Genomic DNA, 72,089 nt, shown 5'->3' with positions numbered 1-72,089 from the left:
GTTGGATCCTGATAGAAACACAAAGACTGAAACATGTTCACCTTCACAGAGAAAACACCAAGCACAGTTAGGATCAAATGTTTCACACACAACAGGAAGTTACCTTTGAAACACTCACCTTTCATCAAATCCAAGCTCTGAAGATTTGAAATCATGACGTATATCCATAGACCAATCACTCTTTAAGGAGACACAGCTGGGTCCAGGTCCAGGTCCAGGTCCAGGAGAGTCTGGTCTCTCATGTTTGACCCTGACAGAATCACAAACACTGATGAATAAACGCGAACAATGAACATTTTCCAGGTTTGGGTTTTGCTGAAATTTACCACAAACTTTTCTAAAGTCTGAATTCTGATAAAAACGCTGAGATGGATTCTTACTTTAGACGATCAGACTGACGCACAGATTTGAAGTCATGACGTATATCCATAGACCTGTCACTCTTTAAAGAGACACAGCTGGGTCCAGGTCCAGGTCCAGGTCCAGGTCCAGGAGAGTCTGGTCTCTCATGTTTGACCCTGACAGAATCACAAACACTGATGAATAAACACAAACTGTGAAAATCTTCCAGGTTTGAGTTCTGCTGAAATTTACCACAAACTTTTCCAAAGTTTGAATTTTGATAAAAACACTGAGATGGATTCTTACTTTAGACGATCAGACTGACGCACAGATTTGAAGGAAATAGGTTCATCCATAGACCTGTCACTCTTTAAGGAGACACAGCTGGGAGCAGGTCCAGGTCCAGAGGAGTCTGGTCCAGTCTGACATGTTTTGCTTCAAAACACACACACACACACACACACACACACACACACACACACACACACACACACACACACACACACACACACACACACACACACACACACACACACACACACACACACACACAGCTGTAAGTGTGAATAAAGATGGTGCAGTGATGTTAGTCCATGGACAGTTAGAGATCCTGGTCTCACCTCTGAGCTCTGGTCTGGCTCTCATGGTCCCCACACAGAGGGAGGGTTTTAGAGGGAGGGGCTCCCTCCTCTCTGTCCTCACTCTGATCCATAGCAGAGCCCCCACCTTCACACAAACACAACAACATGTTCATTCATTACAACAAGCTTCACAGCGCACACACACACAGTAGCTCTCCCTCCTCTCATTTTGGAAGACGTTTGACCTCTGACCTCTTCATCCACGCTCTTCCCTTCACAGTCTCAACAGTTAATAAATAAAAGTCTCTGAGCCAGGGTCAGACCAGTTCAGCTTCAGGTGTCATATGAGATCCTAAAGAAAGGTCTGTGATCACCAGAGAGCTGAAAAACTGAGTTTCTTTCTTTTTAGTGTTTTAACTCTTTCAAACCCTGTGATTCAGCTCCTGTCACACCGACAGAGATCCTCTGCAACAACTTCCTTTGTTTCTTACTTTCTATTGTAGTTATAGCTGCCAACACAAGATGGTCACATCCATAAACCAGTCACATTATGTAAACTAGAAAAGCACTCAGAGAGTGCAGACCTCCACCAAGCATATTGTGATTGTCACCAACACTTTAGTCCTACTTAATGTTATACTTCCGTTCAGCAGACTGCCTGCTACAATTTGGTGTCAGTTGCAGGTTTTTTACAATAATTTGTTTCCTGGCAGTGTTGAAAATTATGATGACCCAGTTAGAGCTGGGGGTTATATTGAATATACTCGATATATCAGCAGGTTTTTTGCAAGTGAGATGTGTAAAATGAACATGTTATATCAGCAGGGTCTTTATTTGAGTCTTTTAATCTTTAATTATGCCTGTTTTTAATCCAGTTTTAACTATGCCTGTTTTTAATCCTGAAGCCTGTGGAAAGGGTAGTTGCTCCAGTTCTCAGCTTTTCAATTTCACTCCTGTGTCTAAAGCTGATGTTCTCGGTGCTTTGAAAAAATAGACACAAATAAGTCAGCTGGTCCTGATAACTTGGACCCCTTTTTTATCAAATTGGCAGCTGACCACATCGCGGAGCCACTGGCCTACATTTCTAACCTAAGTTTTAAAACCAGTGAAGTGCCCACAGTTTGGAAATCGGCAATTGTACTTCCACTTTTAAGGTGTGGTGATCCCTCAGAGGTCAACAATTACGGACCAATTTCTAAGCTCTGTGTACTGGCAAAAATTTTGGGAAAAATTGTGAGCGAACAATTATAACTATTTTTAGATACTAATGGTGTGTTAACAAATTTTCAATCTGGTTTTAGAAAACAGCACAGTACTGTCACTGCAGCTCTAAAAGTTTTAAATGATTTTATTCAGATTTTAGATTCTAGAAAATATTGTGTTTCACTTTTTATCAATTTACCCAAGGCATTTGACACCGTTGACCATAAACTTTTAATTGATACGCTGCTCGGGACTGGAATCTCAAGCCAAGCTTCCACTTGGTTTGCAGATTACCTGTCTAATAGAACACAGTGTGTCCAAATGTCTGACTCCTCCTCTGGTTTCCTAAACATCTCAAAAGGAGTACCTCTAGGGTCAGTCCTGGGACCAATTTTATTTACTATTTATATAAATAATCTTTGCACCAACCTGTCAAATGCATTTTATCATTTTTATGCTGACGATACAGTTATTTATACCTGCTCTTCCTCACTTTCACAGGCTTTAGAATTTTTACAGATTGCTTTTAATACAGTTCAGGCTCGTCTTCAATCTCTGAAACTGGTTTTAAATGCAGAGAAAACTAAAGTCATGGTATTTTCTCACAAACATGAATTACCTGAGCCTGTAAACGCCATCACAACACTAAACAGCAAGCAGATAGGGCTGGTCTCTACCTATAAGTATCTTGGGTTTCTGCTTGACCAAGAGCTCTCATTTCAGGCTCATATTGCTAACCTGGTCTGTAAACTGAAGGCAAAACTTGGATTTTTCTACCAAAACAAATCCTGTTTCTCCCTCAGAGTACGAAAATATCTTGTTTCTGCAACCTTTTTATCGTTGATTGATTATGGTGACGTTCTATACATGAGTGCCTCAACCAAATGTCTGTGGGCTCTGGACACTGTATATCATTGTGCATTACATTTTGTTACTGGCTGTGGACGTCTCACTCATCTTTGTGACCTTTACGCTAAAGCTGAGTGGCCCTCCTTGAGCTCCCGGAGGTATACCCACTGGATACTGTCCATCCATCCATCCATTTTCTTCTGCTTATCCGGGGTGGGGTTGCGGGGGCAGCAACCTAAGCAGGGAAGCCCAGACTTCCCTCTCCCTAGCCACTTCATCCAGCTCTTCCGGGGGGATCCCAAGACGTTCCCAGGCCAGCCGAGGGATGTAGTCTCTCCAGCGTGTCCTGGGTCTGCCCCGGGGTCTCCCCCCGGTGGGACGTGCCCTGAACACCTCACCAGGGAGGCGTCCGGGAGGCATCCTCATCAGATGCCCAAGCCACCTCATCTGGCTCCTCTCATCGGAGGAGTAGCGGCTCTACTCCGAGCTCCTCCTGGATAGCCGAGCTTCTCACCCTATCTTTAAGGGAGAGCCCGGCCACCCTACGGAGGAAGCTCATTTCGGCCGCTTGTACCCGCGATCTTGTTCTTTTGGTCACTACCCAAAGCTCATGACCATAGGTGAGGGTGGGAACGAAGATTGACCGGTAAACAGAGAGCTTCGCCTTCCGGCTCAGCTCCCTCTTCACCCCGACAGACCTGTGCAGAGTCTGCATTACTGCGGACGCCACACCGATCCGCCTGCCAATCTCTCGTTTCATCCTTCTCTCACTCGTGAACAAGACCCCGAGATACTTAAACTCCTCCACTTGGGGCAGGATCTCATCCCCGACTCGGAGAGGGCACTCCACCCTTTTCCGGCTGAGGACCATGGACTCGGATTTGGAGGTGCTGATTCACATCCCAGCCGCTTCACACTGGGCTGCGAACAGCTCCAGAGAGAGTTGAATGTCACGGCTTGATGAAGCCAACAGGACCACATCATCTGCAAAAAGCAGTGATCCAATCCTGAGGTCACCAAACCGGACCCCCTCGACACCCTGGCTGCGCCGAGAAATTCTGTCCATAAAAGTTATGAACAGAATCGGTGACAAAGGGCAGCCCTGGCGGAGTCCAACCCTCACTGGAAACGAGTCTGACTTACTGCCAGCGATGCGGACCAAGCTCTGGCACCGGTCGTACAGGGAACGGACGGCTCGTAACAAGCAGCCCGACACCCCATTCTCCCGGAGAACCCCCCACAGGACTCCCCGAGGGACACGGTCGAATGCCTTCTCCAAGTCCACAAAACACATGTGGACAGGTTGGGCAAACTCCCATGCACCCTCAAGAACCCTGCTGAGGGTATAGAGCTGGTCCACAGTTCCACGGCCAGGATGTAAACCACTTTGCTCCTCCTGAATCCGAGGTTCAACGATCTTACGGACCCTCCTCTCCAGTACCCCTGAATAGACCTTACCAGGGAGGCTGAGGAGTGTGATCCCCCTGTCGTTGGAACACACCCTCCGGTCCCCCTTCTTAAAAAGGGGGACCACCACCCCAGTCTGCCAATCCAGAGGCACTGCCCCCGATGTCCATGCGATGTTGCAAAGTCGTGTCAGCCACGACAGAGCCTTAAGGAACTCTGGGCGGATCTCATCCACCCCCGGGGCCCTGCCACCGAGGAGCTTTTTAACCACCTCGGCGATTTCAACCCCAGACATGGAAGAGCCCACCCCATCATTCCCAGACCCTGCTTCCTCCAAGGAAACCGAGCCGGTGGGATTGAGGAGGTCTTCAAAGTATTCCTTCCACCGATCCACAACATCCCGCGTCGACGTCAGCAGCACACCGCCCCCACTGAGCACAGTGTTTACAGTGCACTGCTTCCCCCTCCTGAGATGCCAGATGGTGGTCCAGAACCTCTTCGAAGCTGTCCGGAAGTTGTTCTCCATGGCCTCACCAAACTCCTCCCATGTCCGGGTTTTTGCCTCAGCGACCGCCGAAGCTACATTCCGCTTGGCCTGTCGATACCTGTCTGCTGCCTCGGGAGTCCCACACGCCAAAAAGGCGCGATAGGACTCCTTCTTCAGCTGGACGGCATCCCTCACCACTGGTGTCCACCAGCGGGTTCGGGTGTTGCCGCCCCGACAGGCACTGACCACCTTACAGCCACAGCTCCGATCAGCCGCCTTATCAATGGAGGCACGGAACAAAGTCCATTCAGACTCAATGTCCCCTACCTCCCCGGAACACAGTTGAAGCTCCCCCGGAGGTGGGAGTTAAAGCTCTCTCTGATGGGAGATTCTGCCAGATGTTCCCAGCAGACCCTCATGATACGTTTGGGTCTACCAGGTCTGACCGGCATCTTCCCCCACCATCGGAGCCAACTCACCACCAGGTGGTGATCGGTTGACAGCTCCGCCCCTCTCTTTACCCGAGTGTCTAAGACATGCGGCCGCAAGTCCGATGACACGACTTCAAAGTCGATCATCGAACTGCGACCTAGGGCGTCCTGGTGCCAGGTGCACATTTGGACACCCTTATGCTTGAACATGGTGTTTGTTATGGACAACATGTGACGAGCACAGAAATCCAACAACAAAACACCACTTGGGTTCAGATCGGGGGGACCGTTCCTTCCAATCACGCCCCTCCAGGTCTCACTGTCATTGCCGACGTGAGCGTTGAAGTCCCCCAGTAGGACGAGGGAATCCCCAGACGGAGCACTCTCAAGCACTCCCTCCAAGGACTCCAAAAAGGGTGGGTACTCTGAACTGCTATTTGGACCATAGCCACAAACAACAGTCAGGATCCGTCCCCCCACCCGAAGGCGGAGGGGGGCTACCCTCTTGTCCACCGGGGTGAACTCCAACGTACAGGCACCGAGCCTGGGGGCAACGAGTATCGCCACCCCAGCCCGCCGCCTCTCAGCATCGGCAACTCCAGAGTGGAAGAGAGTCCAACCCCTCTCGAGAAGGCTGGTTCCAGAGCCCTTGCTGTGCGTTGAGGTGAGACCGACTATGTCTAGCCGGAACTTCTCAACCTCGCGCACCAGCTCAGGCTCATTCCCCGCCAGAGAGGTGACGTTCCACGCCCCTAGAGCTAGCTTCTGCAGCCGAGGATCAGACCGCCAAGGTCCCTGCCTTTGGCTGCCGTCCAACTCACACTGCACCCGACCCCTATGGCCCCTCCTGCAGGTGGTGAGTCCACGGGAAGAGGGTCCCACGTTGCCTCTTCGGGCTGTGCCCGGCCGGGCCCCATGGGAACAGGCCCGGCCACCAGGCGCTCACCATCTAGCCCCACCCCCAGGCCTGGCTCCAGGAGGGGGCCCCGGTGACCCACGTCAGGGCAAGGGAAATGCTGAACCATTTTTGTTGCTCATCATAAGGGGTCTGTGTGAGCTACACTTTGTCTGGCCCCTCACCTAGGACCTGTTTGCCATGGGAGACCCTACCAGGGGCATAAAGCCCCCAACAACTTAGCTCCTGGGATCATTGGGACACGCAAACCCCTCCACCACGATAAGGTGGTAGCTCACTCATGGAGGGGCCCACTGGATACTGCTGATCTATAAATCTCTTCTGGGTATATTACCATCCTATTTATGCTCACTGCTGCAGAAGTCGAAAAGCACCTATGCCTTACGCTCTTGTGCAGTCTATCATTTACACGTCCCCAGAGTCCGAACTGACTTTGGAAAAAGAGCTTCTTCTTATGCGGCCCCAACAGCCTGGAACACGTTACAGACTGAACTGAAAATGGATGAACTGGTGTCACTCAAAGATATTCGTTCTATCCTGCTCACCAGACAGCGAGAATCCCATGAACAATGCCTGTGTTTCTAATTGTAGCTGTCCTGGAAAAATTACTGCTCACCCATTGCCAATTTGTTGTTTCTGGATGTCATTTATTGCCTCAATGTACTTTATTTTATTTCTTCATTTCTTATTGTTATCTGGCGTGTGCTGCTGACCTCTTGGCCAGGTCACCCTTGTAAATGAGATCCTGATCTCAATGGGATTTATCTGGTGAAATAAAGGTTAAAAAAAATAAAAGAAAAAAAATAAGAAAAAAAATAAAATAAAATGACAATATTGCAACAATCGAGTACAAACAGTCACGTATATGTTTTCAGACATACGTAAATCTCTTCAGTGATTCGCTTGTTTCACTCTCTGCTGCTCAGCCGGTGCTCCTCTCACAGCAAGCACCACACTCCCACACCCACCCACAAAAAATTGGCCTGCACATGCATATTTTAGTATTAGGAGAGGAGAGCAATAAGTTGCTTGTGCGTCTTATCTGTCACAGGTTGTGGGTTCCTGGGGCTTGTTTTCTAGAGTGTTGTTGCTTATTTGGGTTTGCTAAGCTGCCGTATGATCCCTGCCTGATTTTCTCCCTACCTGATTGTCTCCCAGCTCTCCACGAGAAACGAACGCGACATGTTTCATGTGACAAGTTTCACTTTCCCTTTTCTGTGAACTCTGCACCCCCTACTGCAAGCTGCCATTTTATCAGGAATCACACAAGGTTTTGTTGCAACACCACAAGTTTATACAAAAATCGAATAAAAGTCCAAAAACAGAAGTCTGAGCTGCAAAGTAAACAAAGGGAGGAGGTGAATACAATACAATTCAACCAGACCCCAGGCTAACAGGCAGAAGTCACAAGAGTCCTTTCAGCGTGACCAACATTATCCAGGTAGCTGCTTTATGGAAATGAAAGTAATATTAAATTATTTCCAACATGTAGTATAATATAATATAATATAATATAATATAATATAATATAATATAATATAATATAATATAATATAATATAATATAACATAATATAATCAGCCAGTTGAATAAATCTGAATAAATTATTTACTGGAACCAAAAATTTGTAACTTCATAAAGTTTGGTTTGAATAAAAGGTTTGCCTCAAAGGCATTGACAAGTTTGCTTTGTCTCAAGCAATCATTCTATGACCAGGGTGAAAAGTCAGGCAAGGTACTTGCGTGGCGCATCAAACAGCTGCAAAGTGAACGGCTTATTTCTTCTCTGCAAAATGACCAAGAACATGTAGTGGTAGAGCCAACAGAAATAAATGCAAATTTTAGGACTTTTTATGAGAAACTATACAGCTCAGAGGTTTATCATAGGAAAAAAAATTAGATACATTTTTAGATGGAATTTATATACCCAAAGTACCAGGGGGGAAATGGGAAATGATCAGTGCGGTTTTGTTAAAGGCAGACAGGGGTTCCATAATGTTAGAAGGGTTTTGAATATTCTTCATAGCCATAGGGGAGATCAGACACCTTTCTTCTGTCAATAGATGCAGAAAAGGCATTCGACCGAGCTGAATGGCCATACCTGTTTGAAATTATTAATCTATTCGGCTTAGGTGGGAAATTTGGAAAGTGGATAGAGTTATTGTATTCTGAACCATATGCAGAAGTGGTAACTAATAATATAATCTCTAAACCTATTAAAATACGAGGATGCAGACAGGGTGACCCGCTTTCCCCCTTATTATTTATCTTAGCAAAAGAGCCCTTATCCATTGCAGTGAAGACTCATAGTTGTATCTCTGGAATAACAATTGGGGGGAGAGAACACCATCTGGCATTATAAGTGGATGATATAATTGTTTTTCTTAAAAAACTGGAAAACTCTATCCCTGCTTTGCTTGATCTGGTAAAGACATTTGGAAGTTTATCAGGCTATAAGATAAATAAAAGTAAAACCTTGATTCTTTTACTTAATCATTTAGAAAGGAAAACCCCACCCCATGTAGTGAAGAATATTTTCAGTGAGAGAGGTTGGCTGGTTTGGAGGACAATTCAAAACTCAATGGTGTGTCGGTTAGAACAGAGGAGCATAGTCAGGGATCCAGTTTAAAGGTTTATTCACAGTGTTCGAGCTGTTGTCTGACAAAGAAACAGAGTAAAAAGGTATTAGACTAAACAAACTCCAATCAAAACATTAATCTTCAACTAAGGGAGTATTAGTCTAACATGCAACACAAAATACTAATACATAACTGAAATAATGAATAAAGTCAAACTGGTCACAGCAGAATCAAAACTCACTTCTCATCTAACAGTCAAACATTTCAGGAAGCCCCACAGTCCTTTGTCCTTCTCAGTCTGGTGGTGAAAGGAAGATTGTAGGTAAGGGGAGGGCTTTATAGCCTCCTGGTGCCACACACCAGGAAATAGGAAGTGTGGGTGCGGCTGCAGTTTCCCTCTCCTGGTGGGTAAAGGGACAGTCTGGGGATTTTCTACAGCTGCCCCTCAATTATGTGCAACACATTTGACATCCAAGAAAATCTTCAGGGGTTATGCTGAGGTTCCAGATCATCCTTGATCTCTGAGAGGGAAATCAATCGAGACACAGGCCGTACATAAGTTTTTCCTTTTATCAGGATTTCCACCACTCTCACTCTTTTATCTGAGCCTGTAAAAACTTTTTGCACTTTCCCAATTTGCCATGATGCACGGGGAAGACTTGGATCAACAACCATAACCATGGCATTCACAGGGAGGTTTGGGTTTTCCATTCTCCATTTTTGTCTTGACTGGAGGATCGGGAGGTAATGTTTAATGAAACTTGCCCAGAACTGGTCTGCAAGCACCTGACTGTGACGCCATCTCCTGGTACCCAGTAGGTCAGAATGGGTGTAGAGGACTTGGGGAAGAGCTGCCTCCCGCCGCCCCATAAGCAGCAGATTTGGAGTAACTGGATCTGGGTCTGATATGTGAGATGATAGTGAGTTCAAGATCTCCTCCACTTCAATCAACACTGTGTTCAAAACCTCTTCTGTGACAGATTGATTGACCAAGAGAACTTGCAGTGCAGATTTGATGGCTCTCACCTCCCTTTCCCAAGTTCCACCAAAGTGAGGAGCATGCGGGGGGTTTCTCAGGAAGTGGACTTTGCATTTTTCCAGTTGTGCCTGAAGGGCAGGGGTCAACTGATCACAGGTCTTCTGTAACTCTCTCTCTCCTCCAATGAAGTTAGTGCCTTGATCCGAAATGACCTCTAAGGGGGTTCCACGTCGAGCTACAAAACGTCTAAAAGACATGAGGAAGCTGTCTGTGTCAAGGCTGGTCAGAAGCTCCATATGGAGGCAGCGTGTGGTTAGGCATTTAAAAAGTATCCCCCATCTCTTTTCATGACGGCAGCCTACTTGAATGGTGAAAGGGCCGAAACAGTCCATACCTGTGGACCAGAAAGGAGGCTTGAATAGGAGCAGACGAGATGGTGGTAGGTCAGCCATACGAGGAATCAGTGGTTTGGCTTTCCATTTCTTGCAATCAGGACATGAGTGTTGGTGTTACCTGACAGCTTGTCTCCCCCACAAAATCCAGTAGTTCCTGCGGAGGCTGGAAAACACTCTCTCAGGACCTGGATGATGCAACTTGTGATCATAGTCTTTGATGAGTAGTTGGATAATGTGACTCTCTGGACTTGAGACCACTGGGTGCATATTGTTGTAGTCAAGATTGTCACTATTCCTCAGCCTTCCACCAACACAGATCAGGTTTGTGGCGTGATCAAACTCTGGGGCCAGACAGTTAAGCCGACTTTGGGGGGGAAACAGGTTTTCCAGCCTGCAGTAATGCATACTCCTCTGGAAAACTCTCCTGCTGTGCATGCTGAAAGAGGAAAGTTTCTACTTGGGCTCTTGCAGGGGGTTGGGAACCTGGATCTGTGGATGAGATGAGGTGTTGAGATGTGTCATTCACTAAATCCTCCCAGCACTGATACTGGTAGATGTTTGAAGGAATGCTACTTGGCATTACATGAGTCATTCCACAGAAAGCTGATCTCCGAAGCTCTGTTGCTGCAGTGGAAGAAGACAGAGATGGACTTAAGGGCCACTGATCAGGAGGTAAACGTAGAAAGGAAGGTCCCTGACTCCATCTGTGAGGTGTGGAGAGTTCTTCAAGGGATTTTCCTCTTGTGATGTCATCAGCTGCATTGTGAACAGAGTCGACATACCTCCAGTCCAAGGAACATGTATAGTCCAGAATCTCATTTACCCTGTGGGCAACAAATATCTTGAACTGACATGAGTCTGATTGAAGCCAGGCAAGAACAGTCTGTCCACATCACTAGACGTTGGAGGGGAAGAGTTAGCTCTGTTTGCAACATCTTTGCGAGTTGAGCTCCAGTAAGAGCAGCACACAGCTCTAAGCGGGGAATTGTAATCTGACGTCTTGGGGCCACTCTTGAACGTGCCATCCCAAAGGAAACATGAATCTGTCCTTCTGAGTCCAGTGTTCTCAGATAGGCAACAGAACCATAAGCTGTCTCAGACACATCACAAAATACATGCAGTTCCCTGGTCACAGAGGAATCTTTGTCACCAACAGTTCCATAACACCGGGGAAGTTTTATGCAGGCCAGATCTGGAAGTTCCTTCTCCCACAATGTCCAAGCTTTTATGAAAGCCTCAGGAAGGCATGGGTCATCCCATTCCCGCTTTTTTGACCACAGTTGCTGTAGAAGGACCTTTGCACGGGTGGTGAAGGGGATGATGAACCCCAGGGGGTCATACTGACTAGCCAATATCCTTTACACATTGTGGAGTGTGAGGGACTGGTATTTAACTGGTCTGTGTTTGTAGCCCAAGGTGTTTAAGGAACAGTACCACATTAGACCCAAAGTCCCTTCCCTTGGATCAGTACTGTCATGGTTAAGCCACAGCTCTGTACTTTCAGATCGGGCCTCTTTAGGTAGATGCTCAATTACCAAAGGAACATTACTTATCCACTGCCTGATCTCAAAGCCACCAGAAGCAAGTAAGGCTCTGAGTCTGTCAAGGAGAGTTTTGGCCTGGTTTGCAGTTGGAAAACTCTGCAGGCAGTTATCCACATAAAAGGAAGCTAGGACATCTTCTTTGCCCACTTTGTTGTCTATTACATGTCTCTGAAGGGTATATATAGCACAACAAGGGCTGCATGTCGTTCCAAAGGACAGAACTTGCCACTCATAAACCCTGGGAGGTTCTTCCCGCTGCATATTTTGCCATAGGAAAAGAAGGAGTGGTCTGTCCTCAGCCAGCAATCTACCTTGGTGAAACATGGCTTTAATATCACCACATATGGCAACTGAATGCTGTCGAAAGTGCAGAAGAACTCCCATCAAGGTTGGGCCTAGAACTGGACGTGGAAGAAGATACTCCTTTAGGATCTGCCCGTGGTAATTGAAGGAACAGTTAAACATCAGGCGGTTTTACCCATTGTGCTCTACAAGATGGTGAGGTATGTACCATGACTCATTTGTGTTAGCCACATCCTGAGGGCTTAGCTTCTTCACATACCCAGCATCTAGCAACTTGTTTATTTCCTTGTTATAGATGTCTGCTTGATCAGGATTCTTAGACAGCTTTCGTTCTGTACGTCTGAGGGTTGGTAAGACAGCCTCCTTTGGAGCCAACAACCTAGGAGCACTCAACTTGTGTAGGAGGGGGGTAGCATAATGATTAACTCCATTAACCTCCACTTGTATTGTTTGGCTCTCGAGACAAGCTAGGGCTTCACCGTCTTGCTTAGAACGGCTAATGACCGTCACGTTCTAGTAGGGGAGAACATCAACTTTCCACCGTCTTTCTTCTGCCCCATAAAAGTCAGCATCTTGGGCTGGACAAGATATGAAATGGGACTGAACCTCTGTATTGGCCCCTTGAGAGGAAGAGCTTGAGGAGACAAGGTGGTCATCTGGAAGCATTGAAGGACTTTGCAGCGCCCAACCAAGACGTGTATGGACAGCTGCTGGGCCACCGCCTGGGCCCAAACAAACTTTTTCCACAGGACAGCCAAGATGGGGATGATCTGAGCCAATTAGGAGTAAAGGTTGAACTTTATGGAAGGCCTGGAGTGGTAAGCCATGAAGATGCTTGAATTTCTTCAAAACTTGTGCAGGATAAGACTGAGGGGCAAGGCTTAAAGTGTCAGCAGTGAAAGAATTCTGTATTATGAATTTCTTGTGGGGATTTGATGCAGGGGAAATGTTGAATGTGACAGAACTACCAGTGAGAGTCTCAGTCCCTTGACAAACAGTTTTCAACTTAAGAGACTCAGCCGCCCCAGTGAGCCCAAGGAATTTTGCTGCTGCTGCAAGGAGCATAGTTCGGGCTGAACCATCATCCAATATGGCATATGTCTCCAGGTTTCTCCCTCTGTAACTCAAAAGAACTCTGACCACCTTTGGAAGCACCCGGGAACTGCAGCTAGAACGGATGAGACAGGAGGTGCTTCCCTCCTTTTGTGGCTGGTTTGCATCATGAAGAACTCCCAGATGTTTCCTATTACATTTTGGACAAGACTTCTTTAGGTCACAGTTTGAGGCTCTGTGTTTACGTGCCATCTCTAACAGCGGCCTTTCTCCTGAATCCTTTTTATGATAGCATCCTTTGATAGCTGTCGGAAATCTGGACAGACACTTAAGTGGTGATCAGGGACATCACAGAAGGGGCAGGTCTGCACATTACGCAAGACAGGGGCTTCTACAAGTTTCTGAAAACGACTTGTCCCATGCAGTACAGTAGCCACTGGATTGCTGGACTTTACATAGCTTGACCTCAAAGGTTTTCTTTCCTCCATGTTACCCTTACGACTGTCTCGCGTAGCCATAGCTTGGCACTCTGCTTCCTCTTCCAACCAGTTGGAGAAGTCAACAAGATTATATGGTACACCACGCCTTGTAGCACGGGTGAATCTAGCATAATTAGCAACATGGCCAGGAGGAAGCTTCCCAAGAAGGAGCTGAACATGAGAGGCACAAGCTAACTCTGCGTCTCCTCCTCCATTTTCCAGAGACTGCAGCATGCCCACTAGAGCTCGAATCCGAATGGCAAAGTCACTGAAGCTTCTTGAGTCACCATGGCGAACAGAGGGGAGGTTCTGAATGGCTGATATTTCCCTCAGCACTAGCTGCTGGGGCTTTCCATATCTTTGCTGTAAGGTTAGCATTGCTCTGGTGTAGTGCTGCACCATTTGGGGAAAAGGTGCGATTTGCGATTACGTGGATAATATTGCAATTGCGATTGTGCTTGCGATTTAATAAAAAAAGTTGTGTCATGATGAATCTACAGACTTGCTTGGTTATCATGGAGAAAAATCTGAATTACATGTGCTGACATTGCGATTGCAATTGCGATTGCGATAACCTCTTTTGCGATTACGTAATTGCATGTGCTGACATTGCGAATGCGATTGCGATTGCGATAATCGTGCAGCCCTACTCTGGTGTAAGGGTGAGGGTGATGTGCATAAGCTAAGGCAAGATGACAGGCGGTGTCAAGCTTCAAGTGATCCAATAAGACATGATATTTGAATTGCTCACTTTCATCATGGGGGAGAAGATTAGTAAGCGCCATCTTCAGCATAGGAAACTGTCCGGGATCATCTCTGGTCAAGTATGGAAAAGAGGGGGCTGAAACATGAGACACTCGGTTTGACCTTGGTAATTGCTGTTGTGGGAACTGAGGAACAGACTGAGCAGTGGGATAATACCCAGTCAGGTTCTGATGCTGTGAGGAGTGAGGTCTATCCATAGCATTCAGTGATAGCTGCTGACTGTTCAGTTCACCAGGTTGGGGCACCACAAGCTGCGAAGGTAGGGAGAGGAGAGTATGTACTAGGGCTGGCATGGTAGGTAAAGGAAGTCTTGGGGATAAAGTAGACATTGGAGCTGGTACTGGGTGTTCTGGCATATGGTGCTGTACAGCAGAGGCTATTACTTGGTCTGCTGTGAGAATCAGCAAGATTAACTGAAGCTTGGAATGAGTGCGGGGCAGATCTAAAAACATATGAAGCTGAGGATGCATTATTCTTTAAAGCTACAGGCCCCTGAAGAGGGGGCTGGGATGGCTCAAGATGAGAGGTACTGGTTGAAGGCCTTTCACATGATGGATGCAGGCCAACATGCCCAGATGAAGCCTCAGGGTGTAGCTTTTTATTCCAGCTCCAGTCAACTTGTGTGGCTTGTGATGACTTGGGCCTAACAGTTTGGGTATTAACTTTGGAGAACCAACAGGGGGACGAAGAGAGAGAAAATGGCCGGGTGCTGGTGGAGAGGGATGATCTAACTTGGGTTTATCCAAGGCGATGTTACACTCAATTAACTTATCATGCTGCTCTTTGACTATGGGGGGATGATTTTGTTGTCCACATGGTTCTGGAGAGAGCTCAGTGCAGTTTGAGTCCAATGAAACTGATGAGCGGGCTGAATGGGATGAATGAAATGAACCATGGTAAAATTGGTTTTCAACCTTCTCTCCTAAAGCCTGAACAGTTTTCCCAAGGTTCAAGATCAGACCTTTAAGCTCTGAAATGTCACTTTTCATTACTTTTAAATCTGTGCTGTCAGTTTCTTTCACCACATTTCCTTCTTTCTCAGTGGTAGAGGGTTGTAGGGAGGGTTCAGGACGAACACAGGACGCTGAGCTTTCTGTAGCAGTAAAGCTTTTCCCAGCTGAAGAGGATTGGGCCTGGTTAGCTTCCATGTGCTCTGACTGTTGAGGGGTAGCAGGGTTAGCTCCTCCAGGCCTGCATGGTAGTGGATAGGTACTGCGTGGTAATGGGGGGTTGAAAACTCAATGGTGTGTCGGTTAGAACAGAGGAGCATAGTCAGGGATCCAGTTTAAAGGTTTATTCACAATGTTCGAGCTGTTGTCTGACAAAGAAACAGGGTAAAAAGGTATTAGACCAAACAAACTCCAATCAAAACATTAATCTTCAACTAAGGGAGTATTAGTCTAACATGCAACACAAAATACTAATACATAACTGCAATAATGAATAAAGTCAAACTGGTCACAGCAGAATCAAAACTCACTTCTCATCTAACAGTTAAACATTTCAGGAAGCCCCACAGTCCTTTGTCCTTCTCAGTCTGGTGGTGAAAGGAAGATTGTAGGTAAGGGGAGGGCTTTATAGCCTCCTGGTGCCACACACCAGGAAATAGGAAGTGTGGGTGTGGCTGCAGTTTTCCTCTCCTGGTGGGTAAAGGGACAGTCCAGGAATTTTCTACATGTAGCTTCTCAATTCAGAGTTGTTGACTGTTTCACATACTTAGGAATTCAAGTTGTGCCTTGTCTTGAGGATATTGTTGAAGTTAATTATGGACCACTGAGACATGAAATCCAAAAATTAATGGATAGATGGCCAATTATACCAATGCCGTTAATAGGGAAATTAAATGTCCTTAAAATGAATGTGATGCCTAAACTGCTTTACTTATTTCAGAATGTACCACTGCCGCCTCCATCAAACTTCTTCCCTTATTTAAAGAAACTATCTATTAAATTCTTGTGGAACAACAGACGCTCTAGGTTACGTCTATCACTGCTGTATTTACCCTACAATAGGGGGGAGCTCAAGTGCCCCAACCCAGTTTGGTACTACTGGGCAGCACAGTTAAGATCTGTGATGTTCTACTTTATAGAAAAAGAAAGCCCTCTTTGGAAAGAAATGGAGGGCCTTGGATTTAACCCACCTCTTCCTCTATTCCTATACTATACTAGAGTTAAAAAGCTTAAAAAAGACATTAAAACACAGATCGTTAGAAACATGATTACGGTATGGCACCTCGTTAAAAGACACCTTGGGGATACTGAATCCCTGTCACTCTTCACTCCAATCTGGGGAAACTTGTTCTTCCTCCCTGGGAAATCAGACGGAAGAAATCATGGGCTGGGAAAGGAATACAAAAGATAGGAGACTTATAAAACCTCGCAACAAAACATCTGAGTACATTTGAAGAATAAGCTGGTAAATATAACATAGGCCATGACCATTTTTTCAGATATTTACAAATAAGAAATTTTATTAGGACACGACAAGATCAATCCCTTTTGATTCCACACTTATCAAAAATAGGCACTGACTGGGGACTGTTTTGAGGAGGGGCATAATCTCCAAAATGCATAACCTTTTAGTGGCTGAGTCCTCTGAATCATCTGTAAAGAAGCTCGAGGCATGGAGAGATGATTTACATGATGAGATAACTATCACTGACTAAAAGAGAGCTTGTATCAAAGCACAATCACTATCAATCAACACACGACTGAAATTACTTCAGTATAATTGGTTGATGAGAACATACATTATTCCTGAAAAGCTCAATAAATACAAGAATAATATCCCTGATATTTGTGTCAAGTGTTGAAAGGAAAAGGGAACACTTTTCCACTGCCTTTTGCATTGTGATAAAATACAGCAGTTTTGGGATGGGGTTAGGAAATGTATTCAGGACATATTAAAGATACAAATCCCTTTAGTCCCTACATATTTTATACTGTTGAGGATTCATTCGGAGTGGATTCATTTAGAGTGAGCTGTAGAGCAGCCTGCAGAGGTCCAGGGGCCTGCAGGAGCTAACCTTTGACCCTTGGACAAGTTTAGCCTAACCGTGTACTTGAGATGACTCTTCATTTCGCCAGGATTGAAAGATTTAGTGCCCACAGCTGTCTTGACCAAGGTCTGCTCAGTGACTACATGTTACAGAAAAACAACCTACAGACACAAAGTCTGTTTGCCATACATGGGTAGCTTGCACGCATTCAGGGACGCCCCAGTAGTATAAAGGGGGCTAGGACATCAGGTTTAAGAGATATATATATATATATATATATATATATATATATATATATATATATATATATATATATATATATATATATATATTTATTAGGGCTGTCATTTTAACGCGTTAATTAGATTAATAAATTACACTACAAATTAACGCGTCAAAAAAATTAACGCAGATTAATCTGGATCCCAAACCCGCGAGGCATTCAAAGACGCACTTATTTTCAAATGTCTAGCATTTACAAACCGTTTGTCCTACATGAAATAAGTGGTGTTCTCGTCAGATTTTCACATTTCTGACGGTCCCTGAATGTATCACATCTAGCAACATGCTTTGAACCGGGGGAAAGAGAGCGAAAGAGAGCGCTGTTAAAGGATAAGTTCGGTTTATACAGCTTTTACATTGTTTATAGAATGAAATAGAACAAAATACTCACCCAGAAGGCTTTCCTGATCCAAGCAGTGCTTCGGGAGATATTTAGATCCAAAATCGTGCAGCGGACGTCCGTCTAATGGGATCCATCGGGGCATAGACAGCGCCGCTCCTAAAACTGCGCAGTACTCTCTGGAGTACTGACTCCTTTCTTTGAGGGGCAAGCGTAAACAAAGTCTTCGTAAGTTCAGAGGTCAGTACAGCCGCACAGTGCTGCCTGGAGTGACACAGACTGCAGCAGAGGATTATCTTGGAGCCGACCATGATGGAATATTGGTGAAAAACCCGAGTTTTTGGACGATTAATGCCGTTTTAAGGAGCGGCGCTGTCTATGCCCCGATGGATCCCATCATACAGACGTCTGCTGCACGATTTTGGATCTAAATATCTCCCGAAGCACTGCTTGGATCAGGAAAACCTTCTTGGTGAGTATTTTGTTCTACTTCATTCTATAAACAATGTAAAAGCTGTATAAACCGAACTTATCCTTTAACAGCGCTCTCTCTTTCCCCCGGTTCAAAGCATGTTGCTAGATGTGATACATTCAGGGACCGTCAGAAATTTGAAAATCTGACGAGAACACCACTTATTTCATGTAGGACAAACGGTTTGTACCGAACCTATCCTTTAAGGGGACATGTTTAACTGAGAAAACTTCACTTTTCTTTGATCCAAGACTTGAAAAAAGTGTTTTGTACATAGTTCCTCACAGTTTTTAGCCTTTAGTCCTGGTTCTCCTGACCTCATAGAAGTATAGAAGTTCATATTGCAGTGAAAATTGAGTCCACATCGAGTAAAAATGTGAACAGAAGCAAAAACGGTCCTAAAAATCAAATCAGCTTATCTTAGGTGTAGGAATGTGTAGATTTTGTAAAGATAGAACCATTTCATTTGTTCCTTATGCCTCAGGGTACCTAAAAATGTGTCGTATATATTCCCACCTTATTTTTAAATGTCTTTTAATGTAATTTTAATGTCCTGGAATTGAAATTCTTTATTTTGGGACCTTAAGCAGATATGAGATTAAAATGCGATTAATTACATTAATTAATTACAAATCCTGTAATTAATTAGATTATTTTTTTTTTAATCGCCTGACAGCACTAATATTTATACATATATATTTCATATATATATATATATATATATATATATACATATATATATATATATATATATATATATATATATATATATATATATATATATATATATATATATATACATACATATATATATATATATATATATATATATATATAAATATATATATATATATATATATATATATATATATATATATATATATATATATATATATATATATATATATATTCGTACAGGCATAACTATAAAAAAAACCCAACAATTTGAGTTCTAACTTAACTTTCCATCATATACTAACATGTGATACATGTGTATGTTCACTAATATGTGTGTGGGTATGCGTATGTGGGTATTTATGTAAATATATATGAGTGTGTAAGTGCATGTACATGGATCTATCTAAAAAAATTTCTTTTATTCCTTTTTCTTCGTATTTTTCCTTTTTTTTCACTCAAATATCATTATTATTACGCTTTATGACCCTTGTTTGTGTACCTGAGTGATGTTTAGTTTTTATTCACATAGCTGTGTTACGTGCATTGATGTGTTTGCATTAAGCTTGTTAAAACAATAAATATCAGTGGCGAACCGTGAGTACTACAGCTGGGCCTTCACCTCAGCCCTCACAGCCCAGAAAAGAAATCATCGCGGAAAAAAGTAGTTGACAAAGAACATTTTCATTGAATAAATAAAATAAAAATAAAAAAGAGGCTTTACATAAAACAATGACTAACATTATGAAGTGAGTTTACAAAACTTACTTAAATAACCTAAAATTATGAAGAAAATGTCTTTGGTTTTTATCTTTGTCAATCTGTGTCATACATAAACTCGTTACTTTTACCCATCGAGAGTCCTGGCAGGCTGCCAACACTCCTGAATATGGAGGGAGTCTCCCATTTTTTAAACCCCTTCTCTGGCTGTTCTCCTGGCTTATGATTTCTCCTAATTGTCCCCCAACTTTAAGTATACTCCTGTAATTGCTAATGTTTTTTGAAAGTGAATCAAGTCCCGTACTTGGGCGTTATATCGGAAACTCAAAAACCATCCACCCCCCACTCTTAGTTGGTTTGATCCAAAGACGCTACAGCAGACCTAGAACAGTAGAGAGTTCAGGTGGAGGAGACTGACTGTGCCAGTGGAAGAGAGGAATCATTCAAAACAAATCGTCCCTTACAGTGCCCGTGATAGATGAAGTATTAAGACGTAAGCACTCGCACGAGCGCCACCAGATGCAATTTTTACTCGCACACGCTGAAAAAATGCTAATAAGCTAGCCACAACTTCGCTCTTGTCCTCTGCCATTCCTCTCACCGCTCTCACCGCTCTGCCCACTGTTCGGACTTCACGAAGGCCTATGCTCTTCTGTTTTTGTCCCGCCCCCCAAAAAGTCAAATCGTGATTGGTCAATTTTCCTGTCTCTCTCCGAACCAAAACACATAGCCAGGCCTTCGTGAAGTCCTAACCACTTAACAAGCCAGCAAACCGGGCTCCGATAGAGATAACATGTTTCAGGACAGTAACCCTTTCATTGCTGAAGTGAACTTTGCAGAACACTTAATTTCAAAACTTACATGATGTATTAAATGTACTTTATTCAACTAAATGAGAAATTTTATATATATATATATATATATATATATATATATATATATATATATATATATATATATATATAAAGAGAGAGAGAGAGAGAGAGAGAGGGAGAGAGAGAGAGAGAGAGAGAGATGATACGTATATTTTTTGGTCCAGATTTTTTTTAAGGCCTTCTCTGAAGGCCTAGAAGTCCCTGACGGTTCCCCACTGATAAATATAATGTTGGAAAAAAAAATAAAAGGTTTACTGAGCTTTACCTGATTGGGATATTCCTTTTTTGTATTCAAATTTAAAAATCCAACTAAAAGGTCTGCTTGAATCATTATACTGATATTATTTTATGCATCAAACAGTTAAATTTAACATTAATATAGTGATTTAGAGGAGGAATCAGAATATCAAGATATGTATCTTGTATCGTGATATGGCCTAAAATTATCAAGATATTGGTTCTTGGCAACACTGTGCAGCGCCTAGACCCAGTACATATTTTATATTCCAGATCTTAGTATCCAGAATATTGCCAGGATCTGGATTGTACTTTTACATCTGTCAGAAATTATAATGGCCTTGTCTTGTATGTTTTGCAAAGCAAGCTGACCATTTATCGTGGAGTTATACACACATATGGTGAAAACAGCACTATCTCACAATTAGTGGTGCAACGGATCACAAAACTCACGGATCGGATCGTTCCTTGGATCAAGAGTCACAGATCGTATCAATTTCGGATCAGCAAAAAAGCAAAACAATAAGAATGAAAATAAATAAACAAGTTTTGTCCGTTTATTAAACACTTAAATTATTAAATTAAATATATAAAAGAAGTGCACAAGGCATATCTTCTTTAAAACATTGTTGTTAATGAAAAACAATTTAAAGTGCAATAAATAGGCATATTTCCTTCCTTTGAAATTTAACAATTAACCAAAATCAACTTAAAGTGCAACAGCAACATAAAAAGGCAAATCTCCTTTTAATATTGGTTGAAAAACCATTAATAAAATAGAACTCAAAGGTAAACATTAGAAGACATCTTCCTTGAAACAAGGAGAGTGAAAGAACCTGAGTGTATAATTTCAGATTTTTTTTCAAAAAGACACGCCAGATATAAACAAACAGATAAAAACAATATGGAAATGGGATGCAAAGTGAACAGCAGGTCGTCCTTGCTCTTATAATCACTCATCTTTAAGTTGGCAGACTACCTTCGTTTGTTTATATCTGGCACGCTGCGCACGTGGACTGATACACTGAGTGGCGAGCGCCTCGTAGCCAGCTGTGGCTCTGCAGCGGAGGTGGCGCCGTTTTATGTCACGATGAGAACTAGAGCCTTATTTAGCAGTGTTTTCGTGTTAAAGTAATGCGCTGAAAATTATCTGAATAAAGCGTGAATTCAGGCCAATACCAGAGTTTTTCGGTGGGAGTCTGTTTATTTGTGTTTTTGGTCAAGTAAAATATGGCCCCGTCTGAGTGCAGAGTAAAGGGCAGGGAGGGGGTGTTTGGTGCGAGCGCTCTGGGCTTCTGCTGCACAAAAACACTGCTGTAGGGGTCATTTCTGCCCTAAACCTTATGATAGGACCCAGCTTGTTCCATCCCAGAGTATCACTTTAGGCAAGCCACGGTGTGTATGGCAAGTGTGTCGCGGGGCGTTCAAGCTCCTCCTCTCCTCCGCTTGCCATGTCTGCACACCTCCCTTCTCCACTCGTCAAAAGATGTGTGCGGACGAGCACACAGCTTTTTTCAGAAATCAACCCGCGGGTCATTGATCCGAACGGATCACGGATCAATGATGATCTGTTGCACCACTACTCACAATGATAAAGAATCCTTCAAAAAAATCCTGGATCCAGACAGTGATCCAGATCAGCTCCAAAGTGTAATCACTTCTTCTTTATCTTATTTTGAAGATTTCCTGGAAATTTCATCAAGATCTATTCATTACTTTTTGAGTTATGTTGCTCACAAACAAACAGACGGACGAACTGTCCCAAAAACACACCTCCTTGGCGGAGGTTATGAACAAAAAAGTAAAGAGTTACCCGTTATCCGTTACTATTGAAAAATGCAGTGCCTTACACTACTTGATTACTTCATGGAAATAGTAACAAAGTTACACTACTCGTTACACTACTTTATCCCCCTGATACATCTTTATATGCTTCAAGAGATTCGAGGTTGTGTTCCACGCAGTATTCAGCCTCTTATTTCCTGGGCATAACTTGCATTTTACAGTCACGCTCTTTTCCTTCTGCTCTACAAAATCCAAATAATGTGCATATCGCTATCCCTCAAACTTTGTTTTCCTTCTAGCCAATGGCTCGGCATTAGCTGCTTTGACTCTGTCCTCCTCCTGCTGTTTAATGTTTTGACTTGACTACAGAAATGCCCTGGAAGTGTATGTTACATGCAAATAAGTGTCTTATCGCGGTCTGTGTGCATTTCTTTCAGTTAAATTCTAATGAGCTTTATTGACACGAGAAAACGTCCGTTTAAATTGTCAAAGCACGTACAAAATACAAAAACAGTTAAAGAATAAGTTTGGTTTATACAGCTTTTACATTGTTTATAGAATGAAGTAGAACAAAAGACTCATCCAGAAGGCTTTTCTGATCCAAGGAAAGTAGTGCTTCGGGAGATATTTAGATCCAAAATTGTGCAGCCGACGTCCGTTTAATGGGATCCATCGGGGCATAGACAGTGTGGCTCCTAAAACTGCATTAATCGTCCAAAGACTCATGTTTTTCACCAATATTCCATCATGGTCCGCTCCAAGATAGTCCTCTGCTGCAGTCTGTGTCACTCCAGACAGCGCTGTGTGGCTGTAATGACCTCTGAACTGACGAACACTTTGTTTACGCTTGCCCCTCAAAGAAAGGAGTCAGGTCTCCAGAAAGTACTGCGCATGCGCAATACTTTCTGTACTTTTAATTTCAACATCTTTGTGGACCAGAGAAACAGTGATACAGCCCAGGCAGTATCACCCTCCTGATTATCTTTCTTCTGATAGAAAGAATGGAATGCAACTTTCAAAAAGCGCAGGCTGCAATTAAAAAACAAAAAACAAAAAAGGTTTTAAAGTGCAGGTAAAAAGCGCAATCCACACGTTTACATATTTCAGTGGTTGAGCCGAAATGTTTTTTATTTACATTTCTGCACTTTAGTTTGTGTTTTGTTACTGATGACAGATCAGTAAGATTTTCATACATTTCATATGTTTGTTCACACAGTGTGTTTTATTTTATCTTATAAAAAGGTGCATTCCACATGTTGACATATTACAGTGGTTGAGCCAGAGATATGGTCTGATTTACATTTCTACATTTTATTTAGTGTGAGATTCATAGAAGAGAGGATTCATATTTATTTTTCAGATTATTGTTCGTACCAGGCCTGTTGTTCTGCAGTGCTTTGCTCCTTTCTCTGATTTTATTCAAGAAAATTAAGGATAAAATTATTACACATCTACAAGACCTGAAGTTAAATCAATCAGTCAATGTTCTGCTGTGATTGTAATAGTTAAATGAAGGTATATTATTTGTATCAATTCAAGCATCAATTCATCTTATTTCATCATAACATGTAGGCCTGGCCTTCAGGACAGAATTGTTTATATGTTAATAGTATCCTTTGTTATGTTGGTCATACCATAGAACAGTTTATTGCTTGTGTTAAGTGAATAATGTAGAAAAAAAAACATCCCCCCAAAAATTGCATGCTTAATAGCAATCTCAATATTGGTCCAAAAAAATCACAATCAGATTATTTTCAAAAATTGTTCAGCCCCTCTACTAAGGTATGGGCTAACCTGGAGTTTACTGAAGCTACCAGTCGTTTAATTTGTGAAATGCAACAAAGAGTGAATAAGAAGCAGCTAGCCATACACTGTGATCTTTTCTATCCAACTAGAAGTTTTTCATTGTCAGCTGGAGTTTTGTACTGAAATATGTGGCTCCAGTCTTGCTCTTGTGAGACATGATACTGGATCAGTGTTTGTGTGTAAGTCTGTTTTGTTTCTGTTAAACACAGGTTGTGCCCAATAGGGGTATGTGAGTGAATTCTGGAGGTTGGCCAGATACAAGAGACTAGCATAAACTCTGGACCTAATTTCACATTTTCTTTCAGTTTTTAAATAGATATGTGACGTGAAATCCCTAATCTGCGAAATATAGCTTAATGTAACTTAACTTAATGTAACTTAACTTCTATAACGTTTTGATTACAAACGTCTCAGCTGCTGTCACAGCAAGCAGGTGATAGTAGACATCACTGTTCCATGGCAGATTGGTGGAGTCCACGAGTCAGCTCTAGGATTGGTCTATAGGGCGCAGTCATGTCAGCCAAGCTGCGCCTCCCACTATATAAATTTTGGATCTTCATGTTTTCTGAAAAGCTGAGTTAGAATTACTCCACAGTGTGTATTGAGAGTGATGAAGTGATTCAGACCCAAGTTGTTATTTTACCAGGCTGTAAATGTTTTTTTTAATGTCATTTAAATCCGCTTTTTGTCTTGGTGTGTCTGTGGTTTCCGGTCTTTCTGCATTCTGATGTACTTCCTCTTTTAAAGCATTAGTTTTAATTACTGCGTCACATGGCTAACCCCAATTCTGCACAGTTTACACATACCACAAACTTTCTAGTACTTAACCTTAGGGCAAAACATTGCACCAGAAACACAACTTCTAATAAAAAATCAAATTAACTGGAGCCAAAACAAAAACAGACTCTTATCTTGTTATCAAATAAAAGACTATGAACCCCGCCAGCTGCAACACAAAGTGAAAGTAAATTTTCTGTGTGGCTACAGATCTCAAATCATACATTTAAACCTACTTTTTTTTAACATCCATGAAGCTTCTTTAGAGTTTAAACAACATTTCCATGAAATCCCACTCGTTTTCAAAGCGTACAAACCTGAATAAAGAGGAGGAGAGAGGTGGCGGGTCTTCTTTTCACTGCAGCTTCGCTCTGTGTAGAAGGAGGAAGCAGCGACGGTCCGTTATCAGAGAGTCCCTGCACAGTGCCACACTGCCACCTACTGGAGAGAAGCATACATTGAATCATACTCAAACCCCTCAGTCACACACAGAGCTTCAACCTGACGTTCTTGCTCATAATCAGCTGAGTCCAGCTATATGGAGACAGTTTCTGTGAAGACACTTTGTGATTCCATTCTTAGCATGAATTACAAATCATAACCCAGCATATGATCCATTTCTGAACTCGTCAAGGTTTCTTCTTTCTTTAAATGAAGAAATAAATGGTGTCTGACTTTCCCTTTAATGAAATTGACACAAATATATATATATATTTTTTGATGTTTTTGGTGATTTAGGAGAGCAAGTGAGATATAACGTGACACATCTTATTACTGTGGACCTTTGCCTTAAATCACTGTATTGCCTGTAACTGAAAAATCTGATGTTAAAAAAATCTGGAAAATCTTGACACAGGCTGAAATCCAATTCACCACTGCATTAGGAAGAAAAAAAAAACTTAAATAGCTGTCAATTGCTGCGACCACGATGCAGCAAATGGTTAACAGAGAAAGTAAATGAAGAGTAAATCAATAATAATCTGATATCAAAAATGAAACATGAAATGTTTAATAAAACACATTTAACTTCAGTGTTGTGTGATTCAGCTGCATCACAGGTACCAATCTGTGTGAGATGTTCATGGTTTACTCCTGCACATGCATTTGTAAATACTTCACACATTTGCAAATTTGTTAAGACATTTGTGGATTGACTCACACATTTGTGGATCAGCTCATGTATTTGTGGATACATTTACACACACACAAATTTGCATTTGTACATTTTGGAACTGATCTGACTCCACAGTAGTCTGTGTTGAGTTTGAGAAAGCTTAAGCAAAGCTGATAAATGTCTCGAGGCTTCATTACAGCAGTATGCTAAACACATAACAACAATCATACAGCAATGATGACAATACTTAGATATTAAAAACTATTTTATTTATTGTTTTTTGTGCATATTGACAAAGGATACGTTGATGTGTGAACCAGTTTGTCACAGTGGGCCAGTTGCACAGAGTGTGGGTGGGCTTTTTTCTGACAGTTTGGGATTGGATGGACGCCAGGGTTGATCTGGTCTCCCTCAATTTTTTTTTAAATGATGCATTTAACGATGAGCCCTGCTTCAATCTGATTTTTCTTTAGGGGAGGCGAGGTGAAGCTGGCCTCTGAACTGACAGAGAAGGCATGAGGGACACAGTGTAAAACACAATGGGCCTGACCTGAGAAAGGTTTGCATGTATTAAACATGTGAAAACCGACTGTATGATTTATGGACGTAGTCCTTCCTCCCTGATGTCACCCGTCTGTTTCTGAAATGGATCTTTGGAGCAAATCGGCTATAGCGGCCATGTTGGAAGTGATGGGGGCTTTGAGTACAGGGCGCCTGTCGGTCACGTGACTCTGAGGTGTGCCTCTGACTGAGCGAGCTTGCAATCTTAATATCCTCTGAACTGTCGACTTAGAAAAAAATCATCCCCCCACAGTGTGTGCAGATAGTAAGATAAGTGATTCAGACAGGAGATGTTTGATGAACCAGGCTGTAAAAAGGTTCATTCCTGCTTAGAAAACTTGTTTTATTTTTACTTATTTATATATATATTGTGTTTGTGACTTCTGGTACTTCCAGAGCCAGCCTCAAGCAGACACTGGAGGAACAGCGGGTTTTTATCACTTCTGCATTGTGTCATATTTTAAGACTGGAGGTTGCTGCTTGGTGCAAACTTGATGCTGTGTGCAAAGCTGATTTACATGAAGGATTGCGTCTGTCAATTGAGTGAAATAGCACATGTAATCCATTTAGCTTGTTTGTGTTCATGAGTAGAATTTATGCAGATCATCTGCACAAAATTCTGGCAGGAGGAGATGCAACTGTCATCATTTAGCATCCACAAATGCTGTAAGCAGGCAACAGAAGTGAGTCAGACTGCAGGCGTATCTGGTGTATTTGAGGCTTAAAGCAATACCAGGGGCAGCAGGAGGTAGAGGTAGGCAGATTGATCCAAATATCAATAATATCGATACATTGGTATTGATATCAAATGATACCAGTGTAAAAATATTGATGCTCCAGTTTAATTTTTTCTCCTGCATGCACTGACTGCTGCGGTTTTATAAAAGTGGAGACCTGAAAAGAAAAGAATTTCACACATAACAATGTAGTGGGGAAAAAACTGTTACTGTTCTTTTGTTTCTGAACACAAATGTTAGTTATGACACTAAAGTATTTTGTAGTCAGCTTTAAACTTTTCCTAAATTCTATCTAGGTTTTAACCACATAATCAAAAGGAAAAAAAAACTTAAAAACACCCAAAGGTCAGCAGTTTGATGACACATCAACCCTAATAATATAAAAGTATCGGTATCGGAGATACTGGCCCTGTATTTACTTGGTATCAGGTAACTACCAAATTTCCCAGTATCGCCCTCCTCTTCTGAAAGGGAGTGAAGAAAGAAATGTGAGGTCAGAGAGGAACAGGAAGCAGGAGGAGGTGTTAAAAATGTCATGAATCATGTTTCCAGTCTGGAAGGACACGCTCTCAACATGGATTCAGAAACACTGCAGATATTCTGACTGTGGTCTAGTTTTGAAACTTATCTTAATGTTTTTAATGTTTAATAATCACCTCTATGATAATGTTTGTGTATCTGCTCTCTAGCTGATAATAATAGCTCTGTTAGCTGTGTTAGCTCTTTGAACCTTCCATGGTGTGACTTCTCTGCTTTCTATGGGGCTCTGTGATATTTTTAATGACCAGAACTTCAGCCTCTTTAGGCCTTCTATCTTTTTTTGACGTTATTTTTTTTTCCAATTAAGAAACAAAAGCTGATCAGATGATCCTTAATCTTAGTTTTAAAATAATCCACATGTAAACAATAATCTAGTCTTTGGAACTTTGTAGCTCTTAATCAGAATCAGAATCAACTCTATTCATCTTTTTTTTTTCAAAACTATACCAGGAATCTGAAGAGGATATCAGGCTAAATATATCTGTAATATTAAGATTGAATAAGTTTCTAAAGCTAAAATACTCCAGGATGTGATTAATTATCAGTTCATACTGAAACAACATATTGGTTTTATCAAAGGAAACAACAAGTTTAGACATTTGTTAAAGTACAAGGCCTGATGAAGTGATGTTAACAATGTTTGTTAACAGAGTAAAGTTATAACCCAGGTTCATTCCTTACTGCATCATCGTCTTCTTAAGATGCATTTTCTTCAATTATTCAATTACAGGTTGTTTTAAGAAGCACCTCTGTTACAAATGACTGACTGAATGAAGTGTTGTGTTCACAGTCTGTTTACAAAAACAAAACATTTATTGAGCACTTTGTGTTTTCTTTTTTCAAACAAAAAAATCACAGATGGACTTGTGTTTCCAGTTTTTTTTCTTTACTTGAAACCATCTTAAATTATGAGCACTTTGTACGCAAAGCACTTGTTTGTACATTGTTCTGTTACAATGTTATGTTTTGATTCCTATAAGTGTACAGGGTAAAATAAAAAATAATTCTAAAACATTTTAAGTAGAACAAAAACAGAATATGAATAATAAAATGGATTCCATCGGGCTCTACCTCGGGGACTGTTTTTAGGTCCTCCAGGATCCAATCAGTGAGTGACGTCCCATGTGTCCATTAATGAAAAAACTTCTGCTAAGGCTGCTTTCATGGATCCTTTCTAAACGTTACTCCTATTTCCCTCCTCTACCCTCCATCCTCTGTCCTCAGAGCAGCATTGAGAGATCTGGAAGGCCCCTGAAGGTAGATCCTAAACTCTGAACTGCAGTCTCCTCTGGCCTCAGCCAAACAGGAAGCACTTAATGACCCACTATTATAAGACATACTAAAGGTCTAAAGGCTGCTCAGAGGACAGAGGATGGAGGATGGAGAAGAGGAATGGGAGGAATGATGAGAGAGGATGGATGGAAGTCTTTTCACTGACAGACACACCCTCTTATGTGATACCACACTTTGATTGGACACTGCACTCTGACACTCTGACTCTGCAGAAACTTTACATCACCAGAGTTTCAGAACAGTGAAAAGACAGACCTGAAAACTGTCACTAGAGGGCGCCCTGACACAGATCATAAGCAGTCAGTCTGTGTGTGACAAGCTGAAGTAAAATAGTTTGATGAGAGAATACTGAAAATAACTTACATAGAGTCAGTATAACAGAGTGTCACCCACAGGTCTAAACATGGACACATTACAGGAGGACACGTGTTTGAGTTTTTACGGGATCTGCTTTTATTTTTGTCTTTTTACATTAATTTTATCGTGTACTTCTGGATTCATAAAGTAGGTCGGGTAACAGTGAAAGTCTCAATCAGCTCAAGTCACTCAGAAATCTGTTCTTGTTACAGAGTGTGACATGTGAATTTTTATTTTTACATGATCTTCAGAGTTCCTGAGTTTGCTTCTTGAGGTGAGCTCATAGAGGAGTTATGATTGGACCCACACTGAACTTTGGTCCAATACTCAGACTGAACAAACATAAGGTTAAGATGCTCATCATGATAAATTATCCAACAAATCAGCACAAAAACAGCTTTAATCCAAGAGTCCAGATAGAGTCCAGCTGAGGATCATCATCATCCATTCAGCTGTCAGAATGATGGGAAGCTGTACCAAGTTTGTGTCTCTCAAGTGTCCAAACAGTCTCAGAGTTTGGACATTAACTGTGACTCTGAATCATTGTTTATTGAGTAATTTTAGTCCTTTTTCTGAATCTGCTGTAAATTAAGTGAATTGTTTGAGGATAAACGGGAACAATCCTTCACTTTTCATTCTCATTATCAGTTTGTCAAAACCATCACAGCCAATTAAACACAATTAACTGTTCTTATATGATCAAATACAAGTCAAACTATATACGTCTTATTTATAAATAACATCTGGATTTACATGCTTAAAGATGCGGCGAGGAGGATCTGTTTTAATTGCACTCCCTCGCCACCTTCTGGCCTGGAGTCTCACTCACACTGTCATCAATTACATTGAGCAAGGTGTGTGTTTGTTTTGGAATTAAACTGAGATCAGATGGAAACACATTTTCTTTGTCCAAGACAACTTTTTACTGGATACAACGCGCCAAGGTAAGGTATTTATCAGTACAGTTACGTAGTGCTATGGTTTGAAATGTGACATCAAGCAAACGTTTAAGCAGCCGGCTATATGTAGCGCTATCGTCAGCCTCCGCCGTATCTGTAGGATAACATGACAACAAGTAGACATTGTCAGTTTGTTTGTAGTTTAGTAGCTGTTTATATTTAGCTCAGCTGGCAGTCCAGTGCTCTAAGACATGTCTGTCGTGTTTAACGTTAGTGAATCCTGGTTATATCCTGCCAGTCATCTACCAATCAGAGCTAACGTAACCTCACTCTTCATTTATTGATAGACTCTAAAGTTTGAACAGACCACTGCAGAATAACTGCTGACTGTGGGTTGGAATCAACATTATCACAAACAGTTTAGCTCCTGTGTTAGCCTTAAGCACGTGCTCTATCTCTCTCCTGTTTATCTTTCTTCTGCTCATCTGTCCTTTTCCTGTCTGACAGTTAGGCTCCAGTGTCCACAGTCACTACAACATTAATCACAGAAATAGTTTTCATCAGAGAAAAAAACAGACCTCTCTTCTCACTGCTAAAATTCATTAGCTGGGGTGGTGTTGTCATAGAGAATCAATCCAGTCCTGCTTGACCTGATCTGGAAGCAAAGTAGGAACAATTTACAATAACCTGTAATAGTGGAGCTGATAATCTCATTTTAAAGTGTGGATTATGATCAGGCATATATCTAGAAGGAAGACTTTAGCAAACTCCTCACAGCCCCTCTAATGTTAAAGATTAACATAGAACATGATGAAATTTAGAAAAAGAAAAAAAAAGACATAAAAAATGTATAAAATGCTTTTAACAACTGAACTACATTCCTGAACTCCAGTATTAGATAACTGAACACTTGATATTCTTCCTTCACTCATCAAGTTTACATGAATTACTTTAAAGTGTCTGTCAGAGAAAGGAATGAAGGTTGGACAAACAAAAAAGTCACATTTTTTAGAAAGACTCGAAACAAAAACCTGAAACTTCTGTTTTGTCTTTAGATCGTTCAGCCTCTGCTATCTGTGCCCACAGGGTGTGAGTCTAAATGATTTTAAACTGTACACACCGGAGACACTAACATCTTCCTCACTGAGTCAACACCTCTGGCAGTCTTTCAGTTTATAACAAATTGGAAAAGAGCCAAACAAAACCTCTAAATCCAAACACACTCAAGACCAAGCAAGGAGATACTCCTGAGTTTGAGTGACAGCTGACAACAATCAGCTCTCAGCAACAAAGAGAAACAAAAATCAAAGTTGAAGACTTCAAACCCTGAAGTGAACCCTCTGTCCCTGAAACCACTTCAGACTATCTGACTTTAATAAACTCAGCTGAGGATCCAGAATAACAGATCCTGAGTCCAGCTTGTAGAGGCTGAGTGAATGTGGTCTGGACTCTGTGGAGGAGAGTCATGGTTTCACAGACGCTGTAGAAGGACAGAATACCTGCTCTGTGATCCAGGTACACTCCCACTCTGGAGGACGGAGGACCTGAAACAGGAGTTTGGACTTTGTTGAACCAAAAGTTATAACCGTTGTCGTCACAATCTAAAGCCCAAGATTTGTTGTTGTGTCCAAACAAACATTGATCTGAGCTCCCTGCTCTGCTGATTTTCTTGTATGAGACTGCTACAGTAACTCCTGTTCCTCCCCGCTCCACCTCCCAGTAACAACATCCAGTCAGACTCTCTCTGCTCAGGACCTGAAACCAACCAGTGAATCTGTCTGGGTGACGAGGATAAGACTGATGTTGAAGTGCAAATGTTGCTTTTCTGTTCCCCTCAGATAAGAACAGCAGTGTGTTTGCTGTGTTTGGATCCAGAGTGAGGTCACGTGAATACGTGAAGAACTCAGCTCTGGTTTTGGGTTCTGGCTGTGGCAGTAAAACCTCCACTCCAGTCAGTGTGTGTGAGATGTTTGTCCATCCCTCTCTCAGGGCGTCCTGTAGTTTAACTCTGACTTGTGACACAGCTGCTGTCACATCCTCAAAGTGTGTCAGAGGACGGATCTTGATGCTGGATGAGTGTGTAGATGGACTGAGTGCTGACACTGAGGGGCAGAGGTGTAGGTTGTGATCCTGTGTGTGTGACAGCTCGTGCAGCTCAGCGTCTTTCCTCTTCAGCTCAGTGATCTCCTGCTCCAGCTTCTCCTGAAGCTCTTTGACTCGACTCACTTCAGTTTGCTGCTGGGATCTGATCTGCTGCCTCACATCGGAGCGTCTTTTCTTCATGAGACGGATCAGCTTAGTGAACATCTTCTCACTGTGCTCCACGGCTTTATCAGCAGAGCCATTGATGGCCTCCAGCTCCTGTTGGAGCAGCTCCACATCTTTCTCTCTGTCCTGGATTCTCTGCTGGATGTTTCGTCGACTCCCCTCCAGCTCTCTCTGCCTCTCAGTACTTCCTGCTGCAGCCCAGACGCTGTTGTGGCCTTTGTGTTGGTCCACAGAGCAGAGATAACAGATAGACTGCTGATCAGTACCACAGAACGTCTTCCTCACCTCATCGTGAAGAGAGCACACGTTCTCCTGGAGCTTCTTGGACGGCTCCACCAGCTTGTGTTTCTTCAACGGAGGAGCGTCATAATGAGACTGAAGGTGTCTGTCACAGTAAGAAGCCAAACACTGCAGACAGGACTTCCAGGCTTTCACTTTCCTCCCAGTGCAGACATCACAGGCCACATCTTCAGGTCCAGCACAGCAGGGATCAGCAGGAGCAGCTGGGGGTCCAGTCTTCTTCAGTTCCTCCGCTAAAGCTGCTAACATGGTGTTTTTCTCCAGCACAGGCCTGGGAGTGAAGCTCTTCTTACACTGAGGACAGCTGTAGACTCTCTTATCATCCTCTGTGTCCCAGCGGGTTTTAATACAGCTCATGCAGAAGCTGTGTCCACAGGAAACAGCCACTGGATCTGTCAGGAGATCCAGACAGATCCAACAAGAGAAAGTTTCTTGGTCCAGCTGAATTTCTCTCTGCGCCATCTCTCCTCTCAGCACAGACTCCTAAAGTTTCACCTCCAACAACTGGTACTGACACCAGCACTGATTTCCACAGCATGTGTTCACAGTTTGAGGCGGAGCTTCCTGTCCCACATGCTGGTTACACCCAGCTGTAAACTGTAGATCTGAAGGGAAGGAAGAAGGAAATGTGAGGTCAGAGAGGAACAGGAAGCAGGAGGAGGAGTTAAAAATGTCATGAATCATGTTTCCATTCTGGAAGGACAGGCTCTCAACATGGATTCAGAAACACTGCAGATATTCTGACTGTGGTCACGTTTTAAACTTACCTTCATGTTTTTTTTAAATGTATATGATAATGTCTGTGTATCTGCTCTCTAGTTAACTTTGTTTTTATTGTAATGCAGCCTGGACACTCAACAACATTTTTTCTCTCAAAGAGTTTCTCCTAGATTAAAAAAGTCACATTTAACACATAAAAGAATTATAACCAAGCTCTGAAACATCTTGAAAGACATTTTTAGCTCTGAGCTGCCTTCTCACTGCTTTAACAAAGTGATGTAAGGTTACATGATGAGTCTGTAGCTGGTCAAAGACCATAACAGCATATCATTGTGTCATCTGTTCATACCTGGTTAATTTGAAGCTAAAAAGCAGTTTGCCTCAGGCCACATGTCGCCCCCTGCTGTCAGGTCAGAGGAGAAAGGAGCAGAGGGGAAATCATTGGAGGCTGGAATGACTGATGCTGGAAAGCTGAATGATTTTGGTGAATTCAACAATAAACTTTCAAATTTAAGCTCAAATTTAAACTGATGAAGTTTGTCACTGAGACTGTTCCAGATGTTTACATTTCTATTAAACAGTTTCTTCTGTGTACAACTTTATTTTTTGCACCATGTCCTTTTTGCGCAGTGAATTCAATTATTTTAAATATAAGTGTTTGGAGTTAAGACATGAGTATCTGTTGATGAAACACATCGATAACTGAGACATTACAGATGTTTTAAATTATATTAACTTTGTTAGCTTTATGAATATCCTGGTGTGATTTCACTGATTTCTATGGAGCTTTGTGATATTTTTAATGACCAGATCTTTAGCCTCCTTAGACCTTTCTATCTTATTCATTTGATGTTTTTTCAACAATTAAGAAACAAAATTCAGTCTGGAAAGAATTAATTATCATTTCATATTGAACAGACTTATCAGGTCAAACTAAAAAGAAACACAACACCTCTACAGGCAAATAGAAATGTGCCTTAAATCACACGAAGCAAAAACAAAATAAAACAAAAGTCTGACTAAATAAACCGCAGGACACCTGCGGTCCCCTAAACCCGGACTGAACTCTCAATGTTACTGAGTAGCGTCTTTCTTTTTTTTTTCATACCTGAGGATATTTATTTCTGCAAATACAATTCAACAGTAACAGGTCTTCAGATTTATTTTTTGCAAGTCCACAAATCCACTGCTGCGAGTGCTCAAATTGCAATTCCTGCGCGCTCTCACTTCTGCTCCCGTTTGACTGAGATCTTTGGTGCAACAGTAATTAAAGCACTTGCAAGATATGGGGGGGGGGGGGGTGTCTGTTGGGGAATGGCGGCTACTACGACCAATCGGAGCACGGCCCACCTTGGCCAATCAGAGCGGGGCAACTCTGGCAGGTCAGAGCGCTTGGGCGTGGACAAGGAGCAAATCTACCGCTGACAAGACCCTTCGCCGCCAGTGCTCAAATTACTTTTGCACCAAAGATCTTAGGCCCCATTTACACGACAACGTTTTATCTGAAAACGCTAAAACGCAGTGAAAACTCAGTGAAAAAAATCTGCGTTTGCACGGAAACACTGATGAACGCTGTAGTGAGCACCCCAGGCCTATAGGTGGTGCTATAACTGTCTTGTCCAGAAGCCGTTTTTGTGGGTTTCACCGAAGTAGAGTTGAGCCGATCATCTGGTGTATTGGGGAATACTAAGTCAAAAAGTGGAGCAACAGATGCAGATTTTGTTAAAATCAGTCAGCAGATGCAGCAGATTGAGCAGCACAAGCACAACATGGTAGTCCATGACGATCGTACCAACAGTACTGTTGTCCTGTTGTATGCGTGCGCAAGGCAGACTGTGACGTCATCATTTCCATTGAAAACGCCAGCTTACTGTTTACAGGGCAACAGTGTCAGGATCGTTCAAGAAATTCCAGTCTGGAGGCCGTTTTCAAGAGTTTTTTGCTTTAGGTCGGCTGAAACGCCATTTCGGTGTAAACGCGAGGCTGAAACACAACAAAACTGTTGCGGTTCACCCTAAAACCGTTGTCGTGTGAACAGCCCCTCAGACAAACGGGAGCAGAAGTGAGAGCGCGCAGGAATTTGAGCACTCGCAGCGGTTGATTTGTGCACTTGCAGATCATAAATTTGAAGACCTGTAACTGTTGAATTGTATTTGCAGAAAAATAATATCTTCATGTATGCACAAAAAAATTCTTCAACTACACAACTCCTAAAGCATTTTTTTTTGTGGATGCAATTTTTTTGTTACACATATGCAAATTTCTGGGTATCTTTTACTGAGACTTCAGATTTGTTTTGCACCCAAAATCTCAGACAAAGGGGAGCAAAAGTGAGAGTGTGCAGAAATTACAATTTGAGCACTCGCAGCAATGGATTTGTGCACTTGCAAAAAATAAATCTGAAGACCTGTAACTGTTGAATTGTATTTGCAGAAATAAATATCTTCAGGTATGCAAAAAAAAAAAATCTTCAACTACACAACTCCTAAAGCACTTTTATTTGTGAATGCAAATTTATCGTTACACATACTTAAATTTATGGTCATCTTTCTCTGTGCCTTTGAATTCGTATTGCACAAAATTTACCTTCATAATAACGATCCTAACCGAAAGTAGCGAAACACCAGAAAAGGGACAGGGAAAGAAACAAGGCAAACAAAAAAACAAAGCAAGAGACAAGGCAAACAAGTGGCGAAAGGTAATAAGAACATAACATATTAGCCAATGCTGAAAACACCAGTTCACCATTCACAGTGTGCTAGATGCTACAAACATTTTGGTTACCTCGGCTGTTCACAACCTCAGCTCGACACTCCGCCGGACATCAAGCAACACGATCACGATCTGCACTTCAAACAAGCAGAAACTCCACAGCCACACACACGAACAACGGTCCTGGGATTACAACAGTTTTTCTATTAGTAAATCATAATTCAACTACGACGAGATGACCCGCACCAGAGCTCTTAACTGCTCCTATCCCGGAAGTATGAAGAGAGAGGGAGAGAGGTAGTGATGGTCCGCTGATACCCAAGGCTCCGACACATGCGCCGTAGCTCATGAAGCAAACGTATCGAAGCACTGTGCCGGAGCGTGTATCCGTCATGTGCCGAGTGACGTCCGAAACAGTTGAGTGACGTATGAAACAGTTGAGTGTATCGAACCACTGCTGTGGCTCAGACATCAAACGAAGCACCTGATTGGCAGAGGTTCGGTTTGACAGTTACATTCAGTACTGAAGATCCAACATAACATGATAGACTACTCTGAGTAAAGTACAACAGTTATTGTAGGGCTAAGCATCATAATATGAGAATTATATATCACACAGAATCATGTCACAAATAGGTGCTTTGTAGTGAACTGCTACTATAATGGACTCGTAACTGGCATTTGTGAGTTAAATTCCTGTCCAATCATGCCAATGATAATATATTTTACTTAACAATATTAGACACCTGGCGTCAAAATCATCATCAAAATCTTTTAAGCTATGTGATATTTGAATTTGTTTTAGGTTGTAATATGACTACTGTCAGGCTTAAGTATGGAGCTACTGTGAACTTCAATTAGAAGTCACAAATACATTGTCTTTATTTTTCTTTTTCAAAATGTATTTTATTGTGTGAGTGACCGTGAAACCATTCATCCATGCAGTGTTCGTGAACAAAAACGCATTAGCGGGTCAAATCCCAAATGACTCATGAAACAATGACTTTATCATCATTTCAATTGCACTTCATTTTATTGACCACTAGATGACCTACTCGAGCATTGTATCATTGAAGCCTCGAGCAATGAAGCATTTTTTCGAATCAGGTGTCGAAGCCTCAACAAAGCCTCGAGCGCCCATCACTAGAGAGAGGAGGTGCTGCACGTAAATTTATCCCCTCCCCCGGGAGCGAGTTTTTTTTCCCCTAGGATGAAATCGGTAAATTCACGCCCCCAACCCATGTGATTGGTTCCTGCAAAGTCTCTCACTTCCACACGCTTCCACATCAAATGCTCGTATGTTTTTTAATTTTCACTGCAATTACAAAGCCGCTCCACCACGCTGTGTTGAAAGTGTTAAGTTCTTGAATCGAAATTTAACATGTGGTAATTCTATAGTAGTCTGAAATTTTAAATGTTATTCATTTTTGACGCTTTTTTAGTTTGATGCTTTTACTATTTATTAAAAAAAAAAATCAGCTTGGTTAATCATTTCTTTTTTTCTGTTAAACTCTGAAGCACTTTGAGCAGCATTTCATCTCATTAAAAGTGTTCTACAACCAGGCCTAGTTTGATTATAAATATGTACACATCATCATTACGATTATCACTAACCCAAATTGTATAACTAGATAACAATGCATAGATCTTTAGTTAATAGGATACATGGCTTCCTTGAAGTTGGACTACCAACCCCCCTCGGTCAGAACCATATGGAGCCGAAACGTTTTGAAGGAAACCCGCATTAGCTTTAAGGTAGGCGCGCATTTCCACTAGATGCAAAATAGCATCCAGGTGATGCTGTTACCAAACGTAATTAGTGCAGAATATTTTACTGTATTTCTAACCTCCAAAGCAGACTTTTCGAGTCTTCGCCTCCTATAGCCGCTTGCAATGCTGACAAAAGATAGCCATTACCACAGGAAAAGATTCAAAATCCGCGCGATTTTAGCGTGTTTCTTCTTGTTCTGATGGTATATATCATTCTCTGATATGTAAATATAAACTACCTGCGAGACGCCTCATTTCCCTCGGAGACCGATGGTGGAGCATGTAATGCACTCGATGCCAAATCAGCAGGATTACACAGAAGAAGAAGAGACTTTACAGGAACCAATCACATGGGTTGGCGGCGTGGATTTCTCCATTTCACATTTCATCCTAGGGAGAAAGATCTCGCCTTCGGTTGACAGAGGGCTCCTCAAACTTAGCTACACAAACCCACTGAAAACGGAAAACTGCCTGGATGTATCTAGCCCTGGTGAGTCTGAGGGTAAGAGCAGAGCATTGCTTTTAAATAAGTTAACAAGAGAGATTGTTATTACTACAGATGAAGAGCAGACCGGCTCGGCTTCCTGCAGTTTGTTCAGATTACGCTACAGTCAGATTTCAAAGTTAGAGACCTGATCTGTTAAACAAGTGAAGCAGGCATCAAGTGAGAGTCCCTGTTCACCGAAAAGTTTCATTTTCAATCCTGAAGTGGACACTGGATATACTTCCGTATTGATACGAGAAATATTTACACACACACACACACACACACACACACACACACACACACACACACACACACACACACACACCTTAGTGGAACAATAATCCTCAAGGGGGTGAATATTTTGTTATCAGGTTTTTAAGGGAACTTAAAAACTGTGGATGCTACGCTGAGGTAGACATGGAAATATGAGACGTGCTCATCAAGGTTCAGGTCCAGGACTGGTTCTCAGGTACTGATTATGGATCTTGGATCAAATTCCTGATGTGTGGACCCCCCTGCCAAAGAGTCAGTTGGTCCAGCAGATTTGGGGTAGTTGTCACTATGGTGAATGGATCAGAAGTAAATGAATTCTTCCAGAGTATGGACATGATATTAACTGGCTCTTTTGTTCTCCAGATCACTGAAGGCCAGTCTGTGTGCAGAGCAGACAGAGGCAGGGAAACATGGCGTGTACATCACAGTCTGCCCTGGAATATGTCAGTTCTGCCAGACTCCACCTTGTGACACACTTAAGGGACTTCTCAGTGATTGTCCAGAATCTGTATCAGGAAGAAGTGTTTCATGGTGAAGAGGTCAGTACGATACAGGCAGAAAGAAATGAGTTTGAAAAAGCAAGAAAAATACTGGACTCAGTCACAAAGAAAGGGGAAGAAGCCTGCTACAAGTTCCTCAGGGTTATTGACAGGACACGGAAGAGGACTTCAGGAAGGGGATCTGCTCATTCTGAGACAACAACTGAAGCTTCCTCTGAGACTGAAAAGTTTAACCTGTCCTACTGGATCAGCTGCTATCCTTTCAGAGAAGATGCTGGAAACTATGAGGGCCTCTCAGCAGGTAATTTGAAGCAGCATTTGGTTGATTTCAATGGGTGTATTTACTTTATGTGATGCACCTTCACGTGTCTGTGTACAAATTAAGTGAAGGCTCACTTCATTCGGGGTTGATTCTCTCACTGCTTAAATATTTCTTTCAGGTCCGAGATCATGCCAAAAGTACCAGGCAAAGCTGAAAACACGAGCACGAAAAAAGTCTTCTGAATTTTGGATGAGGAACAAAAAACTGCTTGAAGAAAGCTACAGCCCTGATCTGTGCTACAGTCCACTGGTATTAGTCACACAAGGACGTGAATCTCCATCGAAAACAAAGAAATTTAAGAGCAAAAAAAGCAAGATGAGTCGCCCTAAAAAGCTCAAGACGTACATCCCTGTGGACAAAGCCAACACATCTCCCCATGAGCTGCTGAAAACAAACCAAAACATACTCCTGGTTGGTAAACCTGGAATTGGAAAGACAGCACTATGTCATGAAATGTTCAAACTCTGGGCAGAAAAAGACAACAAGGAGCTGGATTACATGTTTTACTTTGACATGAGACAAACATCTGACTTCCCAGAGAGGATGAGCTTGGAGGAACTCCTTTTCCGTGTGTGCAGTGAGCCCGATGAGGGTAAAGAGGAGGTCTTAGCGGACATAAAGAAATTCTCTGATAACGTCACGGTGGTTTTTGATGGAATCACAGATCTCTCCTTTGCACTGGTGAAAAGCGTGGTGGAGAGGGACCTACTCCCCAACGCCAAAGTCATCATAACCTGCAGACCAGACGATGAAGACGACCTCTTTTCTGGAGACTTCCTCAGAGTGGAGGTGAAAGGCTTCAGTGAGCAGACCATCAGGAACTACTTCTCAGTAATTCTTGGCGAGGACCACAAGAAGGTTTTGTGTCACTTGGAGTTGTTCACTCTTTGCCATGTCCCGATGTACGCTCTGATGGTGGCTGCCTGTTTTCTATCCAAGACACCAGAAGACTCGCCACAGCCGTGCAGCATGACAGAAATATACATCAATATTGTCCGGTTTTGCCTTCAGAGGAGCAGCAACAAAACAATCAGGTTCCTCAATTCCTTCATCCAGGAGAAGAAAGACAAAATCCTTTCTTTGGCTGAGCTTGCTTTTCATGCAACCAAGAGAAAAAGTGTGAACTTAATGGACCTTCCCTGTGAAGACAGCTGTGTGCTCTGCTTCCTGAAACCCCTTGTTGTCAAAGTGGCTCCCACTGAAACAAGAACAACATATGCGTTTCTCCACTACACAGTGCAGGAGTTTTTTGCATCTCTGTGGCTCCTGAAGAATCCAGATCAGATCAATGGTGTTTTTCAGCAATGCCTCACAGAGGAGGGGAAACACATGAAACACCTGATCCCTTTCATGTGTCGACTGTTAACTGAGAAGAGCCCCAGTTTGTTGGAGCACCTGGTTCCAGCTCAGGAGTTGAAAAGTACATCTAGCTGGATCTTCAAGGAGATGAGAAGCACATTTTGTCCTGGTGTGGACCAGCTGTTCTTTTGCCAGTGCTTGTATGAGTCACAGTGTCCTGCTGCATGTGTGGACTTCCTGGAAACACTTGACTACCATCTTGATCTCAGTGCTGAGAGTCTTGATTCCTATCTTTGCTGTGCTGTGGCCAATGTGGTCACAATGTCGAAGGAGAGGAAGGTTGGGCTGAACCTGGAGGACGTGTCTGTGTCAGAACAAGGAATCACAAGACTGATTGGATGTCTTGATAATGTCTTATGGTACGTCTTAAAGGTGTCACAGTGCTGCTCAAATTACAACGTGCAGAAATAAAATGAGCCCATGATCATAACCAGGATCAGTTTTTATAAGAACTGGATAAAAAGTATTAACCTCTGCAGTTAAACAGCCTTGTTTCTCTTCTCTGCTCCTTTATAATATGGGAATGGGCTCTGTTTCTCCTTTGAATCACAGGTGTGACCCTCTGCCACGACAGATGTGGAGGATTGTCTTTCTCAGTGAAGGACAGCTCAATGACGCCAGCCTGCTCAGCTGTGATGGGGACCAGTTGAACCTCCCTCTTCAGGGTAGAAGAGAGCTGTTTGAAAGGGCAGCAAACATCTTACAGAAGAATCCAACGAAGGTGAACGTTTGCCTTCACTGGGACAGCAGAGCAACTACTGTCTGCCCGAGTCTGAGCGAGTCCCTCCTCAAAGCTCTGCCCTGCATCAGGTCACTCAGGTGAGCAGCTTCTGGATGATCTAACATGCAAACTACAGAGAGGGGAGAGGTCTTAATAAGCCCCCTCTACCCCAAACAAAGGTGTGAGTCAGTAAATAACCCAACTCACTGAGCAGAGAGAAAACACAGCCTCTTTCCAAATGATTACCTGGAAATCATTTCTCTGTAGATTTGATTGATTATCTGAAGCTGAACAAAATCTATTTTTATTTCAGAGGATCATTATTCAAGGAGGCATGTGTAATGTGAATAGTTGTACAGCTCATGTAATGCATTCATTGATATATATTTTTTTTAATCTTTCAGCTTCAGGATGAGCGATACAGGTCCAGGACTGCAGGACAAGAAGGAAAGGGACAGGAAACTGAAGGAGACAAGAAAGAAGCTGTTCCTGGATTTATGTCTGAAAGCAGCACTCCACAAAGAACAGAGCATTCAAGATGTACTGCTAAGGTTAAAGTCATTGTTTTCAGTTAACAACGAGCAGGAGTTCATCCTCGATTTATATCAACACATGGAGAGTGAAGGCTGTTTAAGTGTTATTCCAAGACTCAGACTCAAAACTCTTTTCAAGTCAACTCCTGCAGTCTGGATCATCGACCTCTCAGAGAGAAAGACCTCCATCCTCCTGGAAGTGCTGAAACTCCAACCAGAGAAGAAACATGTGATGCTGTGGAGCTGGTCATATGAAGAGAGTGAAGTGAGGACTTTCCTGCAGTGTCTGCCTTATATCTCACAGCTCAGGTAAATGAACAGTTCTTCACACATCAGTGCTCAGCTGTTGAGGTGTGCTCCTCCATCTCAGTCAGCTCACTGTGACATTCTGGGTGAAGGTCCAGGAGAGTTATAATCCAGAGGGCTGGATGAAAGTTTGTTCATTTGAGTTAAAGTTGATCAGGACATTGTGTGAAAGTCTAAGTCACATGTCAGTTCTTCTCTTTTTATTTTAAGAACATATCTTTATATTCAAGGTCACTGACAGGTTAAAGCAGCTAAAAAGTACTGATCCTGTTCTCTGGTCTATGAGTTCAATGAGGATTTTTTTCTGAGACAGAACGACTCTGAGCCAATAAATGAACTAAGGCTGAATGTGGGTCTGAAAAGATCTGAAGAGTTTAAACACTGATAAAGATCAACAACTATCACTGATTAATATTTAAGATGATTCTAATGTCCTCAGGGTGTAATGAGTGACCTGCTCTAACACTGGACTTTAACATTATTAACATCACGAGGTTTCACTGACAGAGGCCAAACATGAAGTGTGGTATCTGTAGGCTCAGATCTGATTGATTGATCAGTTACTGTGTGAAGTTTTCTTTGGCTCCTCCTGCTGCTTCATGAGCTGTATCCCAGTTTATCAAACTATCTGTGGATGCAGAGGAGAGGACAGAGCTCTGAGGATGGACTCAAGTCAGAAAACCTGTTCTGAAGATCTTCATCTGGTGTCAGGGATCAGTCCTCTACATTTAATGGACTTGGTTCAGAGTAGTTTGAGTTTTAGATTGAGGAGAGGAACTGTTCTCTGCTCACAAACAGCTATTTGTTAGCTTTTAGTAGAAACACTCCATCAGTAAAACATGTCTCCTTTCCTGCTGTTAACATCACATCCTGACAAACTTTTCATCTTCTGTTTCAGTTTCTATTACTGGTCTGAAAATAACATCAAGTTGTGTGGGAGACTGTTCTGTGCAGCAGCAGAGAGAGATCAGCAGGAAGGAGGGAACACACTGGATCTGTTAGCATCACTGTGCACACATCAAGGGTTCCCTTTACCAAACACAGAAAAAGCCTACCAGTGTGGTTTTCTTCTGGATCTGTTCTCCTACATTAAGGTCTATGAGACAGAAACAGGCCTTAGTGTTCTTCCATCTCTACAGTCAGTTTTCAAGTCAACTCCTGCAGTCTGGATCATCGACCTCTCAGAGAGAAAGACCTCCATCCTCCTGGAAGTGCTGAAACTCCAACCAGAGAATAAACATGTGATGCTGTGGGGCTCGTCATATGGAGAGAGAGGAGTGAGGACTTTCCTGCAGTGTCTGCCTTATATCTCACAGCTCAGGTAAATGAACAGTTCTTCACACATCTGTGCTTAGCTGTTGAGGTGTGCTCCTCCATCTCAGTCAGCTCACTGTGACATTCAGGGTGAAGGTTACTCTCAAAACTTCTTGAGAAAAATATTTCAAACAGAAAGATGGTGAATGATGCTCATTTTCAAATCCAAGGAGGGGATCTGCAGCTTGTTTTTAAACCATGAAGATCAACAGATCAAATATAAAAGACACAAACTTTCTATACTTTAAAGAAGATCAAAATCTGTACTGCTAAATGAGGATGCAGATCTCAGTGTGTGCAGAAGTTTAAAGCTGTGATCCCCAGCAGTGACAGGCTGTAAACTGTTCATTTAGTCATGTTGTTATTTCTCAACCCTATTGAAAACCTCCAGTGGTCCGTTTCACAAAGCAGGTCTAATGAAAACCCGGAGTCTGTTGACTCTGAAATAAATGAAACTCTGGGTTTTTGGTTTTAGAAAGGGAGGTTAATCAAACCTGAAAAAGAGGGGAAAGTCAAGCCTGTTTCACTAAGAGGTTTAACTAAAACTCTGTGTCTGTTGCTCTGGCAACAGAGTCTCTGGATCAAACCTGGTCAGGAGCAGGTTTTTCTCTGTCTCCACCCTCTGTCAGAGCCACACGCAATTTCAATTCCTTATCTATTCAGTCAGCAGTGAGTTTTGGGATAGCCTTGTTTAGCTGTCTGTCATTAAAAAAGGAAAATAAAAATCCTAAAAAAAACCCAGTCAGTAGTTCATCATCAGGCACAGTAGGTGTTACCGAGCATTCTCACTGACATGGCATGTTCTTTTGTCAACAATCCTGTGGATGAAGGTGCAGCATTACTGCGCAGAGAATTAAAAATGTGTCAGGAGTTGATCATCAGACCGCACATGTAATCGCATTTCCAGACAGTTAACTTACTGAGTGTGACAGTTTCACGTCTCAGTCAATCATTTACATACACAACTTGATCCATCCTTACATTTGAAACATTACTGCTCACAGTCATGTGCTCACTTCCCAGCAGATATTGTGTGTTGCACTGTTTCTTTGTAAACAGAAGTTTTTGTATGTAGATACTGAGCAGTTAAGGCATCTGTAAGTGTGCCTCACCATGAAACAGCTTTTACCAGTCTTTGTGGTTTTCCTTTTCTTTCTGTTGGCTGAGTAGAAGTCTGAGTGAGTTTAACTGAGCTTAGTTATTTAACAGAATGTGATATTGATGAGAAAGTCATTTATGTATGTGAAAACAACATTATTTTTAGAATAAAACCACTGCACAGTCAAACAGCCACTTAATGTTTACTCTACAATGTGAAGCATGTTAAAAATGAGGTAAACCCCATGAGACTATGCTGAGATTTTACCTGCTTGAACAGTGCTTTTTAATATTTACAACACAATCTTTATTAAGTCAGTGTTAAAAAGAACACTCAAGGGGTAACTTTGAGGAAAAGTAGAAAACCTTGGCAGTAAGAAGTATATCAATAATCAAAAAATAATGTTAGTTAACAGATGAAACCAGTGGATCTCTCAGAGACTGTGTTCAAAGCAAAATATTTCCTGTTTAATCATTAACTCATCATTCTCCTGAGCACCCCACGGGTACTGACAAATCCAAAGTAAATCTCAACCAAAATAATTCCCCAATCTCTGCCTTTTTCAATCCAAAATTGTATAAAAGTCCCAGACTGACAAAAATAATCTACGTGTCCTTTTTCGAGCTATTTCAAATTATCTTTGACTCAGGTTTTGGTCCTTGACTCACACAACACAAAACATCATTGAATCCACAAGGAAACAAAAGATAAATCCACAGGGAAAAAATGCCCCAAACCAAAAATACTTGATGGATCAACAAAAACACTGATTTACCAGGGAAAAAAAGAGAGAAAGAATCAAAATCCCACAGAATCCTGGAGACTTAAATCCAGAGCAAAAACCTTTCAGCTCCTGGCACATATCTTATCCTTAGCTGCTGCCATGAGCACTTCACTCCCGCACGATTGCACCTAAGTTAAATGATTTAAACTAATATGCATCAATTCAAACAGCTGTAATGTTATTGAGATTGCAAAGGACCACATTTATACTTACACATTGACCCGAGCAGCAATGTTCTCCATGCTGTCTCCCTCTGTTGCAGCTGCAGCTGTGTTAGTCTATTTTTCTAAAAACATGCTCAAACTCTTCATCTGAGCGCATTAAAACTTGTAGTTGAATTGGGGGTGAAAATTGTGTCCCTCTTCCTCTCTGTTGTCATGGTGTATCATTGTATCTGGGCTCCACTGATGATGGCTTTTTATGGTTGGGCTGCACACGCTTAACTCCAGGTGAAACTACTCTGAGCTGATATAACTAACTCAAATCAGCTGTTCTGAAACCCAAAACTCAGAGTTTTCTATCCCAAAGTAGATCAACTCACAGTTTAGAATTAGACTCAGAGTTTACTAACACTGCTTTGTGGAACAGACCTCTGGTACTTTCATTTAAACTACCTCACAGATCCCTTTTCTAAACATTTCATCATCATTTAAGAAGATCTTTGTTTATTTTATATTTAACCCTGTTATCTAAATTTGATGTGTTGCTTGTTTTGTTTGAAGCCACTGACATCTTACATTGATTTAATGCTAATATTTAAATCTATTAATTCTGTTCATTCTTCATTGTTTACTTATTTCTTATCACTGACATCATGCTGCTGATGTTCTATAGCAGAGAGATCACAAGAGGATTGATAAAATGTTCCCGTGTCTGAATCTGATTAAACAACTACAAATTATGTTATGAGAATGGAACAGGGCACACTTCAAGAAACTCAACCAAACAGCAGCTTAACTCTTTATTGTTCTTTGATTTTTACTGAATGTTGAGAGGTCAAACATGAAGTGTGGTATCTGTAGGCTCAGATCTGATTGATTGATCAGTTACTGTGTGAAGTTTTCTTTGGCTCCTCCTGCTGCTTCATGAGCTGTATCCCAGTTTATCAAACTATCTGTGGATGCAGAGGAGAGGACAGAGCTCTGAGGATGGACTCAAGTCAGAAAACCTGTTCTGAAGATCTTCATCTGGTGTCAGGGATCAGTCCTCTACATTTAATGGACTTGGTTCAGAGTAGTTTGAGTTTTAGATTGAGGAGAGGAACTGTTCTCTGCTCACAAACAGCTATTTGTTAGCTTTTAGTAGAAACACTCCATCAGTAAAACATGTCTCCTTTCCTGCTGTTAACATCACATCCTGACAAACTTTTCATCTTCTGTTTCAGTTTCTATGACTGGCCTGAAAATGGAGTCAAGTTGTGTGGGAGACTGTTCTGTGCAGCAGCAGAGAGAGATCAGCAGGAAGGAGGGAACACACTGGATCTGTTAGCATCACTGTGCACACATCAAGATTTCCCTTTAGCAAACACTGAAAAAGCCTACCAGTGTGGTTTTCTTCTGGATCTGTTCTCCTACATTAAGGTCTATGAGACAGAAACAGGCCTTAGTGTTCTTCCATCTCTACAGTCAGTTTTCAAGTCAACTCCTGCAGTCTGGATCATCGACCTCTCAGAGAGAAAGACCTCCATCCTCCTGGAAGTGCTGAAACTCCAACCAGAGAAGAAACATGTGATGCTGTGGAGCTGGTCATATGAAGAGAGTGAAGTGAGGACTTTCCTGCAGTGTCTGCCTTATATCTCACAGCTCAGGTAAATGAACAGTTCTTCACACATCTGTGCTTAGCTGTTGAGGTGTGCTCCTCCATCTCAGTCAGCTCACTGTGACATTCTGGGTGAAGGTCCAGGAGAGTTATAATCCAGAGGGCTGGATGAAAGTTTGTTCATTTGAGTTAAAGTTGATCAGGACATTGTGTGAAAGTCTAAGTCACATGTCAGTTCTTCTCTTTTTATTTTAAGAACATATCTTTATATTCAAGGTCACTGACAGGTTAAAGCAGCTAAAAAGTACTGATCCTGTTCTCTGGTCTATGAGTTCAATGAGGATTTTTTTCTGAGACAGAACGACTCTGAGCCAATAAATGAACTAAGGCTGAATGTGGGTCTGAAAAGATCTGAAGAGTTTAAACACTGATAAAGATCAACAACTATCACTGATTAATATTTAAGATGATTCTAATGTCCTCAGGGTGTAATGAGTGACCTGCTCTAACACTGGACTTTAACATTATTAACATCACGAGGTTTCACTGACAGAGGCCAAACATGAAGTGTGGTATCTGTAGGCTCAGATCTGATTGATTGATCAGTTACTGTGTGAAGTTTTCTTTGGCTCCTCCTGCTGCTTCATGAGCTGTATCCCAGTTTATCAAACTATCTGTGGATGCAGAGGAGAGGACAGAGCTCTGAGGATGGACTCAAGTCAGAAAACCTGTTCTGAAGATCTTCATCTGGTGTCAGGGATCAGTCCTCTACATTTAATGGACTTGGTTCAGAGTAGTTTGAGTTTTAGATTGAGGAGAGGAACTGTTCTCTGCTCACAAACAGCTATTTGTTAGCTTTTAGTAGAAACACTCCATCAGTAAAACATGTCTCCTTTCCTGCTGTTAACATCACATCCTGACAAACTTTTCATCTTCTGTTTCAGTTTCTATTACTGGTCTGAAAATAACATCAAGTTGTGTGGGAGACTGTTCTGTGCAGCAGCAGAGAGAGATCAGCAGGAAGGAGGGAACACACTGGATCTGTTAGCATCACTGTGCACACATCAAGGGTTCCCTTTACCAAACACAGAAAAAGCCTACCAGTGTGGTTTTCTTCTGGATCTGTTCTCCTACATTAAGGTCTATGAGACAGAAACAGGCCTTAGTGTTCTTCCATCTCTACAGTCAGTTTTCAAGTCAACTCCTGCAGTCTGGATCATCGACCTCTCAGAGAGAAAGACCTCCATCCTCCTGGAAGTGCTGAAACTCCAACCAGAGAATAAACATGTGATGCTGTGGGGCTCGTCATATGGAGAGAGAGGAGTGAGGACTTTCCTGCAGTGTCTGCCTTATATCTCACAGCTCAGGTAAATGAACAGTTCTTCACACATCTGTGCTTAGCTGTTGAGGTGTGCTCCTCCATCTCAGTCAGCTCACTGTGACATTCAGGGTGAAGGTTACTCTCAAAACTTCTTGAGAAAAATATTTCAAACAGAAAGATAGTGAATGATGCTCATTTTCAAATCCAAGGAGGGGATCTGCAGCTTGTTTTTAAACCATGAAGATCAACAGATCAAATATAAAAGACACAAACTTTCTATACTTTAAAGAAGATCAAAATCTGTACTGCTAAATGAGGATGCAGATCTCAGTGTGTGCAGAAGTTTAAAGCTGTGATCCCCAGCAGTGACAGGCTGTAAACTGTTCATTTAGTCATGTTGTTATTTCTCAACCCTATTGAAAACCTCCAGTGGTCCGTTTCACAAAGCAGGTCTAATGAAAACCCGGAGTCTGTTGACTCTGAAATAAATGAAACTCTGGGTTTTTGGTTTTAGAAAGGGAGGTTAATCAAACCTGAAAAAGAGGGGAAAGTCAAGCCTGTTTCACTAAGAGGTTTAACTAAAACTCTGTGTCTGTTGCTCTGGCAACAGAGTCTCTGGATCAAACCTGGTCAGGAGCAGGTTTTTCTCTGTCTCCACCCTCTGTCAGAGCCACACGCAATTTCAATTCCTTATCTATTCAGTCAGCAGTGAGTTTTGGGATAGCCTTGTTTAGCTGTCTGTCATTAAAAAAGGAAAATAAAAATCCTAAAAAAAACCCAGTCAGTAGTTCATCATCAGGCACAGTAGGTGTTACCGAGCATTCTCACTGACATGGCATGTTCTTTTGTCAACAATCCTGTGGATGAAGGTGCAGCATTACTGCGCAGAGAATTAAAAATGTGTCAGGAGTTGATCATCAGACCGCACATGTAATCGCATTTCCAGACAGTTAACTTACTGAGTGTGACAGTTTCACGTCTCAGTCAATCATTTACATACACAACTTGATCCATCCTTACATTTGAAACATTACTGCTCACAGTCATGTGCTCACTTCCCAGCAGATATTGTGTGTTGCACTGTTTCTTTGTAAACAGAAGTTTTTGTATGTAGATACTGAGCAGTTAAGGCATCTGTAAGTGTGCCTCACCATGAAACAGCTTTTACCAGTCTTTGTGGTTTTCCTTTTCTTTCTGTTGGCTGAGTAGAAGTCTGAGTGAGTTTAACTGAGCTTAGTTATTTAACAGAATGTGATATTGATGAGAAAGTCATTTATGTATGTGAAAACAACATTATTTTTAGAATAAAACCACTGCACAGTCAAACAGCCACTTAATGTTTACTCTACAATGTGAAGCATGTTAAAAATGAGGTAAACCCCATGAGACTATGCTGAGATTTTACCTGCTTGAACAGTGCTTTTTAATATTTACAACACAATCTTTATTAAGTCAGTGTTAAAAAGAACACTCAAGGGGTAACTTTGAGGAAAAGTAGAAAACCTTGGCAGTAAGAAGTATATCAATAATCAAAAAATAATGTTAGTTAACAGATGAAACCAGTGGATCTCTCAGAGACTGTGTTCAAAGCAAAATATTTCCTGTTTAATCATTAACTCATCATTCTCCTGAGCACCCCACGGGTACTGACAAATCCAAAGTAAATCTCAACCAAAATAATTCCCCAATCTCTGCCTTTTTCAATCCAAAATTGTATAAAAGTCCCAGACTGACAAAAATAATCTACGTGTCCTTTTTCGAGCTATTTCAAATTATCTTTGACTCAGGTTTTGGTCCTTGACTCACACAACACAAAACATCATTGAATCCACAAGGAAACAAAAGATAAATCCACAGGGAAAAAATGCCCCAAACCAAAAATACTTGATGGATCAACAAAAACACTGATTTACCAGGGAAAAAAGAGAGAAAGAATCAAAATCCCACAGAATCCTGGAGACTTAAATCCAGAGCAAAAACCTTTCAGCTCCTGGCACATATCTCGTCATATGAAGAGAGTGAAGTGAGGACTTTCCTGCAGTGTCTGCCTTATATCTCACAGCTCAGGTAAATCAGATAAATTCTCCAGGTTTGCTGAAATGTGAGGATGCTTTCAGAATAGAATAAACAACTTATGAGGAGAGAGAGGAACTTTTGATGGATTTTTAATCTTATTCAATAGGTTCTTGTCTCACATGTTTGACTTTGATTTTTTTTTATTGTTCACAGTTTTCATCTCACTGAATGTGTTTGTGTGTTTTTGTTCTTAACAGCATTTGCTTCCTCTTGTAACTGATCTGTGTTTACATTTCTTTTATTCTGTCTTAGCTGTGATCCAGAGTTTTTCCAGCGTGTGTGTTCATCCCTGTCAGTGAGATCCAGAGAGGAGGCTGAGCAGTTTGTTTCTCTGCTGCAGCTGCTCGGGTTCATCCTGACATTAACAGGAGAGTTACCCAGCAAAACGTGCAAGTCTGTTGGACGAGTTCTCGGTCTTTGTGGTTCTGAAGTGGATCTGATCCTCACACCCACAAAGATTTCTGTTCGAGGAGCCTCACTCCTATTCAGACACACAACAAGTCTACGCAGTCTGAGGTCTGTATCATACAATTCCTCTTTTTGTTCTTTTTTTCTTCTCCAGCTTGATGTCTGTATTGTTCATGTCCCGATGCTTCCTGTGTGTGTGTGTGTGTGTGTGTGTGTGTGTGTGTGTGTGTGTGTGTGTGTGCGTGTGTGTGTGCGTGCGTGTGTGTGTGTGCGTGTGTGTGTGTGTGTGTGTGTGTGTGTGTGTGTGTGTGTGTGTGTGTGTGTGTGTGTGTGTGTGTGTGTGTGTGTGTGTGTCTGTGTGTCTGTGTGTCTGTGTGTGTGTGTCTGTGTGTCTGTGTCTGTGTCTGTGTCTCAGGCTTTCCACTGACATGGCCTTGGTTCTGTGTGGATGGGTAAGAAGAGGGAGAGTGAACCTTCTGTCTGTCACCGAGGAGCTCTCTCTTTCCTCTCAGAAACACCCACCTTCAGAGGGAGTGGTGCTGAGGGTTGTCAGCAGTTTGGCATCCCTGCTGCGATCCTGGACAGTCAGACAGTTAGACCTGACCGAGTCCAGGATCCCTGCTCAGAGTCTGATCCCCCTCCTGCTTCACGATGGCCCTCTCACTATCAAGTAAAAGTTTTCTGAGCCTTCTAACCAATTTCTGGTGTTTGAGAAATGTTACGTTGTCAGTACCATGATACTTTGACTAAGACACATTTTCTTTAACAGACTGAGTGGGGAGGTTTCAGAGTCACTACTTGCCATCCTTTGTGAAATTCAAGACGAGGACTTGACCAGGTCCTGTTTGAGTAAGGTTGGTGGAGACCTGACCCCCGTCTGTCTGAACAAAGGTACAACAGTTTGTTAGACTTATTCAAAAGAGTGGGATGAAGCTCAGTTTTAGGGGTATTTAATCCAACCCCTCTCCCATTAGATAGTATGGTTAACAGTTATTTAACTCCCTTATTCATGTAAACCTCAGTAATAATTACTTCACTTAGTCCTGTTGTAGTACATTAATCACCAATAATCTTTGTCTTACAACAAGAAATAAACTAACAAGAAATGGATCTCTACAAAACAAAACTTAGATATAAACCTTTACCAAATACAATCACTAATTTTTTGGTCTCAACAAAACATGAATACATCAGTTGTTTCTTTAATCTTTTAAAATGTGTATCTAAATTAGAATTATATAAAACATACAAATATCTTTTAAAATGTTTTTTGGGCCATATTAAAGGAATACTTCACCCAAAGAATGATATGCCTTCATTTTCTACACACCCTCATGCTGAGCAACACTTGCCGCCATTTTTAAAATTGAGGAACGTCTCTAGATGCGTCTTACGTCATATCTGAGCATGTGTTTGAGCATGTGATTAAATGTCCATTCAGATTGGCACTTTTCTTTTGGAATGAGGTGTAAACAAAACTTAAATTCTTTCCGTTTGAGCAAGTAAACTGAATGCAAGCGGAATATTTGGGTCCATGTATATGTGGCTAGTGTGCGAGAGACTCAGGCCACAAGGTGGCGATGTATGATTGAAACAGATCCTCCTTACAGCATCTTTAAGCATGTAAATCCAGATGTTATTTATAACTAAGACGTATATAGTTTGACTTGTATTTGATCATATAAGAACATTTAATTGTGTTTAATTGGCTGTGATGGTTTTGACAAACTGATAATGAGGATGAAAAGTGAAGGATTGTTCCCGTTTATCCTCAAACAATTCACTTAATTTACAGCAGATTCAGAAAAAGGACTAAAACTACACAATAAACGATGATTCAGAGTCACAGTTAATGTCCAAACTCTGAGACTGTTTGGACACTTGAGAGACACAAACTTGGTACAGCTTCCCATCATTCTGACAGCTGAATGGATGATGATGATCCTCAGCTGGACTCTATCTGGACTCTTGGATTAAAGCTATCTTTGTGCTGATTTGTTGGATAATTTATCATGATGAGCATCTTAACCTTATGTTTGTTCAGTCTGAATATTGGACCAAAGTTCAGTGTGGGTCCAATCATAACTCCTCTTTGAGCTAACCTCAAGAAGCAAACTCAGGAACTCTGTAGATCATGTAAAAATAAAAATTCACATGTCACACTCTGTAACAAAAACAGATTTCTGAGCCACTTGAGCTGATTGAGACTTTCACTGTTATCCGACCTACTTTATGAATCCAGAAGAAAATTCATGTAAAAAGATGTAAATAAAAGCAGATCCTGTAAAAACTCAAACACGTGTCCTCCTGTAATGTGTCCTATGTAATGTTGTAATGTTAGACCTGTGGGTGACACTCTGTTATACTGACTCTATGTAAGTTTTTTTCAGTATTCTCTCATCAAACTATTTTACTTCAGCTTGTCACACACAGACTGACTCATGCTTATGATCTGTGTCAGGGCGCCCTCTAGTGACAGTTTTCAGGTCTGTCTTTTCACTGTTATTAAACTCTGGTGATGTAAAGTTTCTGCAGAGTCAGAGCCGCTGCAGCATCCAATCAGAGTGTGGCATCACATAAGAGGGTGTGTCTGTCAGTGAAAAGACTTCCATCCATCCTCTCTCATCGATCCTCCCATTCCTCCATCCTCCATCCTCTGTCCTCTGAGCAGCCTCTAGACCTTTAGTATGCCTTAGTATGGTGGGTCAGTAAGTGCTTCCTGTTTGGCTGAGGCCGGAGGAGACTGCAGTTCAGAGTTTAGGATCTACCTTCAGGGGCCTTCCAGATCTCTCAAAGCTGCTCTGAGCACAGAGGATGGAGGGTAGAGGAGGGAAATAGGAGTAACGTTTAGAAAGGATCCATGAAAGCAGCCTTAGCAGAAGGTTTTTCATTGATGGACACAGCTCTGTACGGGACGTCACTCACTGATTGGATCCTGGAGGACCTCAAAACAGTCCCCGAGGTAGAGCCCTATGAAATTCATTTTATTATTCATATTCTGTTTTTTTTTTCTACTTTATTATTTTTTTTATCTCTTTATTATTTGACCCTTTACATTCATTTCACCACCGTGTGGTGTGTGCTTGTTGTGTCAGTGAATCAAAACATAACATTGTAACAGAACAAAGTACCAACAAGTGCTTTGAGTACGGAGTGCTGATAATTTTAGATGGTTTCATGTAAAGAAAAATTACTGGAAAGACAAGTCCATCTGTGATTTTTTTGTTTGAAAAAAGAAAACACAAAGTGTTCAATGAGTCTTTTGTATTTTGTAAACAGACTGTGAACACAACACTTCATTCAGTCTGTCATTTGTAACAAAGGTGCTTCTTAAAACAACCTGTAATTGAATAATTGAAGAAAATGCATCTTAAGAAGACGATGATGCAGTAAGGAATGAACCTGGGTTATAACTTTACTCTGTAAACAAACATTGTTAACATCAGCTCATCAGGCCTTATAATTTAACATATGTCTAATCTTGTTGTTTCCTTTGATAAAACCAATATGTTGTTTCAGTATGAACTGATAATTAATCACATCCTGGAGCATTTTAGTTTTAGAAACGTATTCAATTTTAACATTACAGATATATTTAGCCTGATATCCTCTTCAGATTCCTGGTATAGTTTTGAAGATAATTGGTGAATAGAGACGATTCTGATTCTGATTAAGAGCTACAGAGTTTCCAAAGACTAGATTATTGTTTACATGTGGATTATTTTAAAACTAAGATTAAGGATCATCTGATCAGCTTGAGCACATTTTACTTTATTTCCAATGTTTTACTTGTTACTGTCTGTTCTGTCAAACTCTCTGAGTGAAACTTTTTATAAACTAGAGAACAGATACACAGACATTATCATGGAGGTGATTATTAAACATTTAAAAACATAAACATAAGTTTGGAAACATGATTCATGACATTTTTAACTCCTCCTCCTGCTTCCTGTTCCTTGCTGACCTCACATTTCCTTCTTCACTCCCCTCTGCTGCTCCTGGTATTGCTTTAAGCCTCAAATACACCAGATACGCCTGCAGTCTGGGTGCTAAATGATGACAGTTGCATCTCCTCCTGCCAGAATTTTGTGCATTCAGATGATCTGCATGAATTCTACTCATGAACACAAACAAGCTAAATGGATTGCATGTGCTATTTCACTCATTTGACAGACGCAATCCTTCATGTAAATCAGCTTTGCACACGGCATCAAGTTTGCATCAAGCAGCAACCTCCAGTCTAAAAATATGAGACAATGCTGAAGTGATGGTTGAATGGCTGAGGAAGTACCAGAAGTCACAAACACACCAAGCAAAAAAACAAACAAAAAGCATTCAAAGCAGGAATCAAAGCCCTCATCACTTCCAACATGGCTATAGCCGATTTGCTCCAAAAATCCATTTCAAAAGCAGACGGGTGACATCAGGGGGGGAGGACTACGTCCATTAGTCATATGATCTACAGTTTTCACTTGTTTTTATACATGCAAACATTTCTCAGATCAAGGCCATTGTGTATTACACTGTGTCTCTCATGCCTTCTCTGTCAGTTCAGAGGCCAGCTTCACCTCACCTCCCCTAAAGAAAAATCAGATTGAAGGAGGGCTCATCGTTAAATGCATCATTTAAAAAAAAGATGAGGGAGACCAGATCAACCCTGGCGTCCATCCAATCCCAAACTGTCAGAAAAAAGCCCACCCACACTCTGTGCAACTGGCCCACTGTGGCAAACTGGATCACACATCAACGTATCCTTTGTGAATGTGCACAAAAAACAATAAATGAAATAGTTTTTAATATCTAAGTATTGTCATCATTGCTGTATGATTGTTGTTATGTGTTTAGCATACTGCTGTAATGAAGCCTCGAGACATTTACCAGCTTTGCTTAGGCTTTCTCCAACTCAACACAGACTACTATGGAGTCAGATCAGTTCCAAAATGTATAAATGCAAATTTGTGTGTGTGTAAATGTATCCACAAATACATGAGCTGATCCACAAATGTGTGAGTCAATCCACAAATGTCTTAACAAATTTGCAAATGTGTGAAGTATTTACAAAAGCGTGCACAGGAGTAAACCATGAACATCTCACACAGATTGGTACCTGTGATGCAGCTGAATCACAAAACACTGAAGTTAAATGTGTTTTATTAAACATTTCATGTTTCATTTTTGATGTCAGATTATTATTGATTTACTCTTCATTTACTTTCTCTGTTAACCGTTTGCTACATAGTGGTCGCAGCAATTGACAGCTATTTAAGATTTTTTTTCTTCCAAATGCAGTGGTGAATTGGATTTCAGCCTGTGTCAAGATTTTCCAGATTTTTTTAACATCTGATTTTTCAGTTACAGGCAATACAGAGAATTAAGGCGAAGGTCCACAGTAATAAGATGTGTCACGTTATATCTCACTTGCTCTCCTAAATCACCAAAAACATCACAAAATAATAATTTTGTGTCAATTTCATTAAAGGGAAAGTCAGACACCATTTATTTCTTCATTTAAAGAAAGAAGAAACCTTTAGGAGTTCAGAAATGGATCATTTGCTGGGTTATGATTTGTAATTCATGCTAAGAATGGAATCACAAAGTGTCCTCACAGAAACTGTCTCCATGTAGCTGAAATCAGCTGATTATGAGCCAGAACGTCAGGTTGAAGCTCTGCGTGTGACTGAGGGGTTTGAGTATGATTTAGTGTGTGCTTCTCTCCAGTAGGTGGCAGTGTGGCGCTGTGCAGGGACTCTCTGATAACGGACCGTCGCTGCTTCCTCCTTCTACACAGAGTGAAGCTGCAGTGAAAAGAAGACCCGCCACCTCTCTCCTCCTCTTTATTCAGGTTTGTACGCTTTGAAAACGAGTGGGAATCCATGGAAATGTCGTGTGAACTTTAAAGAAGCTTTATGGATGTTAAAAGTAGGTTAAAGAGTACGACTGGAGATCTGACACACACAGAAACTTGACTTTCACTTTGTGTTTTTGCTGGTGAGGTTCATAACGTCTTTTATTTGATAACAAAATAAGATTCTGTTTTTGTTTTGGCTCCAGTTAATTTCATTTGGTAATAAAAGTTGTGTTTCTGGTTCAATGTTTTGCCCTAAAGGTAAATACTATAACTAAAGTTTGTGGTATGTGTAAACTGTAGATTTAGGGTTAGCCATGTGACGCAGTAAGTCAATCTGATGCTTTCAAAGAAGAAGCACATCCACATGCACAAGACCGGAAACCACATATACGCACCGAGACAAGAAGCGGATCTAAGCAAGATTATATAAAAAAAAAATAAAGAAATTTACAGGCTGGTTCAAAAAAAAAAACTTGAATCTGAATCACTTCATCACCCTCAACACACAATGTGGAGTAGTTCTAACTCTGCTGTTCAGAAAACATGAAGATCCAAAATTTGTATAGTGAGAGGCGCAGCTCGGCTGACGTGACTGACGAGCGCCCTATAGACCAATCCTAGAGCTGACTCGTGTTCGTCACCATTTCAGCGGCTGCCATGGAACAGCGATGTCTACGACCACCTGCTCACTGTGACAGCAGCTGAGACGTTTGTAATAAAACCGTTACAGAAGTTAAGTTACATTAAGTTATATTTCACAGATTAAGGATTTAATGTCACATATCTATATAAACAAACACTGATCCAGTGTCATATCTTACAAGGGCAAGACTGGAGCCACATAGTTTAGTACAAAACTCCAGCTGACAATAAAAAAAAACGGTGAGTTGGATAGAAAAGATCATAGTGTATGGCTAGCTGCTTCTTTTATGCTTTTTGTTGAATTTCACTCATTAAACGACCGGCAGCTCCAGTAAACTCCAGGTTAGCCCATAGCTTATTAGAAAGGCTGAACGATTTTTAGAAAATAATCTGATAGCAACAAAGGATACTGTCAACATTATAAAAAAGTCTTTCCTGTAGGCCAGGCCTACATGTTATGATGAAATAAGATGAATTGATGCTTGAATTGATACAAATAATGTAACTTAACTATTACAATCACAGCAGAACATTGACTGATTGATTTAACTTCAGGTCTTGTAGATGTGTAATAATGTTATCCTTAATTTTCTTGGATAAAATCAGAGAAAGGAGCAAAGCACTGCAGAGCAACAGGCCTGGTATGAACAATAATCTGAAAAATAAATATGAATCCTCTCTTCTATGAATCTCACACTAAATAAAGTGTAAAAATGTAAATCAGCTCAAATCTCTGGCTCAACCACTGAAATATGTCAACATGTGGAATGCAATTTTTTATAAAATAATAAAAAAAACACTTTGTGAACATACATATGAAATGTATAAAAATCTTACTGATCTGTCATCAGTAACAAAACACAAACTAAAGTGCAGAAATGTAAATAAAAAGCATTTTGGCTCAACCACTGAAATAAGTAAACGTGTGGATTGCGCTTTTTACCTGCACTTTAAAACCTTTTTTGTTTTAATTGCAGCCTATTTGAAATGCTATTTGAAAGTTGCACTCCATTACAGTGTGATGTTGGCTTGAATTTGTTTAATTGTTCAGCCCATAGCTTATTAGCTATCATTAGCAGCTCACAGCCACATGCCTCCACACAAAACCTCAACAAAGGACTCTGCAGTTTGAATAGAACAGAATTGAATGACTTTATTGATCCCTCAAGGGAGATTCAGGCGTCTCACAGGTGAAATCTAAAAATAAGTCACTTAAAGGGGCTGTGAGGACTTTGAAAGTGATCTTGAAAAAGTCTCCCTCTAGATTTATGCCTGAATGTAATCCATGCTTTAAAATGAGGTTATCTGTGCCAATATTGCTGGTTACAGGTTATTTTAAATCACTTCTTCTTAGCTTCCAGTTTGGGTCGACCAGGACTGGATTGATCTATGGCACATGTAGGTCTCTATGACAACACCACACTGGCTGACGAAGTTTAATACTGAGAAGAGATAAAACACAGAGATCTGTGGACAGAAGAGCAGAAGAAAGCTGAGCTAAGGGCTAATTAGCCTTTAGCTCGGGCTGTATCACTGTTTCTCTGGTGCAACAGCTGTTCACCTTAAACTTTAACATCCAGCCAACATGCTTTAGTCTTGCCATGGAAAGATCAGCTAAAGTTCTTCACTGCTGTGAGCCTGGATTGCCCTGAGCATGCTAACCAGCCCCTACTTCCTGTTTATCTCATAATATTCAATTAGCCATGTGCTGCTTATGTAGATCAATAACTTTGGCACTGAAAAGGAAGGTGTATCGCCACCTGTTAGTCAGAGAAAGTTGGTTGTATGAAATATAAACAAACAATAAATATGCAGTAATTTATAGAATAAAAATGATATGAAATATGTGATTATAATTTCTCATTCATTACCTCCGCCAAGGAGGTTATGTTTTTGGGAGAGTTTGTCTGTCTGTCTGTTTGTTTGTCTGTGAGCAACATAACTCAAAAAGTAATGAATGAATGAATCTTGATGAAATTTTCAGGAAATCTTCAAAATGAGATAAAGAAGAAGTGATTAAATTTTGGAGCTGATCCAGATCACCATCTGGATCCAGGATTTTTTCAAAGGATTCTTTATCGTTGTGAGATAGAGCCGTTTTCACCATATGTGTATATAACTCCACGATAAATGCCCAGATTGCTTTGCAAAACAATACAAGACAAGGTTATTATAGTTTCTGACAGATCTAAAAGTACAATCTACATCCTGGCAATATTCTGGATACTAAGATCTGGAATATGAAATATGTACTGGGTCTAGGCGCTGCACAATGTGGCCAAGAACCAATATCTTGATATTTTTAGGCCATATCACGATACACGATACATATCTTGATATTCTGATTCCTCCTCTAAATCACTATATTAATGTTAAATCCAACTGTTTGATGCATAAAATGATATCAGTTTAATGATTCAAGCAGACCTTTCAGTTGGATTTTTTAAATTTGAATGCAAAAAGGGAATATCGCAATCAGGTAAAGTTCAGCAAACCTTTTATTTAAACCAAACTTTATGAAGTTACAAATTTTTGGTTCCAGTAAATAATTCATTCAGATTTATTCAACTGGCTGATTATATCATATTATGTTATATTATATTGTGTTATATTATACTATATTATATTATATTATATTATATTATATTATATTATATTATATTATATTATATCATATGATGTTACATTATATTATATTATTATATTATATTATATTATATTATATCATATGATGTTACATTATATTATATTATTATATTATATTATATTATATTATATTATATTATACTATATTATATTATATTATATTATATTATATTATATTATATTATATTATATTATATTATATTATATTATATTATATTATATTATATCATATGATGTTACATTATATTATATTATTATATTATATTATATTATTTTATATTATATTATATTATATTATATTATATTATATTATTTTATATTATATTATATTATATTATATTATATCATATGATGTTACATTATATTATATTATTATATTATATTATATTATTTTATATTATATTATATTATATTATATTATATTATTTTATATTATATTATATTATATTATATTATTTTATATTATATGATATTATATTGTATTACACTACAAGTTGGAAACAATTGAATATTAGTTTCATTTCCATAAAGCAGCTACCTGGATAATGTTGGTCATGGTGAAAGGACTCTTGTGACTTCTGCCTGTTAGCCTGGGGTCTGGTTGAATTGTATTGTATTCATCTCCTCCCTCTGTTTACTTTGCAGCTCAGACTTCTGTTTGTTATTCGATGTTTGTATAAACTTGTGGTGTTGCCACAAAATCTTGTGTGATTTCTGATAAAATGGCAGCTTGCAGTAGGGGGTGCAGAGTTCATAGAAAAGGGAAAGTAAAACTTGTCACATGAAACATGTCGCGTTTGTTTCTCGTTGTGGAGAGCTGGGAGACAATCAGGCAGGGAGAAAATCAGGCAGGGATCATACGGCAGCTTAGCAAACCCAAATAAGCAACAACACTCTAGAAAACAAGCCGCAGGAACCCACAGCCTGTGACAGAGGAGACGCGCAAGTGACTTTTTGCTCTCCTCTCCTAATACTAAAATATGCATGTGCAGGCCAATTTTTTGTGGGTGGGTGTGGGAGTGTGGTGCTCGCTGTGAGAGGAGCACCGGTTGAACAGCAGAGAGCGAAACAAGCGAATCACTAAAGAGATTTATGTTCTGACGTCTGAAAACATTTACATGACTGTTTGTACTCGATGGTTATGATATTGTCATTTTATACATCGCACTTGCAAAAAACCTGCGATATATCGAGTATATTCCATATATCCCCCAGCTCTAACTGGGTCATCATAATTTTCAACACCGTCAGGAAACAAATTATTGTACAAACCTGCAACTAACACCAAATTTGTAGCAGACAGTCTGCTGAAAGGGAGTATAACATTAAAGTAGGAATAAAGTGTTGGTGACAATCACAATATGCTTGGTGGAGCTCTGCGCTCTCTGAGTGCTTTTCTAGTTTACATAATGTGTCTGGTTTGTGGATGTGTCTATCTTGTCTTGGCTGCTATAACTTCAATAGAAAGTAAGAAACAAAGGAAGTTGTTGCAGAGGATCTCTGTCGGTGTGACAGGAGCTGAATCACAGGGTTTGAAAGAGTTAAAACACTAAAAAGAAAGAAACTCAGTTTTCAGCTCTCTGGTGATCACAGACCTTTCTTTAGGATCTCATATGACATCTGAAGCTGAACAGGTCTGAACTTGGCTCAGACACTTTTATTCATTAACTGTTGAGACTGTGAAGGGAAGAGCGTGGATGAAGAGGTCAGAGGTCAAACGTCTTCCAACAAGACTGAGAGGAGGGAGAACTGCTGTGTGTGCTGTGAAGCTTGTTGTAATGAATGAACATGTTGTTGTGTTTGTGTGAAGGTGGGGGCTCTGCTATGGATCAGAGTGAGGACAGAGAGGAGGGAGCCCCTCCCTCTAAAACCCTCCCTCTGTGTGGGGACCATGAGAGCCAGACCAGAGCTCAGAGGTGAGACCAGGATCTCTAACTGTCCATGGACTGACATCACTGCACCATCATTATTCACACTTACAGCTGTGTGTGTGTGTGTGTGTGTGTGTGTGTGTGTGTGTGTGTGTGTGCGTGCGTGCGTGCGTGCGTGCGTGCGTGCGTGCGTGCGTGCGTGCGTGCGTGTGTGTGTGTGTTTTGAAGCAAAAAGCGTCAGAATGGACCAGACTGTACTGGACCTGCTCCCAGCTGTGTCTCTTTAAAGAGTGACAGGTCTATGGATATACGTCATGACTTCAAATCTGTGCGTCAGTCTGATCGTCTAAAGTAAGAATTCATCTCAGCGTTTTTATCAGAATTCAGACTTTAGAAAAGTTTGTGGTAAATTTCAGCAAAACCCAAACCTGGAAAATGTTCATTGTTCGCGTTTATTCATCAGTGTTTGTGATTCTGTCAGGGTCAAACATGAGAGACCAGACTCTCCTGGACCTGGACCCAGCTGTGTCTCCTTAAAGAGTGATGACTCTATGGGTATACGTCATAATTTCAAATCATCAGAGCTTGGATTTGATGAAAGGTGAGTGTTTCAAAGGTAACTTCCTGTTGTTGTGTGTGAAACATTTGATCCTAACTGTGCTTGGTGTTTTCTCTGTGAAGGTGAACATGTTTCAGTCTTTGTGTTTCTATCAGGATCCAACAGCAGTAAACAGGACTGGAGGCAGAAAGAGCTGGACTCAGCATGTCTCTTCATGTGTGTCCTGTGTTTGTAGGAGGATCCAGCAGATAGAGTCTATCACATGAACACTGTGTGTCACTCTGTTAGAAACACTCCATGATCTTCTGTTTGTTTCTCAGAGTTCAGAGATCAGAGGCTCCCATTGGTCAGTCTGCCCAGCAGCATCACACACAGCTGGACTCCATATTGATGGTGTGTAAATGTCCAAACACAGCTCCTCCTGAGCCTCAGAGCACACACTCATTGTGTTTGGAGCTTTCTGAATGCTTTCCTGATCACACTGCAAACATCATCTCTGCCTGAATTCTCTTCACACTCAGTGTTTGACTGATTGAATGAAGCCGCACATTTCTGAGCTGCTCACACTCACAGGTCAGAGGTCATGCTGGATGCTGCTCTCACACACACTCAGACTTTGTCAGCAGAGTTTATTTCATAGAAACTTGATTTGTAGAAGACAGGAGCATCCACAGACTAAGAGGTGGAGCAGCTTTGTGATCCAGTCTCCATGCTGGACTCTGCAGACCAGCAGGCTTTCTGTCTGTCACACATGATCTGATCTGACCTTCTACAAGTTCAACCTGACATTTTCTTCTGTTCCAGCTGCTCCAGGAGAACATCATCAGCTTCGTAAAGAGCCAGCTGAAGGAGATCCAGAGAGCTCTGAGTCCAGATTACCCAGACTGCTTTGAGAGTCAGAGGAAGGATGAGGATGAAGAGCAGAGGAGGAGCAGAGAGGCCTTCCTGAAGATCACTCTGCACCTCCTGAGGAGAATGAAGCAGGAGGAGCTGGCTGACTGTCTGCAGAGCAGTAAGAGGATTTGAACACATTTAACATGATGGAAAGAGGAAATGGAGACAACATGGGAGAGGTTTACATTTCAAACTCTGCTCTTAACATGACGCTCACATTTGGATCACATCTATGAGCTGAGACAAACTGTTCACAACTGATGAGCTGAAGAGATTTCAGAGAGGAGCCAAATCAAATCCATCCTGATGTCTGAAAGTTGAAACTCATCAGACTGAATGTAGCTTCACATCATTCATTACATTTCTGTTTTCTTCATTCAGGAGCTGCTGCTGCAGAGTGCAGACGTAAAGTGAAGTCTGAGCTGAAGGAGAAGTTCCAGTGTGTGTTTGAGGGGATCGCTAAAGCAGGAAACCCAACCCTTCTGAACCAGATCTACACAGAGCTCTACATCACAGAGGGAGGGACTGGAGAGGTCAATGAGGAACATGAGGTCAGACAGATTGAAGCAGCATCCAGGACACCAGACAGAGCAGAAACTAGCATCAGACAAGAAGACATCTTTAAAGGCCCACCTGGAAGACAGGAACCAATCAGAAGAGTGCTGACAAAGGGAGTGGCTGGCATCGGGAAAACAGTCTTAACACAGAAGTTCACTCTGGACTGGGCTGAAGACAAAAGCAACCAGGACATCCAGTTCACATTTCCATTCCCTTTCAGAGAGCTGAATGTGCTGAAAGAGAGAAAGTTCAGCTTGGTGGAACTGCTTCATCACTTCTTCCCTCAAACCAAAGAAGCAGGACTCTGCAGGTTTGAAGAGTTCCAGGTCCTGTTCATCTTTGACGGTCTGGATGAGTGTCGACTTCCTCTGGACTTCCACAACAACCAGGTCCTGACTGATGGTACAGAGTCCACCTCAGTGGATGTGCTGCTGACAAACCTCATCAGGGGGAACCTGCTTCCCTCTGCTCGCCTCTGGATAACCACACGACCTGCAGCAGCCAATCAGATCCCTCCTGAGTGTGTTGACATGGTGACAGAGGTCAGAGGGTTCAGTGACCCTCAGAAGGAGGAGTACTTCAGGAAGAGATCCAGAGATGAGGATCAGGCCAGCACCATCATCTCCCACATCAAGACCTCCAGAAGCCTCCACATCATGTGCCACATCCCGGTCTTCTGCTGGATCACTGCTACAGTTCTGGAGGATGTGCTGAAGACCAGAGAGGGGGGACAGCTGCCCAGGACCCTGACTCAGATGTACATCCACTTCCTGCTGGTTCAGTCCAAAGTGAAGAGCATCAAGTATGATGGAGGAGCTGAGACTGATCCTGTGTGGGGTCCAGAGAGCAGGAAGATGATTGAGTCTCTGGGAAAACTGGCTTTTGAGCAGCTGCAGAAAGGAAACCTGATCTTCTATGAATCAGACCTGACAGAGTGTGGCATCAACATCAGAGACGCCTCTTGGTACTCAGGAGTGTTCACACAGATCTTTAGAGAGGAGAGAGGACTGTACCAGGACAAGGTGTTCTGCTTCATCCATCTGAGCGTTCAGGAGTTTCTGGCTGCTCTTCACGTCCATCTGACCTTCACCAAGTCTGGACTCAACCTGATGGAACAACAACAAACAACAACATCCCTGATCTCTAAAACCTTTAGAGTCAAACCTGAACTGAAACGTCTCCATCAGAGTGCTGTGGACAAGGCCTTACAGAGTCCAAACGGACACCTGGACTTGTTCCTGCGCTTCCTCCTGGGTCTCTCTCTGCAGACCAATCAGAGTCTCCTGAGAGGTCTGCTGACACAGACAGGAAGTGACTATTGGACCAATTTGAATACAGTCGAGTACATCAAGAAGAAGCTCAGTGAGGATGTGTCTGCAGAGAAAAGCATCAACCTGTTCCACTGTCTGAATGAACTGAATGATCGTTCTCTAGAGGAGCAGATCCAACAGACCCTGAGATCAGGATGTCTGTCCACAGATCGACTGTCTCCTGCTCAGTGGTCAGCTCTGGGCTTCATCTTACTGTCCTCAGACAAAGATCTGGACCTGTTTGACTACTACTAAGAAATACTCTGCTTCAGAGGAGGCTCTTCTGAGGCTGCTGCCAGTGATCAGAGCTGCAAACAAAGCTGTGTGAGTGAATGAGTGAATGAGTGAATGAGTGAATGAGTGAATGAGTGAATGCGTGAATGAGTGAGACATTAGAAACAGAATGAATTCTGTTCATGACACTGAAAACATCTGTTTGTTCTCTTTCCATGATCTCCTTCAGGCTGAGTGGATGTAACCTGTCAGAGAGAAGCTGTGAAGCTCTGTCCTCAGTCCTCAGCTCACAGTCCTCCAGACTCAGGGACCTGGACCTGAGTAACAATGACCTGCAGGATTCAGGAGTCCAGACTCTGTGTGCTGGACTGAAGAGTCCACACTGCAAACTGGAAACTCTCAGGTCAGGGTGAAACTTAACATAGAATTTTACTGTCAGAGAAAATAACCCAGTGATTCATAAAGCCTCACATGACTGAAGTTGCTCAAAATGTTAATGACGAAAGGTCTGGAAAGTCAACACATTCAGTCAATCTTTACTAAAGTCTGAAAAAAAATCAGGCAAGACTTAAAAAGAAGTTATAATGATTATAAAGAAAGATAAATATACATGGCTTTCAATCCTTTGTAATTTAATAAATTCAGAAAATGTTCATGTCTTCAAAGGTTTAATGGATGTAACCTGTCAGAGAGAAGCTGTGAAGCTCTGTCCTCAGTCCTCAGCTCACAGTCCTCCAGGCTCAGAGACCTGGACCTAAGTCACAACAACCTGCAGGATTCAGGAGTCCAGACTCTGTGTGCTGGACTGAAGAGTCCACACTGCAAACTGGAAACTCTCAGGTCAGGTCTTTGGCTCATCCTGCTTGAGGTCAGAGATAAAGAAATGGTGATAATCAGTGGACTTTTTCTTATTGCCTGATTCTTTTTCTAACCTCAGACTGTCAGGATGTCTGATCACAGAGAGAGGCTGTGCTTCTCTGGCCTCAGCTCTGAGCTCCAACCCCTCACACCTGAGAGAGCTGGACCTGAGCTACAATCATCCAGGAGACTCAGGAGTGGAGCAGCTTTCTGCTGGACTTGAGGATCCACTCTGCAGACTGGACACACTGAGGTAAAAGCAGACAACAAGAGCTCAAAGACTGAATCTGTTTGATTCTTTTCAGAGCAGTGATTGGAGCTGAACCAGGAAACACACAGAGCAGCAGAAGAGCATCAAATAGAAAAACTCTGTTTCATAGAAACATCAAATGATGATCAAAATGAACAGGATCAAATATTATAGAGGTGAATTTGTCCTCCTCACTCCTAAAAAGAGCGACTACTTTAAAGAGACAGGTCAGAGGTAGAGCAGGATTTGGCCTTCCTCATTTCAAAGAGGACATGAGAAGCAGAACGTGGACTTTCTGGATCCAAAGAGCAACAGGCAGCCTTTGCTTTTTGACTCTTTTTCTTCTTCTTTTTCTTCTTCTTTTTCTTCTTCTTTTCCTCCAGGATCTCCACACTGTCAGAAAAAGTGACAGAGTGATGGAGACAGTTGGCTCAGATGAGTTTCAGCCTGTTTCTCTGTCACAGGGACAAACTGAGGATCACTGCTTCATGTTGAGCAGCAGTTAGGACTCATGTTGGACAGAAAATCACTCTGACTGTGTTTCTTCCTCCAGGGTGGACCATGGTGGACAGCAGAGGTTAAAACCTGGTCTGAAGAAGTGTAAGTGTGGAATCACTTTGACTCCTGATGAGCAAACAGCAGACTGTCAGCTAACAAAGAATGAAGCCTTCAGGTGTGTCTGATGATAAACTGCTGCTGTGTTGTGTCTTTTTCTCTCCATCAGATTTCTGTGAACTCACTCTGGACTCAAACACAGCTCACAGAGAGCTCAGACTGTCTGACAACAACAGGAAGGTGACACGTGTGGAAGAGGATCAGTCATATCCTGATCATCCAGACAGATTTGACCACTGGCCTCAGCTGCTGTGTAGAGATGGTCTGACTGGGCGCTGTTACTGGGAGGTGGAGTGGAAAGGAAAGGTTGATATATCAGTGAGTTACAGAGGAATCAGAAAGAAAGTAAACAGTTCTGATTGTCTATTTGGATGGAACGATAAGTCCTGGAATCTGTTTTGCTCTGACGAATTTTACTCTGTCTGGCACGGTCACAGAAGAACAGACCTCCCTCTGTCTCCGTCCTCTGACTCTGACAGAGTAGCAGTGTATGTGGACTGTCCTGCTGGCACTCTGTCCTTCTACAGAGTCTCCTCTGACTCACTGATCCACCTCCACACCTTCAGCTCCACCTTCACTCAACCTCTCTATCCTGGGTTTGGGTTCTGGTCTCTTGGTTCCTCAGTGAGTGTGTGTGTTCCTCAGTGAGTGTGTGTTCCTCAGTGAGTGTGTGTGTTCCTCAGTGAGTGTGTGTGTTCCTCAGTGAGTGTGTGTGTTCCTCAGTGAGTGTGTGTTCCTCAGTGAGTGTGTGATCCTCAGTGAGTGTGTGTTCCTCAGTGAGTGAGTGTGTGTTCCTCAGTGAGTGTGTGTTGTGTGTAGGAGGGAGATTCTCCTCCTCTCTACACAAACACAAACAGCTGCTGAAGAAGAGTTTAGCCTCTGCACTAACACACAAACTTCAGCTGATCCTTTGACTCTTTCTATCCTGTCACATCAGTCTGAATGTTATCAAAGAGCAGGACTCAGAGGAAAACTGGATCACTCAACTTTACTCATTTACATCTCTATGCTGAAAAAATCATTCAGACTTTTCTCTTTGATGTATTTTAGCTTTGACTCATATATTAGACAAACTGTTTACTTAAATTATCACTCCTGCCAAAAAGCTTGGATCAGAACAGTCAGAACAACCTGCGCCTCAATACGTCCAAGACCAAGGAGCTAGTGGTCGACTATACGAGAAAGAAAACTGACATTCAACCACTCATCATCAACGGGGACAGAGTGGAGCATGTGTCACACTTCTGTTTCCTGGGTGGACAGCACAGAGGTGCTTAAAAAGGTGCAGCAGAGGCTTCACTTCTTGAGGGTACTAAGGCCGTACAGAAACCGCTTGTGTCCTTTAACAGCATTGAGTCAGTACTGACATACTGTTTGTGTGTGTGGTTCACCAGCTGCACAGTGTCCCAGAGAACTGCGCTTTGGGGGTGATTGACACAGCCCAGAAAATCGTGGGCTGCCTCCTCCCCTCACTGGACAAACTGCACAGTGCTCTCTGTTTTAACAGAGCTAAGAAAATTGTAAAGGACACTTTTCACTTAAATGTTTGAACTGCTGCCATCAGGCAGATGGTACAGGACAATCAAAACAAGAACAAACATTAAAAAAAGGTTTCTATCCAACAGCAATAACCACCCTCAATGCCACAGAAAACAAGTGTTAACAGCACTTAACACAGTTTTGGGATTGTGCAATGGCAAATGAATGACTTTTTGTATTATTGTTTTATATTAATTACTGCTGTTTTACTGTTGTGTGTGTGTTATGTTGTAGTTTTAATGTTGGACCAACTGTATGGCACTTTTTAATTTTGTTGTGCATTTTACGTGTCACAATGACAATAAATTCTATCTATCTATCTATCTATCTATCTATCTATCTATCTATCTATCTATCTATCTATCTATCTATCTATCTATCTATCTATCTATCTATCTATCTATCAATCAGCTGTTTGAGGAGCCACTTTTTTAGCAACGGTCTTGTGAGTTCCACCACGTTGTCCTCTGTCACCCTGAGAAGTGCCTTCATACAAGCAGGAATCACGAAGCTTGGACATCTGAAAAAAACACCTGTCCAGAGACTGGCTCAACTGACTGGCTTTAGGTCAACCAGAGTGCTGCAGAACCTGATGAAGGAGGTGTGGCAGTCTCTGTCGGGGCCCCTCAGGGTCTTTGCTCTATGTCGAGGTCTGGCGGAATGTTGGACAGACAGCCATGGATACATCTTCCCATCTCTGTGAGTCATGCCGTGGGTGACTGGAGGGAGGACAGTGGACTGTTGCTGTTGCTGAGGAGTCCAGTACTGGGGACTTTGAGCTCGTGCATAGGGAAGCAGATTTACCTGAGCTGCATGAAAGTGCTGAACCTGCGATCCCTCACCCGAGTCAGGGAGTCCAGGTGGACTGAGGTTTTGGCTCAGGCTTTTCCTCTAATGGCAGCTATAAGCCTCCTGTGGAGAAACGTGTGGCTGATCTCCAGTGGAGGATTATACATGGAGCAATAGCTACGAACAGATACAGAGCTCAGACAGAGACCACAGAGCACCTGGTGCTGTCCTGTCACAGACTGACTGGGCTTTTTAAAACACTGAAGGAGTGGGTGGGGGGTTTGGGAGAGGTTTTCTCTTTTCCCTTGTCTTTGGTCCCAAATACACTCCCAAAAAGAGGCAAACTCTGGTGCTGATGAACTTCATTTTTGCAAGTGCCAAACTAGCGACTAGGCGACCCCTTCAGCTTGAATATCATCCAGGCTGTACTGCACTGCCTTATGCTGATGCTGGACGCTCAGGGTAGGCTCTGCCACCGTCTCTGCCACCGTCTCTGCCACCATGCAAGGACATGACTCCCGGCACGGTCTTCTGGAAAGAGCATCGGCATTCTGGTTGTGTCTCCCTGGCCGATGGATCACCTGGAAGTCGTACTCAGCCAGTTTCTCCAGCCAGCGGGCAAGCTGGCCCTCTGGTTCTTTCAGCCTGGTCAACCAGCGCAGGCTGCTGTGATCAGTCCGGAGGGTGAATGATCTCCCCAGCAGATATTGCCTGAAGTGTGACGTAAATTCCACCCCTGCCAGGAGCTCACGTCTTGTGGTGCTGTAATTTTGCTCTGTAGCTGACAGCTGCCTGCTCCCGTACTGTCCTACAAAGGAAAAAGGCAGTAACTTCTTTGCATGCAGAACTGAGAAAAATGACTTTAAAGTTTTCTCATTGTCCAGCCAAAATAGTTGTAGGCAGATTGTTTTGTATGTGGCAATTTTTTAGCCTTATATTAGCTTATTCTTTCTACATATTTATCCTGACCACTGATTTGACCTCTGACCCTTATTTGGAAGTTACTGTATTCTTCCTTTGCATAGTTTACCAAAACATTGTGGGTCATACCAAAGCAAAAAGCAGTAACTTCCATTTTATCTCATCACTTTAGTTTTAAAAAGCTGTATAATGACAAATATGATAAAATCCCTAGTCTGATAATGATATACAATGAAATAAAAACCTGTTCTGATTAAATATGACAATGATTGCTTTATTTCAATTCATCAGTAAACCTTTTTGATGTTGTTACAGTATGCAGTAGGTCTGTTTTTATAATAGCTGAATCATAATATGCCAACAGGTTAAATGCAGGTAGTTGACTGAATGACATGAATCAAGAAAAAAGAAATACATTTCAAACGAGTCAACATTGTAATGATTTATGATTTACAGGCGCACATGTCATCAAAGCCTCAGAGGCAGGTTTCCAGAGTGTCAGGCACATTTTAATGCAGTAAACAATCACAGTAATCACTATTTAATGTAAACGTCTGAACCAGCATAAACATTTATATCTATATTAACTGTCCCGTCACATCTGATGTCAGATTAAAGCCGTTTGTCATAATGGAAAGTTAACCTGACGGCAGCTGGAAGTTTGATGCACATCTTACAATTAAACAATAAACAGCCTTAACATCTGATACTGAGTATATATCTGGTTCTCTCATTTCATTTAAT

The 72,089-nt window shown here is 41.7% G+C and overlaps 4 protein-coding genes across 4 annotated transcripts in view; 2 read left to right on the top strand and 2 right to left on the bottom strand.

Moving 5' to 3' along the window:
* Nucleotides 1-35, bottom strand: part of LOC141790360 (NLR family CARD domain-containing protein 3-like) — a 4,937-nt gene extending 4,902 nt beyond the window's left edge. The window contains exon 1 of the mRNA XM_074670184.1: nucleotides 1-35. This exon is cut by the window's left edge and continues 4 nt beyond it. Coding sequence (XP_074526285.1) covers nucleotides 1-35 — 35 coding nt within the window.
* A 32,107-nt stretch (nucleotides 36-32,142) lies between these two features.
* On the bottom strand, nucleotides 32,143-33,840 carry LOC141790171 (E3 ubiquitin-protein ligase TRIM16-like). The gene has a single exon (XM_074669851.1). It carries the CDS (start codon nucleotides 33,808-33,810, stop codon nucleotides 32,143-32,145), a length of 1,668 nt encoding a protein of 555 aa, XP_074525952.1. The 5' UTR covers nucleotides 33,811-33,840.
* Nucleotides 33,841-38,912: 5,072 nt separating this feature from the next.
* LOC141790359 (uncharacterized) lies at nucleotides 38,913-49,377 on the top strand. Its single transcript, XM_074670183.1, has 8 exons — nucleotides 38,913-39,040; nucleotides 39,674-40,111; nucleotides 40,251-41,850; nucleotides 42,044-42,310; nucleotides 42,617-43,054; nucleotides 43,950-44,372; nucleotides 47,633-48,055; nucleotides 48,951-49,377. Exons 2-8 carry the CDS (start codon nucleotides 39,721-39,723, stop codon nucleotides 49,375-49,377), a joined length of 3,969 nt encoding a protein of 1,322 aa, XP_074526284.1. The 5' UTR covers nucleotides 38,913-39,040; nucleotides 39,674-39,720.
* Nucleotides 49,378-57,617: 8,240 nt separating this feature from the next.
* Nucleotides 57,618-68,857, top strand: LOC141790177 (NACHT, LRR and PYD domains-containing protein 3-like). Its single transcript, XM_074669859.1, is given in 13 exon segments — nucleotides 57,618-57,653; nucleotides 62,758-62,863; nucleotides 63,047-63,169; nucleotides 63,300-63,419; nucleotides 63,698-63,770; nucleotides 64,182-64,389; nucleotides 64,653-66,388; nucleotides 66,390-66,463; nucleotides 66,603-66,776; nucleotides 67,040-67,213; nucleotides 67,311-67,484; nucleotides 68,035-68,081; nucleotides 68,206-68,857. Coding segments are annotated over 12 exon segments (3,534 nt in total). The 5' UTR covers nucleotides 57,618-57,653; nucleotides 62,758-62,771; the 3' UTR covers nucleotides 68,745-68,857.
* Nucleotides 68,858-72,089: the final 3,232 nt, after the last annotated feature.

The sequence above is a fragment of the Halichoeres trimaculatus genome, unplaced genomic scaffold, assembly GCF_033239565.1.
Source record: "Halichoeres trimaculatus isolate MK-OKI-2021-1 unplaced genomic scaffold, fHalTri1.1 fHalTri1_scaffold_5, whole genome shotgun sequence".
Taxonomy (NCBI): domain Eukaryota; kingdom Metazoa; phylum Chordata; class Actinopteri; order Labriformes; family Labridae; genus Halichoeres; species Halichoeres trimaculatus.
This window is presented reverse-complemented; position numbering and strand designations above follow the sequence as displayed.

Coding starts and splice junctions, on each gene's coding strand:
- LOC141790171 (XM_074669851.1), bottom strand. CDS start 33,810: ATGGCGCAGAGAGAAATTCAGCTGGACCAAGAAACTTTCTCTTGTTGG.
- LOC141790359 (XM_074670183.1), top strand. CDS start 39,721: ATGGCGTGTACATCACAGTCTGCCCTGGAATATGTCAGTTCTGCCAGA. Junction 41,851..42,043: donor TGTCTTGATAATGTCTTATG/GTACGTCTTAAA, acceptor TTTGAATCACAG/GTGTGACCCTCTGCCACGAC. Junction 44,373..47,632: donor CCTTATATCTCACAGCTCAG/GTAAATGAACAG, acceptor CTTCTGTTTCAG/TTTCTATGACTGGCCTGAAA.